This window comes from Prenolepis imparis, unplaced genomic scaffold, assembly GCF_030444845.1.
Source record: "Prenolepis imparis isolate NDT839.2.m4 unplaced genomic scaffold, iyPreImpa1.0 SCAF_6, whole genome shotgun sequence".
In the NCBI taxonomy this organism is placed as follows: Eukaryota; Metazoa; Arthropoda; class Insecta; order Hymenoptera; family Formicidae; genus Prenolepis; species Prenolepis imparis.
In genome coordinates this window covers 18,009,347-18,081,435 of record NW_028141164.1, presented here as the reverse complement: position 1 = coordinate 18,081,435, position 72,089 = coordinate 18,009,347, and the positions used below count along the sequence as shown (strand labels likewise).

At 37.4% G+C, this 72,089-nt stretch overlaps 2 protein-coding genes across 2 annotated transcripts; both read left to right on the top strand.

Moving 5' to 3' along the window:
* Positions 1-37,966: 37,966 nt before the first annotated feature.
* Positions 37,967-42,706, top strand: LOC145937882 (uncharacterized). Its single transcript, XM_083041243.1, has one exon. The coding sequence runs from the start codon at positions 37,967-37,969 to the stop codon at positions 42,704-42,706; it is 4,740 nt and encodes a 1,579-aa protein (XP_082897369.1).
* A 15,538-nt stretch (positions 42,707-58,244) lies between these two features.
* Positions 58,245-59,024, top strand: LOC145937881 (uncharacterized). Its single transcript, XM_083041241.1, has one exon. The coding sequence runs from the start codon at positions 58,245-58,247 to the stop codon at positions 59,022-59,024; it is 780 nt and encodes a 259-aa protein (XP_082897367.1).
* The last annotated feature ends 13,065 nt before the right edge of the window (positions 59,025-72,089 follow it).

Here is a 72,089-nt window from a genome sequence, read left to right as displayed (position 1 = left end):
TTGTGCAGTAATGTGTCAAAAATGGAAAATAATAATTTCGAAGCGATATTAGACGAGTCGTCTGACGAAGATCACGCGCTGTCGGATGACAGTAATTATATTAGTGATCGCAGTGAGGACCTTACGGATATTGACAACAAGGTAGTGGACAATTCACAAATCCTTGCGCTAAACGGATGTACAAAAGTTTGTACCATATACTTTTATTATTCGACGGATACTGATCAAGCTCTATGTACTACATGTATGATCTCTATTCAAGACTTCGGACACATGTATGCTGTTCGGAAGCATGTGATTCAATTACACGACGCAGTGGAGAGTCGATCGTGCTGCAATTGTAGAAATCCATTGTATATAATAATTCCATGCGATATGTGCCCTATTTGCACACAATAAACTTTGGGAGATTATGCTGGGACACTTAAAGTGAAAATTCTAATAGACAATGGGGAACACGTGGGACTGCGATGCAATGCTACCAATAAACAACCTTGGGCATTAAAATCAAGAGGGGAGCAACATTATAATATATGTGTCGTGTCATAGAGTAGCAGACTTATACTCACATGCTCGTGCTGTGCGGTTGCATGAAACTGTAAGATATACTCTAATTGAAGGGAAAACGTGTTGTAAAGATGTTAACTCTGGAGGAATACATTGCATCGCTGGAAAAAGATGTGTTAAAATTTGCTGCTCGGTTTGAAGAAGAAAATTTTGCAGTGCGTCCGACTGAAAGTGATAAAGTGAGTTATAGTAAATGGGAGTTGGAGTGTGATGGATGTATCGACTTGTTAGAAGGAAAATGCCCACAAGAACTAATGAGAATTTTCGTAATGAAAATCAACCCAAAGAAATTATTAATTGGAAATTTGCAGTCACGGACCGCTCGAATCGCGCGACTTGAAGAAATAAGAAGATCGCTACGCAGACGTTACTTAAGCGTAGATACCAATGTTCCAGCACTATCGACAAACATTCCAGTAAATTCAATCGTGCAGGCAATACACGGGCGTGAAATAGGTTTTAAAAAACGTCACACGAAAAACCTGTATGATTGCATCTTTACGCATAATTTGTATCATTCTCCACTCGACTATTTTGATTGGCGAGTTCAAAATTTCTGTATAACAGAACTCAATCCTGGTTGTATGGCAAACAAGTTTTGTCTTTGGTAAGTCTCATTAATTTTATAATAAATAAATTAAAATATTTAAAAATTATTAAATTAATAAAAAAAACTTTTTTTTTTTTTGTTATGCAGAACCCGCATCCACCTCGCCCTGCCGCCTCACAGCCACCGCCGACACCACCTCGCAGCCACCATCGCGCTGCTTTATATATTTTATATTTTTATATATTATAATTATTGTATTATATTTTACATTTTATATTTTACATTTTATATTGTTTATCTTATTATTTGTATTTTTTCTTATATATTCATATTATATTATTATTATTATATTTTTATATTCATTTTATATTCATATTATATTATATTTTAAATTTTTTAAATTTACACACACACACACATTTTGTAAATTCACACACACACACACATACTCATTTTATAAATAAACATTATTTTAAATATTAAAAATATAGTTTATTTTAGAATAAGTCCTCTCCCCTTCCTCCTATTAAAATCTTATTAATTAAAATTACTATAAATATTATAAAAAAAGTCTCTCTCGCGGTCCCTAACCTCGCGCTAGCTTTCTCTTTCATGTACCTCGCCGAGCCATCTCTTTCTTCTCTCGCGCGTCATCTCTCGCGCTCTTCGCCGCTACATCTCTCTCGCGCTATCTTTCTCTTTCATGTACCTCGCCGAGCCATCTCTTTCTTCTCTCGCGCGTCATCTCTCACGCTCTTCGCCGCTACATCTCTCTCGCGCGCTATCTCTAGTAAACGCTCCACGCTCTCTCTCTTCTAAGCGCTCTCGTGGTCCTTTTCGAGGGTATAAACAAAACAGTACAGTGAGCGCAGGCAGCTCGAATTTATAAACAGATATTTATCACTATGGTATTCCTTTGTGGAAAGTTTGAGATGGAGTTGAAGCTTATGGAGAGAGTCTGTCTCCACATCAAAAAGTCTCGAACAGTCGCCGAGCGAAGTGCTAGTGTAAGTGCTAGAATAAAGTGTTAAACAGTTTTAAAAAAAAAATGGAATTTATTGGAGAAATATTTGGGCGGCGCTTTTTTGAATCGCTAATTACGGGACTATTCCGGAATGTCCCCTTCCTGGGGACATCATATATATTTCGAGATGAGTTTGAAGGAAGACGGTTCATCGAATGTGTCGTAAGGGCCATATTCTGCCTCTTCGCAATCCCGGTAAGGCTTATTATTATATACATATATATTAATTTTTTTTTTTATTTTAATTTATTTAATTTTTGTTTTTAATTTAATTTACTTATGTTGTTTTTATTAATTATTAATGATATTTATATTTTTTCCAGAGCTATATGATGTCTGACGTTCAAATTGATGGTTTTGTGAATATAGAAAGAAGGAGAGATGTGAGGTATTGGCGGCGGGTGGATCGCGAACTTCATGATTGGTTGTGGGGTGACCTCCCCGAACAAAACAATGATCATTTCGATTATGAGGATCGCTTCAACATGAGACCAATGTTTGGGGAGGAGCCATATCCAGAGGATGAAGATTGGAATTAGTACGTATCTTTCTTATAATAAATTAAAATATTAATATGTAAATAATAATATATTTAATATATAATTTGTTGTAGAAGAAGCCCTACCCGGTCGCACCACCGCTTGCGGCCTTGCCACCCCCACCATCGTCGGTACAGCCGCCCGGCCGCCTCACCGCCTCGCATCAATCCGCCGCCGCTCCACCATCGTCGGTTCCACCGTAGCCACCTCCACCATCGACAATTTTTATATATATATATATATTATAATATTCATTTGTATTCTTATCTTTATATTCTTATCATTATATTCATATCTTTATATTCATTTATATTTTATATCCATTTTATATCCATTTTATATTCACATTTATATATTCACATTTATTCATTTATATACATTTATATCCATTTATATTCTTTTAAACACACATACACACAAACACACATACAAACACACACACAAATGTATAATACACATTTATTCATAATTAAAAATAATTGATATTAAATTAATATATTCATTTTAAAAATTCCTGTTCTTTTCCCTCACTGCGTCATCTCTCGCGTGCGCCTCTCGCTCTCTTTCTCTCGCGTTCACCTCGCGCTCTCTCTTTCTCTCCTAAGCGCTATCTCTCTAGCAGTCCCTAGCCTCTCGGTCCCTAGCCTCGCGATCCTTAGCCTCTCGGTCCCTAGCCTCGCGATCCCTAGCCTCTCGGTCTCTAGCGTCACGTTCCCCCTTCCCCGCATGACGTCATCCCCTGCAAGGACCACGCAATTATTGAGGAGCTATATGTATAAGAGCTGGGACTGCTTATGGGTGGGAGGAAGATGGAGATTGGAAATGCATGCAAAGAAATTACATCATAATTTAAACTTAAAAACTCTTTTATTCTTTTACATATTTTTTTCATACATATTTTTTTTCTACATATTATGAACTAAAAACTAAAGCTGCCAGCTCACAATCGATGAGCTGATGCTTGTTGAAGGCGTCGCTAGCGTGTATTACATTTAATACTTCTTTATTATCCTTTACAGTGGACGCGATATTTGAAAATTGCGTAAACTTGATATCGACTGTATTGGTAATTTTAACTAATCGGTCAAAAGTTACATCAATGCATGGATCGAGATCGAACATGCGGTGTAACGTCGATTCGATCATCATCATGCATATATTTGAAGATTCAAGACTTATTAACTTGGCGTCGTTAATCGTACGAACTCGCACTGTTAGTGGTCCAAGGCTTATAAAACTGTAGGCATCTTTAGAGTCGTTTCGAAGCAGATTCTGAATATTGTAACGTTGCTCGTAGAGTCCCTTCCACGCTTCGAGAGATAGTATCAGTTCCTTTCCTCGATGATCTCCTATGGCGATTTCCACGTAACTCGGTGGATCCACTTTGATACCAATTTCGAGGAATTTAAATCCCGTAGCTGTCAATGCATATCGTTTGCATAGTATACGAACCGCATGAGGCTTTAATGAAAAGCTGTAAAAATGAAATTAGTTTAAAAATAAAACAATTTGTAAAAAATATAAAGACATAAAAATAGAAAAAGTTAAACTTACTTGTCGCATTTGTTCTCAAACGATGGAATTTCATTACAATTCGGTATGTAATTATTCACATGTCTGCCGGAGCCGCTGCTTCTTTCGGTACATTTTTTTTTTTCTACGTTATTAAAGTGAAACCACCAGTACGAACGGTTAACGCGACACTGATCGTATAAAGAAATTAATCGAGTGTTGTACATGACGCTTATTTTTAAAAGTAGTGGGGTAAATGTGGTGGGAGATTCTAGAATACTATTGGCGCTATGAAATTTAGGAGAAGGGGAAACGGCGCTCGGATAAAAAGAATTCTTAGAAACGATTCGTGAGGAAAGGATTGGGAAAGGGGAATAAGAGATAAAACACATTAATGTTTAAATATTTTATTTTTCCAAATCTTGCAATTCTTTCTGGCGTTGCGACCACCAGTTAAATATTTTGAATACATTTTGTAATGCGCAATTCTTAACATGTTTTCCACATCGCATAGTGTTTTTAACATCTAGATTATTTAGAGACTCGATATCGTCGTAATCAGCATCCAAGGTCTCAATAATGAAACCGTTTCCCGCATCATCCAATATATCGGTTAACCATTCTCGCTTTTCAAGTCCTTTTACATATACGAGAATGGATTCTTCTTCTTCTTCATGTGGTCCACCAACGATAACTGTTGTAATCAAACGCTGAGCCATGCTATATGGAACGTTTCCATCATTCCATCGTAATCCATGATGATTTCGAGTCAACCATGAGGCTTGGTGTCTCTCCGATTTTATGAGCACATCCCATGGTACAGGACATGCGAAAAAATAATGTGATAAAATAAATCCTTTTCTCAGGATTGCCGCTTCCTTTACAATGAATTGTTTATTGAGGATAAACCCCTGTAGATCCACAAACGTTGGTACGGACATGACGAAATCTCTCTCTTCGATGTATCAGTTTAAAAAGAAGAATAACAACCATCTCATAACACTTTGATTTATATTCTGCTATGCTTCCCCCTCTCTAAATTGTTGGTGCATTTAGGTGATTTTGCGCACAACGTTGGTCAACGGGTTGTACTGGATCACGCGATCATGTATGATGAGACAGTACGCAGAGGTATTCATCGGCACGTTTTCCTTACACTCAAATTCCAATCTCACATCCACGGTTGCGCTCTTGATCGATTCGTTTTGTCGAGAACAATCGATGATTACGAATGGGCCGTTACGTAGAAACATTGAGACGGTGAGACTCGGCTCGAGATACTCGTATCCGTAATAGTTTTTGCAGAAACGCGCATACGTGTCGTACAGAATCGACCATCTGTTTTTATCGAAGTCCAGATTCATGTCGTCGTACGGATAACATTCCGAGTTCAGATAGAGTTTCACGTTGGTCAATTTACAATCGTCGAATCGACTCATATCCTCAGACATGACATTCTTCCGGCCTGTCTGCAGAACAAAGATAACGTATCGTGGTTTCTCCAGCTGAGTCGCGTTTTAATGGCTCACGAATGCTTGGTTGTACGCTGCAATAGCGGAAACTCATACAGATCCCACGAGCGAAAACCCATGCTGAGATAGCGTCCGCTTTCCAGAGCGCACAGTATAGATAGCTTCTTAATCTCGCTCAACAACACATGTGGCATTCGCCATTGTATCTTGAATATGTTGATCACAGGCTCCAGCGTCGAATCTCCAACCAGACAATTGTTGTCGTTGCGCGATCGTATTAAGATCAACTCGTGACGAGCGTTAATCACCACTCGTCTGTAATCCTCGCAAAATCCCAATAACATGTAGAGCGGCACGCAAAAATTGAAGTTTCCATTCACAGTAGTCGGATCACTCCAACTGGCGTTTCTCATAATCACGCTTCTATCGGATGATATCGTTACATAGTTTTTGAGCAAACTTGTTATTCCCTCGTTTCTATTGCGATCAATCTCCACGCCATCGAGTTCATATCGAATCTCATCAAACATGAATGCGACGCAATTATTTCCCAGTATCACATCAGATCCTTCGGCTGGTCTATTTATCCTTAATTCTCCTTCGATGTATAGAAAACTGTCAAACGGCAACGTATACAGATCCTGTTGTTGTATGGGTATTCTTATCTCATCACTGTGTCCGAACGTGGTGTTGGCGAACGGGTTGTACGTGTGAGTCTCAATTTTGATGATGCGATCGTCGAAAATTGGCTCTTCCCCGATGTTGAGGATGTCGGTCATTGTTCAGATATTTCGCACCGCGAATCCCAAAGATTGTAAAAACGCAACGTTTGATGCGTTCAGTTTCTTTTTCTTGGCGCAACCGGATGATTGGATATTAGCGAATGTCGACGTTGTTGTTGTTGTCGCTGGCTCCGTAAAGATTGTGTTATCTCTCGTGTCTTTCGATCCGTTCAACACAAGCATCTCCTACGCCGCACACGTACGTTATCGCTGTCGTCGTCGTACGTGCAATCTAATGGTGATCTCTTCTCCTCGAAAATCGAGCAATCGTCTGTCCTGGTCGACAACGCGTAACGTTAAATCCGTAATGCTCCGCGCGATGATCGGCAAGTAAATGATGTGCGCCGGTATTTCCGATATCTTATATCCTGGTGGTACCCTCGGTGAAAATTCATATATCGTATGAACGAGTTTGCCGTTGCTGTATGCACCCGCGGTCACGTTACACTCTACGCGGATAATGTTCACGTTGATAATGTTAATCGGCATGTCCGACTCGTACCATTTTCGCGGCTGCAGTATACGGTTCGAGAATCCCAGCAGCGATCCAATGTTGTTAGACTTGTTAAAATTCATTCTGTAGGCGCATTTGATCTCGCTCCTCATCGTATTGTAATTAGCGCGGAGCACTATCGGGTATTCTTCATCTTCAAAATCACCATTGTCAATGTGTTTTTTATCGTCATCACGAACAGCGTGTCGCGGACGTTTTCGTGAAATTGCATGTTTCAAAAACTCATGTATCGCTTGCAGCTCGTACGATCCCTCGGGAATCGTAATTTCCACGTCATCTTTGCCAAAGTAAAATTTATTATTCGAGGAATTCACGTTAGATATCGTGTGATAAGTCTCAAAATCCGCTAGACCGAGTTCGTATTCATCGTCGCTCAAATCTATGGCGGGAAAGTAGTTTGCCGCGAGGACGCTACTCTTTCCAGTCAGCGTGAATGTCATAGACATATCGGCAAAACTGTTTAACGAATACTGACTTAAATAATGCAATGTCCGTCTTTAAATTCACGTGTATCGACCGTTCGGAGAAACTGCAAACACAATTGTGCACAGATGCTCTGATCATAAGTTTGAACAGGTGTGTGATTGTACTGTATCTTTGTCACATTCCGCCCGAAATATTGCACCAATTCATTCGGTGGTCGAAGATTGCCAAAACTGTCGAAATATATAGCGCGATTCCCCCTCTTTGCGTACGCCACCCAATGAGTACCCGATCCTTTAGCGTTATCCAAATTTATGATGCTGCTCTCGTTTTGATATATACCACCGATCGGTAGCGAATCACGCATGAAAACACCTCTAAAGTATGGAATGCGCATACGTTTTGCCAGTTGCAGCAATTGTATATTCGTAGTTTCGCCCTTTGGCATTTTTAGCGTCTCTTTGACGTTTTTTTTTCCCCTTTTTTCTCGTTGAAATTCCTCGTCCGTGTTTGTATGGAGCGAGATACAATCCGTGACCTTCCATGGCGCGATTGTGACGTAGCATCTCTTGCAACTGACGTTGTGCAGCTTTTCCATCGTTCACCATCTTTGCTACACCAGCCGCTCCACCAATCATGGATCCAAGCGCGCCCAACATTGGTAGAATAGGTAATACACCCCCACGTTTCGCTACCGGAAGTATCCGTTTCTTCGTCGTCTTTTTCTTTGTCTTCGTCGTCGTCTTCAGGCCCATACCGAGCTTCGTCTTGGTTTTCATCGCTGCCCAGACAGCTGTGGCGGCGGCTCTTTCACCGAGAGTCGAATCTCTCGCAATGATACGAGTTCGCGCTTTGTCGGCGAGTACCTTATCTGCCACGTGTCTCTCGGTGAGATCGTTGCTCCGAGAGTACGCAATATCGTGTTCACGGCACGCCGTGTCCAATGGGTTGATACCTCGATCGCCTCTGGCTAATCGCTTTTGTAGCAGCGTGCCCAGACCACAAAATTGATAGCCGGGGATATGGAATTCGATTGGAAGTGCGTTTATTGCGTGATTTAATAGTCCTCTACCTATTTTTTCGCTGACATTCGCTGCAATCCTTTATCATCGGCGCTGGACCGTCGATGTGTGTTCGCTGCCACGGTCGATTGTAATGTTCGAAACAGCGGCGACAGGCCTGAATCTCTGGATCCGCCTTTATGTGTTCCGGAAGCTTGTCCCACACGTAGTGGATGTGATTTTCACATTGCAGTAAAACTGCTTTTGGCACAAATTGCAGCTGTTCGGCGCTTAAACCGTGAATATCGGAGGCACTTGTTAGAACAAACATTTTTTCGTTACTGAGCGATTCGTGGTTCCGCGCAGCTATAAATAGGCAAGCGTTCGATTCAATCGGGGAGTGGGAAAATGAGATTCGTGCGACAACCTTTGACGATACGCGTGACGAATTGCGACGACAGATTACGCTCGGTGGGGGACAACGCGGAGATGCGCAGACATGGTACGATGTTGCCAACTACTATACGCGGCCCCTCGAATTGCGGTAAAACTAATGTCTTGATTAGTTTGATAGAAAGCCCGCACGGTGTTTGCTTCGAAAACGTGTACGTGTACTCAAAGTTGCTGCAACAGTCAAAATATCGGTATTTGGAGTATTTGTTGACGTCGATCGAAGAAATCGGCTACTTTACATTCTCCAATAACAGTGACGTCATTCCACCGAGCGAGGCATGTCCAAACTCGATTTTCATCTTTGATGACGTGGCGTGTGACAAGCAAGATACGATAAGATAGTACTTTTCAATGGGACGCCACTCGAACGTTGATTGCTTCTATCTCTGTCAGACGTACGCGAGAATACCAAAACATCTTATACGCGACAACGCGAACTTACTGATCTTGTTTAAACAGGACGGTACCAACTTGAAACACGTCTACAACGATCATGTGAATACCGACAAGTCGTATGAAGATTTCAGTAAATTATGTCGTAATTGTTGGCAACAAAAGTATGGATTCCTAGTGATAGACAAGGACAGCTTGCTTACAAACGGGCGATACAGAAAAGGATTTAACGAGTTTGCGATACCACAAAACGATTAGTCGCTGCCGATATTCTGTCGAGAAGAGTGAAACGCGAACACTCTGCAGACATGGCTGATAACCATAACATTCGCGAGCGTGAAAAGATTGCGAAGGAAATTGTGAAAACGAGCGAATCGATCCGTAAGAAACATCGTGCTTTAAAGACTGGTAAGATCGATGACGATATTGCAGTCAAGACTCACTTTAAACCTATTATCGAACCACTACAAAAGATTGTCGACAACGCGAGCTTGATCGCAGTGAAAAACGAACCTGAGAATAAAGCTGACGTGAAAATTAAAATGTTACCCGCTGTTAAGCGGTACGAGGAGGAGGAAGATGCGACACCGAAAAAGAGAAAACGATCAAACACAAATCGCTCATCGACATCACGTACATCGGACGGATTTTTACTGGATGAACCATCGATAAGCTCTACACCGTCCACCTCTACACAGTCCGCGACAACGAGAATCCTACCAATTACAATACCCGAATCACTCGCAAACGAAAATGTTTTCGAAACCACAAGCAACTCACTTGAAACATCCGTTCGAAACACGTTACAAACGTCGGAAGGTCAAGAAATGTTGCGAGAGCACTTCGGACCACTGGGACAAAAATACATGGGTGCTCTCCTCGGTGGCGATAAAAAAAATGAGATTGATCACGTATATGGTGTCTATTTCGAAAAGGATGGAATGTTGGTCGGCAACAAACAATTCGACATGGATAAATATGACTCTATAATTATAGACAAAGTAAAGTACATTGGTACACCTGGATTCTACGAGCTAGTCTTCAAGAGGATTCCCGATGATGTTATTTACACGGAAGACGATATGCAAAAATACAAGAGCATATTATTGGCGACGAACGCGCATAAACGCAAATATGCGCAAGGTCAATTACGGAGCAACAGGGGATACAAATACAAACAAATAATCGCACCGTTGATGTCAATTGAAAAGAAAAAATCTGGAAAGGGTGTATTCATGCCTCAAGCGATGACGATGCTGACAATAAAATTGATTACGTGCACTGGGACGACCCCAACGAGCTAGTGGATCGGGTACGATTGCTCGATGCTTCGCGCCGAGCTGGCCACACGCTCACGACAATGAGATCCTGTCGATCATCGAGGAACTTCGCGAAGCAGGCATTATTATAAATTAAACGGGGTCTCGGTAAAACTAATCAGTCGATCGGCGTCATTCGCATCGAAAAATGCCTATCAACAAATTTGGATTATTCGAACGGAGAAATGATGCAACTGGCACAAGCGATCATTGGGATAGATTGGTGAGAAGTTATGTGCGCGGAAACGCTCTGTGTCGTGTCGCTACAGACTATGATGCAAGATCGCGCAAGATTCGTCGTGTAGCGCAACCTGAAGCTGACACTGATGCTGTCAACAAACTGTATGTGGAATCCTGCGTTAAAAGATTGATGAATCAACAGAAAGAATCAGATGAGAAGCTGACTTCGTTCGAGAAGGACGTGCGAGCAGTACAGACTGCGATAAACGAACTTCAACGTACAGCTAATGCTAACTCAAAAACGACCTGAATGAGCAGCAGTGAACGGGTTAGGAGCGGCTATCGAACGGTAATCAAACATCTACGAAGGGTTATCGAACGGCTACGAACAATTATCGAACGGCTACGAAGGATTATCGAACTGCTATCTAACTACAATGAGTGGTAGTGGTAGTGAACGGCCTAGCAACAGCTGCGAACGAGGGTACGAACAACTCAAGCAGGGCTGCGAACAAGGCTACGAACAAGTCATTAAAGGCTACATACAAGGCTACTATCAACTCAGGAACGGGTCAGGAACGGTTGCGAACGGGTCAGGAACGGCTACGAACGGGTTAGAAACGACTGTGAACAAGGCTGCGAACGAATCAAGAACGATTTTCGAATGGGTCAAGAACGGAAGTAAACAACGCAAGAACGGCTACGAACGTCTCAAGAACGGGTCAAGAACGGCTACGAACGGCTCAAGAACGGGTCAAGAACGACTATGAACGGCTCAAGAACGGGTCAAGAACGGCTACGAACGGCTCAAGAACGGGTCAAGAACGGCTACGAACGGCTCAAGAACGACTACGAACGGCTCAAGAACGGGTCAAGAACGGCTACGAACGGCTCAGGAACGGGTCAGTAACGGAAATGAGCGATAAAACAAGCAGCAGTAAACGACGATCGGGAAAAACCGACGAAGCGATGAAACAACATAGTTTGGAGAGACGGCAGTTGGTGAACGAACTGCACGCGCCGGCGAGAAAAAATTTTCCCCGAAGACATGTCGTAGTGCGAGGATATGATGATCTGTGGCAAGCCGACATCATCGAGATGCGTCCGTACTCTCGTTTCAACAAAGGTTATCACTACATACTCACCATCATCGATGTGTTGAGCAAGTACGCGTGGGGCGTACCACTCCAGAGTAAAGGTGGAAGCGAGACGGCTGACGCTATCGCCGAAATAATTCGAGATAGCAAGAGATGCCCGAAAAACATGCAAACTGATATGGGGAAGGAATTTTACAACGCTGACGTGCAACGGCTTATACGGAAACATAACATCAATCATTATTCTACATATTCGGTAATGAAGGCATCGGTCGTCGAGCGATTCAATCGTACGCTGAAGAACGACATGTGGCAGATGATTACGCTGAATGGAACTTACAAGTGGATAGACGCGTTGCCGCGACTCGTATCGGATTATAACGCGCGCAAGCACCGAACAATCGGCATGCGACCCGCCGACGTCACCCCCGCGATCGCTGATAAACTTAAAAACGGTATATAATAACATAAAGATTGCCGCTCCGACGAAATTCAAAGTAGGTGACTCGGTACGCGTTAGCAAGTACAAGAAACTTTTCGAGAAGGGTTACACGCCAAATTGGACGATGGAGGTTTTTAAGATTGTTAAAGTGCAGCGTACTAATCCCGTAAGCTATCTGCTCGAGGACTATCGCAAAACATCTGTCGCTGGAGCGTTTTACGAGTATGAGTTGCATCGCGCGAATTATCCGGACGTGTATCTTGTGGAGAAAGTACTGCGCAGGAGGGGTGACGAGGTTTACGTGAAATGGCTGGGATTTGTCAATTCACACAATTCTTGGATACATAAGAACAATGTGATTTAATTCATATAGACTATTTATTTTAAGAAAAATATAATATGTACAATGTATAAAATATATAAAATATACATGAAATATATGAAATACAAAATCTTTATTAATACATCCTTTCCTTTAATCGTTACAATATATTACACATATGTTACATAACAATATATCATACACACACACACACACACACATTATACTACATTATAATTATATTATATTTTATAAGGGTATCTGGTAATGTCCCCATGGTAATGTGTCGGTCGAATCAGGTATAATATACCGCTTATCGTCGTACGGACTTAGAGCAATTTTTGTCTCGCGGATGGTATACACCATGCAATTTCGATCTAATACATGACTGTTGACGTGTCATTTCAATCTCTTCATTCAGGCATCGCGTATAATCGTCGAATGTTATACTACGCGCTACGACATTACTTTTGACACCTTTTGCTTTTTTAGTGTCTTTTTTGCCGTCCACCCTCACCGCGTACATTTTTGCTCTAAGCCCGACGAATTTGGACATTATCGCGCCGTTATTCTCGTCTTTCATCAAGCCTGGCACCTTTTTGTTTGCATGCGCTATACCATACGCGTTGTCAATTGGATAATCGCTCGTATCGAATCTAGCGATATCACGTTTCATGTTCTCATACACATCGTTGCACTCGATGTGATATATTAAACTGTCGGTGTCGGTGTACATTATCCGATATCTTTCACGATAGAGCGGTGACATGTACTCATAGTGAAATTCGTACAGACACACTTTTGATATATCGAGTATACACATACCAACATAGATTGGTTTGTTAAATTTTACTTCTAGTTTACGTAATTCAACGGCGATTAAATTTTCCGAAAAGACGCTCCTGCTATGGAAATTTGGTTTCGCGATCATCGCTTCCGCACCGTATCGTCCGTCCCACTTTGTCAATAATTTTACATCTACATGATTTCGAACGTTTTCCATAGTTTTGCCGAATACCGCGTTGTTCATCAATTTGTACAAATTTTTTTCAAAATCATTTTTCGCTTGTGTTCTAAATTTTGTATTGAGTTCGATGTAATCGCGGAGCCATGCGGATTGAGTAAATTGTAATCCGCGATGTATCTTTACGATACGAAGACCGTGACGTGTACACTGCTGCAGGTTGCGATAATGTATGACGTAACGCTTCTTGTCATATAGCGTCGCGAGGAGCTTATCTTCCCGCTTGCCGGGCGGCTTGTCGCGCGTCGGACAGAATGGTAGGTCAATGTGTGTGTTGTGTTTATTTTGTGGGTATTCTAGATCAACCTCGAGAATATAACCTGTGAGCGAATCCGGAGCGATCGTGTTAACGTCAAAGTTTGAAATGTCGTCGACCCATCGAAAATCGGCATAAGGCAATGGTTGACACATTGCCCATCCATACAAATTATTTACATCGAAGTACATAAGGTACGATGGTTTCGATGAATCATATGACTGCATGTACTTGTTATTAGCATGCGCGTATCTGTTGGAGCATTGACTTAGACCACCGCGTATACCCCGTTCAATAAACATAACTATGTCGATATCGGTAAGCAATTCAAACGTAATATTTGTATGTTTTAGCATCGCGTCCCATGTATACCCGGGAAGAGTATAATAATACGCAGGATCGAGTCCGTAACTCGCGATGCAAGTGTCGCGGAAATTTTCAAAAATATCTGCTAATAACAAGACATCAGTTTTTAAGTACAAATCGCTATATTCGCCAAGAGTTCGAAGGGAGAATCGATTCCAGACGTTCTCAGCGTGCGCGTAATCGCTCTCGGATACAGTGTCACCGGTTAAAGGACTGTAAAACGATTCGCGCGGCGGTAAACGCGTGTCCTGCAGCTTGTCCACGCAGTCAATGTACTCGTACGGAAAGACACCTTTTCGCGTCAATAATTCGAAATTGTGAACGGATAATGCGGAAAAATTAAAACGTAAAATTTTTAACTTATTCTTATCGAGAAAAGATGCTAATTTGTCAAGACTAGCACTGAGAAATTTGTATGAATCGATGAATCGTAATTTTATGCAAGCTTTCCGATCTTTGTCGTCGTCGTCGGTACTATTGACAGTCTTTGTAAATGAAATGTATTTTTCTTTTGTTATTGGAAGCACATCTACACGTCCTTCGTATGCGGTAGCTATTTCTTTTATGATAAAATGTGCCTCATAACCGGATAGATTGTGGAAAACTACAGGAATGACATAAGAGTCTTTGTAATTTAGATTACAGTTTGAGTGTGCGGGACCCCTGTATCGCCCGGTCAAATGACAATGATCGCGTACTCGATTATCGTCCGGCGCAAACGGTTTTTCACAAATGTGACATTGCGTGGCGCTATGAAATTTTTCACACTCGTCTGATGTTAAATTTATCATGGGGACATTATTAGACAAAATACCCTTTATGCGATGCGCTAATTCCTCGAGTTTGTTGGCGAACCACGCGACACAATCGGCACCGCGATAAGATCTGTATGCGGATAATGTTTCATCGTACGAGCATTGCACGTAGTATCCAACGCTAAATACCTCGTGATGTTGATAGTATGACACGTGTTCCGATGTCTTCCTCAGCACACACTCCAAGTCGGCGTACACTACAAACGGAAGCCGCTCCTTTCTATTGTAGTTGTCGAAGCCGAGCCACTTATCTTTATCGCTTGGTAACCGGATAGCGCAGTCATTCATTTCTCCACAGTCCACAATGTGAGCCTGCAACTTTTCGCTCAAATTAAAGAAGTGCAAGCATCTGTGAAAGAAATTACAATTTTATTTACAATTTTATTTACAATTTTATTTACAATTATATAATTTGCAATAAATATACATACCGATCGCAGATATATTTCTTGTGGTCATGTTTGCTCAGTTGCGAGCTTACGAGGCGAGACAGATTTTTGATATACGCGAAATGTCCAACGTTATCGTCCTCCTCCTCCACGTACAGCAAATTCACATGTTTTTCTTTTTTCCGATCGGCGTCGTATCGGAAGAATTGATAGTTCCTTCTTCCTCTCGATATCGTAGACGTTGATTGAGATATTGTTTATATGTTCAAACTTTTTTATTTGATTCAACGTTATCGGAAACTCAATGTTTTGTAAATTTAACACCGTCGTATAGTGCGGATATGAAGATTCCCGTTCCGTATGTCTTTCAACGGGGTACAGAGCGGCCACCACTGACCACGCGAAACACGCATTGTCCATTGATAGCACATTAATTACCGCTCTCTTCGTCATAATTTCTCGCGGTAATTTAATATGGCATCCCGCGCGCATAGGATTGCACTTGTTGACGTTGACCGTAAGATCGAGGATTCGTGACAATGCCCATCCGCTATCACATTCCTGAAACTCTTCGAGAGACGTCAATATGGTTTCGATGACGTGCCGCTCATACCACTCGCGTAAATCGGACGTGCGAAAAAGTTCGTAATTTCTCGTGTTAATACTTTTGTTAGCGCGCTTATCACCTGTCACAAACTCACCGTTGAACACAGTATTTACTTTTACACAGTTGTGTATTTTTATAACGTCTTGCACTTGCTCGAGTACTACACTACTAGCATCTTCCAAAAATTGTCGCGGTTCGATATAGTCTGCGTTAATCACCGCACCGGTCAGTATACGATTTTCAAACGCGGTATCGATCTCTCGCCAAACGAGTCTTCCCGCGTTATTGTCGCCACTGTAATTACCACCACTGGATATAAACTGTCTCTGCAATCGAGTTTTTGCACCCTCGAGTCGCGCGATTCTAGCAATCAAAGATTGTCTATATCCAATGGAGAGTCGCGGACGCTTGACACGGCTGTTTTCTTCGAGCAGTTTGATAAATTCCTCGCAGCGCAGCGCCCATTCAAAATACTCGCCCAAGGTGGCGATTTGATGGGACCGCTCCAACAGGTCGCGTTCAGTCTGCTCGATGTTTTCTATTTTTCCACACTTTTTAAAATCACGTTCTATAGAGCACTTGCACCCGGTATACTTTTTTTCGACCGACGTATCTGTGCGCTTGCAAATTACGTACTATGGTTTGAAGTGGCAGCAGTCCTTATTATATTTCGTCTAATCATTTCTTCCCCTCTTCATGATTAACGGATTGTTTAATTACATATCAGAAAGGTGATCTCCCTTCATCACATTATCGCTTTTGACACAGAGCGGCCGGACATCGGCGCTCATTTTTGTTTATAAAAATTCAAGCGGCCGGACATCGGCGCTCCCTAAACAATGAGAAAGAATTCCGCTTAGGGGGAGGGGAAAGGTTCCGCAAAGGCTGCCGAATATCGGCGCGTAATGCAACACGGTCTTTTACCGCGAAAAAAAAACACGTCCCGACGTGTTCATTGCGATAAGCGCGACCTCCCAAGATCCCATCAGATGGAGGAGAGGAGGGGGAGGTACCGCGAGGGCGGCCGAATGCCGGCAAAATTATCGCAAAAGAATTCTTCCTAAACAATGAGAAAGAAACGTCACATATGGGCAGGGGAGGGGGAGGGCGGAAGTACCGCCAAAGCGCGTCGCCTTATGGGGGTGGGGCGGGGGAGGTATCGCGAGGGTGGCCGAATGTCGGCGCTCACTTTGCGGTGTTTTGTTTATAATAAAACATGTTAGATAATTCAAAGTAATACAATACGCTGTTTTGTTTATGAAAAACAATACGCGATAAGCGTCTCCCGCACAGCGATAAGCGCCCCCGCCCCGCGTGACGTCATCCCCCTCGCCTACAATATCCCCTCCGCCCCGCGTGACGTCATACCCCCTCGTCCCGGAGAACCCCCCCGTCCCGCGCCCCCCTCGGAGGACCCGTGTTAGAACCGGCATAGTATCCCTACTCATTTTCTTTCTAGAAAAATAATGTGTAATCGTTATATTACTGTTTACTTTTATTACTAGTATTGTTCCTATTGAATTATTTTTCCTATTGAATAAATTTATTGATAGGACTTAGATCGAACTTTTTATATTATCACGCTTGAACTCTCAAAAGTAGTCTCGATTTCTTACAAAATGATCTGCCAGATTTGTTAGTTCCGGCAGAGAATAATTTAGAAGAGGTAACATTAAATAGATGAGCTACGATATTCATGCACGATGATGCACTTGCCCATTCTGCACCTAATAATTATTTTTATTATAAAAATATTTATTTTTAATATGTATAATATATCTTTACTCTTATTTTATTATTATTATATTTATATTATTATTTATTTATTTTTATTATTATAAAAATGTTTATAATTATTATTTTATTGCGTAGTTTAATAGAATCTATCGAAATTGTGAAGATCGCTATCTCAGTTTCAATACTGTATTTTACTCTCAGGGCTTAATTTTTATATCACGTTCACACATCAAGACTAAAAATCTTAATAAAAGTAGTCATTACTACGTACATATGTATTATAATGTTTTCATACATCAAGAAAGTTTTTTTTTGTTAAATATGTTAAAAATAAAATCATACTTTGCGCTTAAAATAAATTGAATATTTAAGTCCAATTATCGAAACCACTTTTAATATTAATTTCAATGAATCTTATTCAAAAGTATCATCCGCCATTACTTCGATAAAAATTTTCTTCAAGGATGGGAAGGATTCAGTACTAGTACATATTTCACACTGCCGAGAGTATCGAGAATAATCAAATTTTAAGAGCTACGCAAAACGTACAAAAAAGAGCAGAGACATGCTACATTCGCTTCGCCCCACTTTGTCTCGCTACTCTCCGACAGTGATGCAAGATTTCACGCGCGACAGCCACTTCGCGACAGCCATCTTGCAGTGGAGGGGGTAGGTCGGCAGCGCAGAGCGCACCGAAAAGATGAGAACCCTTGTCCTTCGAACATATGTAGAAGAGAACAGGTATATATCTTTTGTCCTTTAGAACCCTTGTCCTTCGAAAATATGTAGAAGAGGACAGGTATATATCTTTTGTCCTTTATTTTCTTTTGATAGAATAGAGCTACGAATTTCAAGCGAATCCGGAATACTGGCGATAGCGAGTAGGCGATGCGACCCAATATGCAAAAAGAAAATATAAAATATAAAAAATATATTTAATATTATAAAATAATATTAATAAAATTAATATATTTTAAACATAAATTAAGTAACTTATATTTAAAATTGTAATTAAAAATAATTATTAATTAATAATAATTATAATTAATAATTATAAGTATATTTTATATATAAAAATCCACTCTTGGCCAATATATACGCCTTTCTATTAAAAAAGATTTTTTATCTTTAAAGAAATAATTGTAATAAAATAATATTTTAATTTATAAATATTGTTTAAGATTTTATTCTTTTTATTCCCTATTTATTTTGTACTAATGTACGACGTACATATTGTTGCTCAACGCTAACCGCGAGAAGGTGGTGGTTTCTTCCGTCAAAAAATTTAAAATGTATATTGGGAAATGTCATTATTAAAAAAATATTAAAATTATAAAATAATAAAAATAAATAAATATTTAAAATAAAAAAAAATTAATAAAAAAATTAATAAAATAAATAAAAAAGAAATAAAAAGTCAATTATATATAATTAATTAATAAAAAGTGAATTGCATCCCAATATACTTCGACATATAAATATATTATGTGTATGTGTGTGTGTATATATATTTATATACACAATTTTCTTACATGCTTTTAAGCATGACGTCTTTTAAATAAAATGTATTATTAATAAGACGAGGGACCAGGTATGTCGGCAACATCAGCGTCTGCAGCATGTAGCTTTAAAATATTTTTATTTTTTTTACAGCAGTAGCATATAATTTGTCCGCCGACATAAGAAACAAATGTTTTTCATTAACTTGCATGTTTATAGCTGTTTCTCCCCTCGTCTTTAATGCAGATTTAAATACACAAATAGCATTAACAGAAGCCGACGAAAATTTATTACGTTTTTTTGTTTTTACATTATTTAAAAGAGAAAACATTCTCTCCGGATCGGCATTAGAATTTGGAAGCGATCTAATAGTATTTATAACATTATTTAAATTAGGATATTTAGCATTATTATTGGTGTCTCGACGTTGTAAAATTTCTTTCCAAGCATTATCAAAATTTAATTTAGTGAGGCTTTGTTTTTCTTCCATTGTAAAATCTGATGCTAATGCAATCCATTCTTTTTTTAAAGCATCTTCATCAAAACCGCTAATAGTTTTAATGACGAAAGAAACGTTATTGAATGATGTTTCTCTATTATAAAATAAGCTTACAAATGGTTGAAAAACTATTAATTGTGATAAAAATGTGTCATTTATTGGTAATCTTTTACGAATTTCTTCTGCAGCAGTCACATAAAATGTTAAACATTTTTCTCGAATAATTTTAACAATGTCTACGTGACCTTCCAGTAGTAATTCGTTAAGATATTCTTCACATTCTGAACCCAAAGTAACTTCATTAAGATCTTTTTGGTTCTCCTTTAAAGAGAATGCAATATTTTCAGAAAATGGTTCTAAATGCTCTTCTTTTAAAAAATTTTTGCAGATTCGGAAAAGAAATTTTTTGGATTTTGGTTGTAATAAATGAATTCTGGTTTCTAATGCTTGAAAAAATACATTAAATGCATTAAAGAAATTTAAAGTATATTTTAAAAAAAGAAAATAAGCTTTTAGTTCAACGTTGTTCATCATAGACAGTAGATATTCTCCAGAATTTTTTTTTTCCCTTACAACCATTTCGGTAAGAAAATATTTAATTGTATCCCAAGATTCAAGAAGTCGTTCGACACATAAATAATGAGACAGCCAGCGTGTATCACATAATTTTAATATTTTGCGATTTGTTTCTTGGAAACATTCACAAAATTCTTTGAAAATTGCTGTACGTTTTGGGCTGCTGTTCAAATAATTAGAAATTTTTTTAATAAATTCATTGCAATACGCAGGTATTTTATTACATGCAGTATGCGCTGCTAATGCAGCGGAGTGGCAAGGGCATGTTAAAGTTAGTAAACGTGGACATAGTTCTTCCAACTTTTTTTTGAACGATAAATATTTCCCTGTCATCACAGATGCGTTATCGCACGATAAGGCGACAATATTTGGAAATGGTATCTGCAGTTTCCACATTTCACATTTAAATGCCTGAAACAACTTTTCTGCGCTTGAATCTTTGGCATCAATATCGATTAATTTGACTAATTGCGAGCGAACATCTAATGTCTCCGAATCAACGTATCGGACAAAAAAAGTCATCCATTTATTATTAGATATGTCTGATGTTTCGTCAATAAAAACTGAAAACTTTGTATTTTGAATTTTATTGACGACACGATCCGTCTCAATCGGACACAAAACGTTTGTAATAATGCCTTTACATTTCGTTCGACTCATGCTCATGCTTTTCAATACGTCAGGATCTTCTCCTATTTGTTGAAAAAATGTAAGAATCTCTGTTGCATTTTGATGAGAAATGTTTTTATCAGCAATTAATGCTGCATATCTGATTTCCGCGGATTTTTTACGCTCATTAAATGGCAAAAGAGATTTATTTTGCATATTTAAATCTTCTAAATTTGATTGATTTTTTTCTAGATATTTTTTATATATATTTATGTGTGTTTTGGATTCTGCATGACGATGGATTTGCGATAAACTACTAGCGATAGATTTATCGCAAATCAAACAAAAAAATAAACTTTCGTCATGTGGCACTTCACGCAACCAAAGTTTAAATTCTTCAATATCTAACCATTCTTTTTTAAATATTGATTTACGCGATTTTTTTATTGGTATCTCAACATTATCATTACTATTATTATCAGATGATAATGTATTCTTTTTAATATTATTTTGATGATACGCGGAGTCAGCATGTCTTAATATGTATGTTGAATTGCACGAAAAAGTTTTATTGCATATACTGCAATAATAAAGACTACTATCAGATGATACTTTACATACCTAAGATTTGTATCGGTCGTCTGTAAGCCAAGCTTCTGCAAAACTTGGCTTACGAGCTTTTCGGGGCTTCGTCAATTCAGCACACATTTTTCGTTACTTTATACTATTTGTTAAAGCGAAATATATATACTGATCAAGAGCTAATTGCTCGAAAACGAGAGATGTTTATAGTAAAACGGTCTACAGCTGACTCGACGAATTTCGAAGACATAAATGTCAAAAACCTGTCGCTAGATTGTTATTGTGTCAAACAGCTGATTCGAGAGCTGCTTGACAAGACGAGACGCGCAGTAAAACGATCAACACGCGCAAAAAAGGTAAACACGGCTCGTCGGGAAGCTGAATATAATGATTGAAATACATTTCCCAATATACAATATTTTAAATTTTTTGACGGAAGAAACCACCACCTTCTCGCGATTTCCGTTGAGCAACAATATGTACGTCATACATTAGTACAAAATAAATAGGGAATAAAAAGAATAAAATCTTAAACAATATTTATAAATTAAAATATTATTTTATTACAATTATTTCTTTAAAGATAAAAAATCTTTTTTAATAGGCGTATATATTGGCCAAGAGTGGATTTTTATATATAAAATATACTTATAATTATTAATTATAATTATTATTAATTAATAATTATTTTTAATTACAATTTTAAATATAAGTTACTTAATTTATGTTTAAAATATATTAATTTTATTAATATTATTTTATAATATTAAATATATTTTTTATATTTTATATTTTCTTTTTGCATATTGGGTCGCATCGCCTACTCGCTATCGCCAGTATTCCGGATTCGCTTGAAATTCGTAGCTCTATTCTATCAAAAGAAAATAAAGGACAAAAGATATATACCTGTCCTCTTCTACATATTTTCGAAGGACAAGGGTTCTAAAGGACAAAAGATATATACCTGTTCTCTTCTACATATGTTCGAAGGACAAGGGTTCTCATCTTTTCGGTGCGCTCTGCGCTGCCGACCTACCCCCTCCACTGCAAGATGGCTGTCGCGAAGTGGCTGTCGCGCGTGAAATCTTGCATCACTGCTCTCCGATCCCACCCAGTAGGCGGCGCTTACGCTGCCTTCCGTTGTAGCCACGCGCTGATTGACAAACTTTAACAATTTATAGCGTAAAAAATGAAGCTCAGATAAAAAAATGGCTCAGGACTTTTTGATTTAGTTTGTTGTCCTGCACCTGATGGTGTGCTTCGTATACGTTTGTTTAGTTACACCCTGTATATATATATATATATATATATATATATATATATATGTATACAAGGGCAGTTTTGACGACTATTTTTTTTTTATGTATACATACGTGTATAATTACTCTAAGAACAGTTTGGTAAAGTGTTTCCTTTGTATTTTGTATAGTTTTGGATTAAAATGAAAAAAAGTATAGAACGGCAGTTTTGATTACTTCTTTCATAATATGGCAGTTTTGACTACTTTTTTCATAATATGGCAGTTTTGACGACAGTTTATAATTTCTTGCAATGTAATGGTTGTTTCAACGTCGTCATAACAACCTTTATACCGCCTCTATAGTCGCTAAAACTTCCTTTATATTGTCACAAACTGTTTATGAATAAGTTAAATCAAACATATATTATTCAAATACTAATGTCGTGCTTAAGAAAAATTATATCAAAATTATATATGCAAAATAATAGCATAATGCGTAAGAAAAATTCGAAAATTTGTAGCATATAAGTCTGAATTAATTTTTCTTACACAGGACATTAGTTTGTATAATAATATAAATTGGATTTAATTGTTTTATTACATATATTGTAGTATACAGATGTAATGTTCAGATTCCTGTAATTTGTGCAGAGAAGAGAGAGAGAGAGAGAGAGAGAGAGAGAGAGAGAGAGAGAGAGAGAGAGAGAGAGAGAGAGAGAGAGAGAGAGAGAGAGAGAGAGAGAGAGAGAGAGAGAGAGAGCGAGAGAGAGAGCGAGAGCGAGAGCGAGAGCGAGAGCGAGAGCGAGAGCGAGAGCGAGAGCGAGAGCGAGAGCGAGAGCGAGAGCGAGAGCGAGAGCGAGAGCGAGAGCGAGAGCGAGAGCGAGAGCGAGAGCGAGAGCGAGAGCGAGAGCGAGAGCGAGAGCGAGAGCGAGAGCGAGAGCGAGAGCGAGAGCGAGAGCGAGAGCGAGAGCGAGAGCGAGAGCGAGAGCGAGAGCGAGAGCGAGAGCGAGAGCGAGAGCGAGAGCGAGAGCGAGAGCGAGAGCGAGAGCGAGAGCGAGAGCGAGAGCGAGAGCGAGAGCGAGAGCGAGAGCGAGAGCGAGAGCGAGAGCGAGAGCGAGAGCGAGAGCGAGAGCGAGAGCGAGAGCGAGAGCGAGAGAGAGAGAGAGAGAGAGAGAGAGAGAGAGAGAGAGAGAGAGAGAGAGAGAGAATATATATATATATATATATATATAATATAAAATATATATGTCTAAAGGCATTTTTAACGACGTTTTCAAGTATAATTGGTCAAAACAGTTTTGACGACTGTTGGCAGTTTTCGCGACTGTCGTCAAAGACATCGCAGTATAAAGGCAGTTTTAACGACGGTCATATCTACCTCTGGCTATATACAGAAACCGGCAAAAATAAAAAGCCATCTCATCTATAAGATGGTTTGCTTTTTAAGGTGAAAGAAATATGTTATAGGTTTTTTATAACTAAAATTGAAAATGTATTAATTAATTAAAGGTGTTCAATTAAATATATAAATTATTTTTTATTATTATATTTATTTCTATATAATCGTATATTTGAGGATGACAAAATAAAAAATCTAGATTCACATTACATTTGAAAAATTTGAAATAATTGATGAGAGCATACTAAGACTGCAGAAAGTTATTGAGGCTTAAGAAAATCATATTAAGTATTAAGTAAAATATTATTTCTTTAAATTAAAATATATTATAAGTAAATATTACAATTATTATAAAAATTATAAATATAATATTATAAATATAATGAAATTAAAATATATATAATAATATTGTAAATATTATAAAGAAATTAAAATATATGATCTTAACTTGCTTTTTTATTTTGTCATTCTTAAATATACGATTGTTTAGAAGTAAATACATATAATATTAAATAAAAAATAATTTCTTTTTAATAAAAAACAATTAATAAATTCTTATAAAATTTCAATTATAAAAAACCTATAACATATTTTTTTACCTTTATAAAGCAAACCAGTCTTATAGATAGATGAAATAGCTTTTTATTTTTGCCGGACACTGTATATAAACCATAAAAGTAAATATGACGACAATCGTTAAAATTATCTTTATACCGTGATGTCTTAGACGATAGTTATGAAAACTGTTAACAGTCGTCAAAACTGCCTAGTTATACTTGAAAACGTCGTCAAAACTGCCTTTAGACAAATATATATTATATTACATTTTATTACATATATCAAGAGACACGGTAGTGTCTCGCGTCAAGGCCACGCGCAGCGATCGCGAGGCACCCCGTGTGTCTATACGCGAATCGGACATTTGAGAATATCATTGATTTCGGATACGCAATAACGGCTGAAGCGATCAAGTTCTTACTACATGTTTAATCGACAGATTGAAATCGACTTATATAATAAGTGTCTTTATTTTTGCTCTTTGTGTTTTATTAACGGAGATATTATAAAATTTAAAGTTTGTTTTTTAAAAAAATTGATTCCAGTTTTTTGGTCGTCGTCGACCTTCTGAATGCGCATGTATTTGAAAATGTCCATTTCGAGTTTTCATTACAAGATTGCGTCCATGGTCATAGTGTTATTAGGTTGACAGTTATTAGTTTTGACATATGTCAGTTTTGACACATAGGTTTAGTTTTGATGTAGATAAGTATTTGATTGATTCATTAATTGATTGAAAGAGAATAGAAAATGTCTTGTATTTATGTATAAAAATAATGTAAAATAAAGACGTGAATAAAAATTAGAATCTTATAATATTATATTTAATTTATAAAATATTATAATTATATAATATATAATATTATAATAAAAAATAACAAAAAAAGTCATAAAAATTTGATAACTCATAGCATCACTATTACGAGTGCTATGAGCTATTTTTTAAAATCATTTATTATATTATTAGCTCTCACTCATTTTCTTATTTTATATTAACAATTATATATGTATTTATGAAAAAATAATATAATGATAATTATAAAAAAAAATATAAATTACTTTCATATCATGCTACTAATTTTTCATATACATCTAATGGTTGATGTTGATATAAAATAAGAACGTTAAAGCTAATATTGATATATAATAAGTAATATAAATAAAATAATATAAATATAATAATATAAATTCAATTAATAAAAATCAAAGTCATAAAAATTTAATAACCTATTACATTATGAGTACTGTGAGTTATTAAAAATGCACATATTCTTTATGACTTTTCTATTAACGTTATTTAATATAAGTAACGTAAATTATAGATTTAATAAGCAAAAAGGACCATTGTATTTTGATGAAATATGATGAGGGTGTTGGTAGGTTCTTTACTTCATTATTTTGAAATGTTTAAATAAATATATACTACAAAAAAGAGTGAAATCCATAAAAAAATTACCTTTTTAAAATAAGGTTAAAAAAGGCGCCAAGTCCATGCGTCTTGTGAAGAAGTGTTAAATAAAAAATAGTATTTATAAATTACTGAAGAAAATTATATTAAAAAAATTACGCTAAATAAATAAAAATTTATACAAAAAATTAAAAATTAGAAACTTATACAAAAATTAAAAATACAAAAAGAATTTTAGTTAAAAAACTTGGCGCCTGCTAAATAATATGCTAATAATGTTAACATTCTTCGTTTAAATTAAATTATTTGTTACTTTAGAAATTATTACAGTTCAAATATTGGATGATTGCAAAAGTTCGTGCCCGATTTGAAGTTATTACCACCATCTATGCAAATCGGGCACGAACTTTTGCAATCATCCAATACATTGCACACATTGTAGTTAAATTAATAATATAGAAGGAGGTTTGTAATGACTACCAAAAACTGAACTAATTTGAATTCATTTATTAGATAAAATTCATAACGTTTCGACCTTAGGTTTAGGTCATTATCAAATGTGAACTGAAACAGTTATTACAATATTTTAAACATACAGTATTATGGCATAGTTATGATTGAATACAAAAGTATAGAAGAACTTACAGTCAGATGTATTATTTACGGTGTCAAATGAAATCCCATTATATAAATGGTATATGCGATGTCAGGGTAGTTAATAATAAATATAATACGTGTGTCTTATGACATGACTAATCAGTAACTATGAATATTTAAGTCCTAGAGCAACAAACATTAAACGACTTTAATAACCTTATCGTATATAATGTTTAAATTCTCTGTGTCTCTATGTAGGTTAAGGGTATTATTAAACTTTTTTATATAAAACATCTCAGCTATTTCTCTTTTTCTGGTGTGTTTTTCATTATGTAAGATAATCGGGTTATCCCAATCGAAATCGTGATTAAATTCAACTCTATGTTTACTCACTACTGAATAATTGCTCTCATGCAATTTTATATTATTTTTATGTTCTTTTAGGCGGGTATTGAGATGTCTCTTAGTTTGTCCAATATATGAAAATTCACACTCTTTACAATTGATCTTGTATACGACTTCAGTTTTCTTTAATTTTGGGATCTTATCTTTACCGCGTTTGATAATAGAATTTAATTTCTTCGGGATCGAATATAATACATTTAAGCCTACTTTACGAAGGGAATGTTTTATGTTATCACTGAAGTGCTTTATATAAGGTAAAGTGATACACGAAGTGATATCGAATCTATTTTGTTTTTCTTTTATTGGTTCGTCATTGTTTTTATTTAAGTATAAGTATCTTAGTCGTTTTTTAATAATTCGGTTAATTAAATTAGAAGGGAAACAATTGTTGACTAGGATTTTTTTAACTAGTTCTATATTGTCATTGTGAAATTGTTCGTTGGACAGTAAAATTGCGCGGTCAACCAAATTAATAATCGTATTAATTTTATAATTGTGTGGATGACTCGAAAGATAATTGATATATCTGTCTGAAAAGGTCGGTTTACGATACCAGTTAGTAATTAAAGATTCATTATTTCTTATGATTGTTGTATTTAAAAAGTTAATCCTGTTATTGTTTTCAATTTCATGTGTGAATTTTAATCGATCATGGTATTTATTGAAGGTATGAAGAATAGTATTGATTTTATCTCTAGGAGTCACTAATAAAATATCATCTACATATCTGAAATAAATTGAAGTATCGAAATCTAACTCTTTAAGGCATTGTGTTTCGAGGTCATCCATAACCATATCAGCTAGTATGGGAGACAGAAGTGACCCCATGGGGCTACCAAAAATTTGCTCATAGAAATCTCCATTAAAAGAAAAACTTGTCGAGTCTAAGATTATTTCAATAGCATATGTGAACTGAGACAGACTGAATTTAGTGTTTTTACAAATGTCGTTCCAGCGTTTCTCAACAGCTTTAATGACGAGATTTTTTGGGATGTTGGTGAATAATGACGACACATCTAACGACATTAATAATTCGGTTTCTTTGATTTTTGTGTTGTTAATGATTTTAGCAAAAGACCAGCCGTCTTTAATGTAAGATCTGGGTTTTTTAATAGAATTATATAAGATTTTATGTATATAGTACGCTATATTGTATGTCGGGCTACCGAGAGAAGATACTATGATTCGGAGTGGGGCGTTCTCTTTATGTATCTTAGGTAACCCGTAACATCTCGGCAATAACTGTTTCAGTTCACATTTGATAATGACCTAAATCTAAGGTCGAAACGTTATGAATTTTATCTAATAAATGAATTCAAATTAGTCCAGTTTTTGGTCGTCATTACAAATGTGCAATATCGCGGCAAGTGAAGCGCGGTCAGTGCGCGAGCGAGTTAGACAAAGGAGACGGCACAGCACGGCACAAAAAAGGAAGAAGATAAATTTCACACGACGAGAATATATTTACAGAACTATATACAAAAGTGCGTTAATGTTCGAAAGTAGCGACAGAAAAGCGCATGACGATTGCAAGAAGTGCAATCGATAGACCGATCGAAAGTGCTTGTGAAAAAGCGTAAGAAAGCAAAGCGTACTAATCTCGGTCTGTGCGTGTAGAAATCGACAAGACGAGTGCGAGTAAAAGGCGCCGAACAAACGGTCTTTATCCCGCTGACCTTCGAGAAGATTCTGAGACAAAATCACAGTATTTGTGTTTTGTAATATAAAGATATCGAATCTTCTCGAAAGTCGGAGGACAAAGCCGTTTGTTTTCGTCGCTATTGTTTTCGCCCACGGAACGGTTACTCGTGAGCGATTAAGCGGCGGTGATATTTAGCGCGCGAACCACACGCTGCGACGCGATATAGCGGGGCGCGCCGTGGTGCCATTGGCGCACGGGCGGAAGGCGCGTGTGGCCGCGCCAAATTTGAGCGCGTTAATTGTCGCAACGAGGCGTGCGCGCTCGTTGCACCTTACACACGCATATAAGCACACCCTCTCCTTCTCTCTCTCTCTCTCTCTCTCTATCTCTCTATCTCTCTCTCTCTCTAATCCGCAACAACAAATCTCCTTCTATATTCTTTACGACTGGCGGATTTTTTAAAAAATATATTTATTATTATTTTTTAAAAAAATATATATTATTATTATTAAATTAATAATTGTTACTTTAGGATACATTGTAATTTTGAAATTTAGCAGCGCGCCGTTTTTTTAACTAAAATTTTTATGTATTTTTAATTTTCGTATAAGTTTCTAATTTTTAATTTTTTGTATAAATTTTTATTTATTTGGCGCATTTTTTTAATATTATTTTTTTCAGTAATTTAAAAATACTGTCTTTTGTTTAACACTTCTTCACAAGACGCATGGACTTGGCGCCTTTTTTTACTTTTTTTAAAAAGGTAATTTTTTATGGATGTGTATATATACATACTCTGCACACATGACAGATATCTTAACATTATACATATATGTCGCTTTGCCGGTATTCATAGTCCAATCTTATATTTAGATCGTCTTAAATCTGAGGCTGAGATGCTATGCAGCCATTTGATTCATTGAATGGGATCCTTAACCCAACCACAGACTAGACTTAAGACAATTTAAATTAAGACAATCCTAAAATCGGACTATGAATATCGGCTTTAATATCTCGTTACGTATTTTCAGTATTAAATATATTTGTACATTTTTAAGAAATTATGCTACTCTTGTTGTCATTTCAAACACCTAAAAGATATTAAGAAAGTGACAAATATAATGTTAAAATTCCTGTAATTTGTGCAGAGTATATATTGTTACGTCCGCGGGACCGAATCCGCGAAAGATCGCTATCGTGATCACGCAACCGCCGTTCACTCGCGCGAAAAATGAATTGACTCTCGTACAAAAGAAAGAACCTTTAATATGGCGAGCCAATACACAAGAACAATCAAGTATAAAAGGAATTGCATGTAGTTTGCCAATATTCTCGAAAACGTCTGTCTTTGATAGCCGCGGTACTCAGACTCCACAAAAGACAGCTGTTCACCAACAACCCATAGCGACGCCTTGACAACGCGATGTTCCTCGATCTCACGGAAGACTCGATGATCTTAGACGGATACAGGGACGTATCGCAATACGGACGTAACACTTGCTAAGTGGAAGATGAAACTTCACTACGTCGTTCAGAAATCGAAGATGAAACTCAACTCAACCTGAAAAATAACTCACGACAGGAAATTCGAAAAATATTCTTTTAAAAATTAAATTATATCTAATCTATCTTGGGCTCCGATTTCTAATTTAATCTTCTATTATAAAAAGGAGCTAATCTATCCGAATGAACGATTTTACATTTATGTTTATTCGATTTCCTAATTCCAAAAACTACATCACTAAGTTTTTTTACAATCTTATAGGGCCCCTCCCAATTACTTTGTAATTTAGGAGATTTACCCCCTACTCTATGAGGATTATAAAACCAAACCTCTTCATCAATGTTGAAATTAATTTTCCTAACTTTTCGGTCATACCGAATCTTAGAATGAAGAGATTGTAAATCCAAACGTTGCCTAGCACTTTTGTGAACAATATCTAACTTCTTCTTCAACCTCTGTATATATTCCTCTGAAGAACTATTCTCTTCATCTACTGGAGGACTTCCTCGTAACAAATCCAAGGGTAGTCTCAAATCTCGTGCGAAGTATAATTCAGCAGGGGAAGCTCCTGTAGCTTCATGTTTCGAAGAACGATAGGCCAATAAATACATCGGAATCCAGTTATCCCAGTCCTTCTGATCTTCTGAAACAAACGTAGCCAAATAATTAAGGATTGTTTGATGATGACGCTCCACTTGTCCATCTGACTGCGGATGTAAAGCAGTCGTTCTTGTTTTCTTTATCCCTAAAAAACGTGTCATTTCCTGAAAGATCTTCGATTCAAAACATTTCCCTTGATCAGTATGGACTTCCAATGGAACTCCATGTCGAGAAACAAATTGTTTCACAAAAATATCGGCTATCGTCCTCGCTTTAAAATTTTTTAATGGAAGAGCTTCAACCCATTTGGTGAAACAATCTATAATCACCAATAAGTATCGATTCCCATTTGTGGTAGTAGGAAGAGGACCAAGTATATCTATTTGTACCCTCTCGAACGGAAATCCAGCATTAAAAACTTGAAGAGGCGACTTCCCTTTTCCTGATGGACCTCTCCTTGCCACACAAACTTTACAGGAACGGCACCAATCTTCTACGTCATTCTTGCAGGTAGCCCAATAAAAACGTTTTCGAATCTTCTCCAACGTCTTATTTACTCCAAAATGGCCACCAGACGCAGAATCATGAGCCTCCTCCAATATTTGACTGATGAAATTCCTAGGAACGATTATCTGAAAAATTTTTGATTTTAGATTAGGAGATTCCCATTTTTTATATAAAATTCCGTCTCTAACAATCAAAGCATCCCAATAAGACCAATAAATTTTTGCGGAAATATCTCTATTAATCTCATGTAAATCAGGACGTTTATTAATCTTTTTCCCTTGAAGGAATATCGAAGAGAATCTTCTAACTGTTTATTTCGCCATTCTTCTAAACTATCTTCTCCAAGAATTATCCTAGCAACAGAATTTTCTTTCGATTCCACTTTTGCGCAGTAAATACAATTGAATTCTGAACAAGGGCGTCTTGATAATCCATCTGCATTTTGATGTAATCGTCCTTTCCGATGAATTATTTCAAACTCGTATTGTTGTAACTTTTCTAGCCATCTAGCTAACTGTCCTTCCAAATCTTTAAAAGATAAGAGCCATCTCAAAGAGATATGATCTGTCCGAATCTGAAATTTTCTCCCATACTATGAATTGTGCGCAAGCAATTTTGTCCCTAACTTCGTGGGAACATTCCGGGTATGCTAAACGCGATAATCTCTCTAGATCTGCACCGAGAGAAACTAAATCTTCCGAACTCTTTTGTCTACGATTAGTAAATTGTGTATAATAAGTCTGGGCTAAATGCCCTTCACCAAATCGTAACTCTAATTTCGATTTTAGATCCGCGAACTCTAAATTTTCGATTTCAGAAATTCCATCTAAAACGGTCCGCGCTTTTCCTCTCAAACAAGCCGCGAGAGCCAACGTCTTTTGGAACAAATTCCACCCGTTAGCCCGCGCTATGAGATCGAACTGAGCAATAAATTCGCGCAAGGGAACACTCCCGTCAAAATTCTCCGGTTTGAGCTTATATCCGAGCTCAAAATTGTTATTATTATTACGCGGAGAATGCGGAGAATTATCGCGCGCGGAATTTCCAGTTCTAATTTGGAGAGGACTTAGCTGGTTTTCTCGATTTTGATTTTCTCGCTGTCGCTCTCGCTCGAAGAATCTTTCCTCCATGCGCCGCAGCTCGTCGTCTCGTTGTTGCAACATCGTCTCGAAGCGAGTCTGATGCTGAAGACGTTCCTCTCTCAGCTGTCTAATTTCGTCCAAAGCGGCTTGTAGAATATCTGTTTGCTCTGGAATCTCTCGAGTTTCTCCGCTGGTCGTTGCTCGAAGCGGAGCCTGAGATCGGGTGATCCTCGGAGAATGTACCAAGGACATGATGTGCTGATTGTCTGGCACTTTTCACTTTACAATGTTCGTGTTTTCACTACGGCTCGTAGCTCGTCGTTCAAACGATCCCGGACGAGCCCCCAAAATGTTACGTCCGCGGGACCGAATCCGCGAAAGATCGCTATCGTGATCACGCAACCGCCGTTCACTCGCGCGAAAAATGAATTGACTCTCGTACAAAAGAAAGAACCTTTAATATGGCGAGCCAATACACAAGAACAATCAAGTATAAAAGGAATTGCATGTAGTTTGCCAATATTCTCGAAAACGTCTGTCTTTGATAGCCGCGGTACTCAGACTCCACAAAAGACAGCTGTTCACCAACAACCCATAGCGACGCCTTGACAACGCGATGTTCCTCGATCTCACGGAAGACTCGATGATCTTAGACGGATACAGGGATGTATCGCAATACGGACGTAACACTATATATATATATATATATATATATATATATATATGTAAATAATCTAATATATATTTGTATAAGGGCAGTTTTGACAACGTTCTCAAGTATAACTAGGCAGTTTTGACGACTGTTGGCAGTTTTCGCGACTGTCGTCAAACATATCGCTGTACAAAGGCAGTTTTAACGACTGTCGTCATATCTATCTTTATATAAATATTTATACTATATGCATAGTAAACCACGTAGAAAAACGTTTTGTTGAAGTAACTATTATTTATAAGCAGTTTTATTTTGTTGTATAGTTGTTTTACGTATAATATACTGTACGTAAACATTTAATAATTGTACTATATTTTTTCGCGCTTAAAATTTCATGTCACGGCAGTGAGATTTTACATGCAAAAAAGTATCATATAATTATTAATTGTTTTTAAACAGTATAATATGTAAAGCACAGATATATAATAATAAAACAATATATAAATATGAAGATATTTTAACCAAGCATTTTTCTACATTGTTTACTGAATTTATATATATATATATATATATATATATATATATATACATATATATTTGACATATTTTCGTCTAATTTCGTTTCTTTGTAAAAATGTGAGTCTATTTTAGTAGCACTTAATTTCGAACAAAGATAGAATGACGATAGCAACACGTACATTCAAGAGATGTCCAACGGACGTTCCGAGAATGTGTTTGGGACGTCTCGTGACATTTCTTGACACGTGTGTGTTTGTATATAAATATTAAGATTTTCACTGTGAAAACAAATAAGATAAAGGCATCTTAAACATAATTAGACGATGACGACATGTGATTCTGTAATTGTTAACGACGATGTCGTTATATTATTTGTTATACATATACGTGTCTCTGTGCCTATATATTTTAACAGGTCAAAATACAGTGCAATAACACGTTATGATGTAGCAATAAATACATTAAAAATTATAGAAATGTCATACAGGCGATTATAATTAGTTATAATAGCTAATTGTACATGTCGAATTAATTGAGGATTAATTTTCCAGCAATTCTATTTAAAGAGTATATCTTACTTTGAATTTGATGTTGACAAATTGAATATCCTTAAATTAATTGAATATATAATTAATTATTATATGTCTTTAATACACAGTCGTAAAAATATTTATTATCTATTTAATATTTCGTTTTATTAATATTGCAATTGAATTTTTTTATTTTATATTTTAGGAATAATTTATATATATCTAATTTTTTTATTTTCAGAGAATAAAATTTTGCTTTAAAGAAAATCAACTAAAAAGAAAAATATGGATCAAAATAAAAATATTCCAAACACAATCCTCAGGTAAAAAATAATTATATATATTATATGAGATGTATGTGTATATATATATGTATGTGTATATATATATGTATGTGTCCCGTGTGTGTGTTTAGCTGTTAAAACAGAATTCACTTTTATATTTAAAACATTTTATTTTATACAAGGTTTGATACCTTCTTGCCTGACAACAATGTACAAAGTACAATGGACCAATTATCTGCTGCAAAGAGCAAGAGACAATTTTATCGCATTTTACGTGATGCAGCAGACAAAACAGTATGCCACATTGAAACAGAAAATCAAGTATCTAAAAAGCAAAAAATTAATATTTTTTCTACAGAAGATCAAAAAAATATGAATTTTAACATCTTATATAAACATTCTCAAGCATTTCCATTGCAGGAAAACAATAACAATAATGTTAAGAAACAAATTACACAAAATGACATATCAGTTAACATAGATAGCTTTTCTGTATCAAGAAATTGTGACAGTGATAATGAGCAGAATGAACAAATATGTAATGAAATTTTTAATAGTTCTGTTAATTATAGTAGCAATGAATTAATTGATAAGTTTAGTCTCACAAATTTTTTATCTCGTGATGAAAATTTTCAGACTAGTGATAAGCTTATCAAAGAAAGAGTAAATGATTACAAATGCAATGAAAATATTAATGTTTACTTGCAAAATAATCTCAAAATGTGGGCAGTGGAAAACAATATTAGCAGAACTAGTTTTCAACAACTTTTAAAAATTCTTAATAAAGTCCATCCAAATTTACCTACAGATCCGAGAAGTATTTTTGGAAAATCAAATAATATATCTGTTTGGCGCTCACCAATTGTTCGTGTCGTATGTTAGTTTGTCTATTATTGTTATCGCGCTAGTTATATTTTCTTTAACATGTTTGTCGTTTCGAATGCTTATTGTAAATTATTTTGACTTTATTGTAACGTATTGCCGATGGATAGCGAATCGGAGCCCAAAGGTAATCGATTAACTAAACGGTGCTGCCATCGCTATCCATCGATCCAAATTATTGAGTGTGGGAGCACACTACTCGCTTGCCGTGCCTTACAGGAAGAAGGCTCGGACACTTGCTCACGAGATCCGCTCCGGAACACTTGTTCGAATACTGGCTCAGTATCTACACGACTGGTTGCTCATACCTCACTGGAAGAGAGGAGACTTCATCCCTTTGCAGGAGTTGAAATTGCATGGATGGAAGGAACTGCATTCGGCACGCTTATCTCTCTCTCTCTCTCTTACTTACACTGCTTTATCGCTTAACGCTCACTGCATGCTGCACGGAAAAGCTGTGGAGGATCTGCTTGAGAAGCACGAGGCACGCATCGCACGGTGAGTCGCTTACCTTTGCTCATTAATCGCATATGTATTGGTTTAATCTCGCTATCCACGCGGCTTTGCGTAATTATCGTTTTATGTAAAGCATTCGCGTCGCTTTCGTATCGTTTCGTCTCATAAAACGTTCGCTATCATTCGCAAGATTCGCAAAGGGGAGAATTGTAGATACCCTCCCCTAACATTGGTCCTTCGAGCCGGATACTAATTTAACGTTAACATTAAAAATTTAGTAAGATTTCGATCATCAATTTATTTCGTTATTTCGTTATTTCGATATCGCTCTCTCGTATTCTCTTTACATTTCGCTCTCTCTCTCGTTTTTTGCGGACATTCCATAGTCCCTTTTTTGCTTGTTTGTCTACGCGTCGGTATCTCGTGAGCACTATACTCGATTCGTTCAAACTTCGAAATCTTGCTAATATTGATTGCGTTAAATTAATTCGTTGTACTTTAAACAAATATTTGCAGCACTTGTTAATCGAACATTGTGCTCATTGCTACGTTCGTTATTACTTTGCGATTGCTATTCGCAAGTATTTAGTCATTACTTTCGCTTTATTATTGCGATATTTTCGTTATACAATATTTTGTTACTATTATTTTTCATTTGCCATTGCGCCTAATTTGCTTACTATTTGCAATTATCATGTTATCCTTAATTTTCGAGTTAGTATTATATTTTCGTTATTGAATATTTTCGCTACTATTATTTGTATCGTTTATCATTTGCGAGTACTTTGTTACTAATTTGCGCTTACTATTTGCAATCATTTTTATTCCTTATTATTACAATATTTTGTTACTATTATTTTTCATTTGCCATTGCGCCTAATTTGCTTACTATTTGCAATTATCATGTTATCCTTAATTTTCGACTTAGTATTATATTTTCGTTATTGAATATTTTCGCTACACTTATTTGCAATTAATTTCGTTATTGTTTCGCGCTTATTATTTGCAAATATTATTTCTTATTGCTATTTCATATTTTAATTTATTGAACATTGATACTTATATTGCGCTTATTACTTCTATATTTTCTTTCAGTTACTGATCAATATTATACTTGAATTTGCGCTTATTATTCTCTTCTTTATTGTATTTGTTTATTACTTGACATTGTGCTAACATTGTTATTAATTTGTCAGCGGACATATTATTTTCAGCACATTTACAGGTTTGTAATATCAGAGGCAAATTCCAAGGATACGTGCTACTGAGCCATACGTTGTTGATTACCGTCAGCGGTCGTTATCTCATTGTCTGTCTTGTATACAAGGACGTTCTCGGGTATTGAGCCGCTCGTGTATTGCCTTACATTGTATTAACTTTCAATCTCGTATCGCTTATTATGCGAATCGGAATTATTATCGGTCGCTATCACTACGATAATATATAAAGGTAATATTTTAAACGGAGCTTTCACGAAACTATAGTAAGAAAATGCGGTCCGTTGCCTCTATCATTCGTTTCTCTAGTTGTCGCCTTTTGTGTCATATTTCTTTCATTTAGCTTCTTTCATATCCTCTATTGTTTTCGTCTCTGCTTTCTCTTTTCTTCGTTCATTTCGCTCTTGTTACCATTCTCCTTCGCTCGTATTTCTTCCTCGTTTCTCGATCCTTTCTGTATATTTAGTAATTCGCTACACTCAAGTTAAGATGCCGAGGATCGCGCAAGCCAAACGAGAGTTATGCATGAGAAGAGTGAAGGAGATTTATGATGCTTCTTTGATAGCCGACTCCAGTCCACAAGACAAATCGCTCTTTCTTGCCCGTTATCCTAGTTTAAAGACAGTTGCAGACGAATTCGAGCATGTGCATTTGAAATTACTTCATGAAGCGACGGATTTTGATAAGGAGGATCTAATTAGAGTCCAGTTCGACAAGATGCATTACGCGATAAAAGCTCAACATTCCTCGATGACGGAACTGTCTCGACCGGCGACATCATCTACTCGTGACTCGACTCACAGCTCGACGATTAGGTTGCCGAAGATAACGCTCCCTCAATTCTCCGGAGAGTTAGCACTCTGGCCCTCATTTATTGCCCTCATTTATTGCGCTTTACAATACGTCAATTCATAAAAACAAGCAAATCTCCGCCATGGAGAAATATCAATATTTGTTGTCGTCGTTGAGGGGGGAAGCGCTGACCATCATAAAAAATTTGCCGTTTTCCGAAGACCATTATCCGATCGCGTATGATACGTTGATAGGCCGCTATCAGAACAAGAGGAAGTTAGCCACTCACTATTGGAATTCGATCGTTAAGGCAAAGCCCTTGAAGCAAGATTCGGCAAGTTCTTTGCTTGCATTGCTGGATACATTCCGCGAGAACATAAGAGCGTTGCAAATGATGAAGTTTCCGACGGAATCGTGGAGTTTCATACTGCTTAATCTATTGCTGGATAAACTCACACCGTCTTTGCGCGAGAAGTTTGAGTCGGAACATCGCAAGACCGAGGTTCCACAATATGAGCAGCTAATAAAGTTCCTGCAGGAGTATTGCAAGGTTCTTGCCGTCATGGCTCCTTCCTCGGATTTCTCGAACAAACCAGGAGAAAAGGACGCGAAGTACAATACTTCATCCTCCAAATCCAGGGCTTCGGTATCGTCTTTTGTGACCAGTTCAGCAGCTTGTCTAGTTTGTAAGGAGCAACACGTTCTTACAAAATGTCCTCAATTTTTGAAGTCCGCGATTAGGGACAGATTTTCTCTCGTCAAGAAATTGAAATTGTGTATTAATTGTCTTCGTGTAGGTCATAATGTGAAGTCCTGCCCTTCTACCTGGACGTGTCGGTCATGCCAATCAAAGCATCACACGCTCCTGCACTTTGATCAAAACCCTAGTTCCGCTTCAACAGTCGCTACTGCCAGCCCGGCTTCTCCGACACAGGATGCTGAGATGGCTGCTTCGTCACAAGGCTCTCAAGCCGTAGTGCTGACTAGCGTGGCAGAATCCAGACCGGTAATATTACTGTCTACTGTGAAGGCCGAGATTCTGGACGTTCACGGCAACACCTTCCCGGTTCGTATTTTGTTGGATAGCGCTAGTCAATCAAACTTCATCACCGAGAGTTGCCTGCGAAGAGGAGGATTTAACCGCACCAAGCATCGCATGCTGGTCTTAGGCGTGAATGATGTCAAGGCCGCCACCGCCAAGGGTAGGACCTCTTTCGTACTTCAAGTAGCTAATCGGGCTGATATTCGATTGCCTGTTGAAGCTACAGTGCTGTCGCGTATCGTTTCTCCCTTGCCAAATATTCAAGTTGAGAAGAAGTCATGGAAGCATTTGGAAGGTTTACCACTCGCCGACCCGGACTATCATCTTCCTTGTTCAATCGACATCCTCTTGGGAGCTGAAATGTTCGTCTCTATTCTTGGCGATGGCCGTCGTAAGGGAAGCTTCGGAGATCCGGATGCCTTCAACACTATTTTCGGGTGGGTTCTGATGGGCGCGGTTTCCTCGCATTCTCCGAGAAACCTGCGTTCATGTGTAACCACCATAGAATCGATTGATGACACATTAAGTAGATTCTGGCAATTGGAGGAAATTCCAGATTGTACTTCAAGTTCTGACAACGATAGGCACTGTGAGGAATTGTTCGAGCGGACTACTCGTCGCGGGAACTCAGGTCGCTTTATAGTCTCGTATCCCTTTTCGAGGGATCTCCCTTGTTTCGTTGACTCTCGTCAAATCGCGCTTAATAGATTTCGCTCGCTCGAACGCCGCTTCAAAGCGGACGTTACCTTCAAAACAGATTATTGCAAATTCATGCAAGATTATCTCGACAGTGGTCACATGGAGTTAATTAAACAGCCCTATCCAGCAGACGGGCCGGTTTATTATTTACCCCATCATGGAGTAATAAAACTCGACAGTGAGACCACTAAGTTACGTGTCGTTTTCGATGCTTCGTCTAGGTGTACCAACGGATCGTCATTGAATCAGACCTTGTTGAGTGGACCCAAGCTGCAGCAAGATTTGATGGCGATTCTTCTTCGTTTCTGTACTGGATTCGTGGCTCTAACTGCGGATGTCAAGCAGATGTTTCGACAAATATGGATCGAGCCTGGCCAATTCGACTACCAACGGATCGTATGGCGCTTCTCCGAGGAGGATCAGATATCCGATTACCGGTTGAAAACGGTAACATTTGGGGTCACTCCTTCTCCTTATCTCGCAATTCGTTGTCTGCTCCAACTAGCGAAGGACGGTAGAGATAGTCGTCCCATGGCGTCTTCTACGATCATGTCTTCTCTCTACGTGGACGACATCGTTACTAGTGTACACTCAATGGAAGAGGCTCGCAATTTGCAGAATCAGTTGCAGCTGTTGCTTCAAAGTGGCGGTTTCGAACTGGGGAAGTGGGCAAGCAGCCATCCAGAAGTGTTAGCCGATTTGAATCCTCAGTACTGCAGTAGCTCGATGATGTCGTTCGAATCAGAAGAGAATCAATTTCTCAAAATATTAGGACTCCGTTGGTACTCTAGTTCAGATAGCTTCGGGTTTCAAGTCAACACGTTGAACAGAGATTGTTCCAAGCGTACAATTCTCTCAGAACTAGCTCGAATATTTGATCCCTTGGGTTTCTTGACGCCTCTCTCGTTCGCAGCGAAGAGGTTAATTCAACTCTTGTGGACCTTGAAACTAGATTGGGACACAACACCTCCCTTGGAGGTGTGTCAGCGCTGGGACAGGTATAGGTCTGAGCTCTCAGTTTTAACTTCGCTTCGCATCCCTCGTTCTTTAGCTCGAAATAACGTAGTTCGCCGTGAGATACATGGATTTTGTGACGCTAGTGAACAAGGCTATGGAGCCGTAGTTTACATGCGCATCGTCGCGCTTGATGGCGTAACCATTCGGCTGCTTAGCGCCAAATCTAAAGTCGCTCTGCTTAAGTCTATCACCTTGCCTCGTTTGGAGCTCTGTGCAGCGGTGTTGCTCTCGGATCTGATCGCATACCTCCAGCAAGTCTTCAAGGATAATCTGAAACTTGACAGCGTGTATGCCTGGTCCGATTCTATGGTCGCGCTTTCGTGGATACGTTCCGCTCCCCATCGATGGAAGACGTTCGTACGTAATCGAGTGGCCAGGATACAAGAAAAGATACAAATCTCGTCCTGGGGGTACGTCGACACTAAGTCTAACCCGGCGGATCATTGCTCACGGGGTTTGTACCCGAAGGAGCTGCTGGACTGTGCTATGTGGTGGCATGGCCCTGACTGGTTGTTGGACTTCGAGTCTCATTCTGAATCTGCCGTCGCGTCCAAACCCGCATCTGTTGTCGAGTCTAACCTCGAATCCGTTGTCGAATCGAATATTCTGGTGGAGGAAGAAGCCAGAACTCTAACCTTTGCTTGTGTCGTAAACTCGAATCAGCTCATGTCGTTACTAGATCGTTTCTCGTCGTTGAATAAAATTTCTAGAATAGCGGCTTATTGTTTACGCTTTATCGCTAAATCAAAAGGGAAGCCAGTTTCAGCCTCTGTAGCAGTAGATCAGTTGGAAATGCATTCGGCATTGCTTGTCCTGGTCAAATCAGTACAGACACGCCATTTCGCTGAGGAGATTTCTCGAATAAAAGGAGGCAAAAGAATTCCCAGGACCTTGCATAAATTTGGACCGTTCATAGATACCGCGGGGATTCTCAGGGTGGGCGGTCGGATCGTAAATTCCGTGTTACCCTATGAATCTAAACATCCAGCGTTGTTACCTAACAAGCATAGGCTCACGGACCTCGTCGTTGAGCATACTCATCAGGTACATTTACATCCAGGTCGACGCGCGATGCAGTACTTGCTAGCGCAACACTTTTGGATTTTAGGAGCACATCGAGCGATAAAACGCGTTTTATCCCGGTGCTACAAGTGCTTTCGCGCTAATCCTCGTTTTGCGCAGCCGCCTATGGCTGATCTACCTTCGGAGCGCGTAATTCAGGTAAAGCCTTTTTCTGTTACCGGGACTGATTATGCAGGACCTTTCCTGGTAACTAATCGTCGTGCTCGCGGTATAACACCTTTCAAAGTCTATGTCTGCTTGTTCGTTTGCTTCACGATCAAGGCTATTCATTTGGAAATAGCTTTCTCGTTATCCACGGATTCCTTTTTAGCAGCCTTGCGCCGATTCGTGGCCAGGCGAGGAAGATGCTCGTTACTGTTTAGCGACTGCGGAACTAATTTTGTTGGTGCGCATCGAGAGCTGGTCGATCACATGCGGTTCGCTTCAGAGACCGAGAAAATAAGATGGTCTTTCAATCCTCCATCCGCGCCTCATTTTGGAGGACTGTGGGAGTCGGGAGTGAAATCGATGAAGACCCATCTCAAACGGGTAGTAGGCGATCAAATCCTCACGATCGAGGAATTTAGTACGGTGCTCGCTCAGATAGAGGCCGTGTTGAATTCAAGGCCCCTCTGTCCTATGACTTCCGATCCGAACGATCTCACGGTACTTTCGCCGGGTCACTTCATCACCATGGAACCACTCGTGTCCATTCCGAGTCCTGATTTGACCTTGGTGCCGATGAATCGACTGGATAGATGGCAACTGGCGCAGCGAATGCATCAGGACTTTTGGAAGCGTTGGCATCAGGAGTATCTCCATACCCTGCAGCAACGTCCAAAATGGCTCAATCAAATCGATCCGATCGAGAAGGGTTCGTTGGTCTTGGTGAAAGAGGATAACGTCCCTCCTTTGCATTGGAAGCGAGGACGCATCACAGAATTGCATCCCGGTCGTGACGGAGTTCCGCGAGTAGCCACCGTAAAAACAACGAATGGCTCATTAACACGTCCTTTGGTGAAGCTCTGCCCATTGCCGAAGGGCAGTCCACCAGATAATTAATGAAAATTTATATATATTTGGTGGGCGGTATGTTTGGCGCTCACCAATTGTTCGTGTCGTATGTTAGTTTGTCTATTATTGTTATCGCGCTAGTTATATTTTCTTTAACATGTTTGTCGTTTCGAATGCTTATTGTAAATTATTTTGACTTTATTGTAACGTATTGCCGATGGATAGCGAATCGGAGCCCAAAGGTAATCGATTAACTAAACGGTGCTGCCATCGCTATCCATCGATCCAAATTATTGAGTGTGGGAGCACACTACTCGCTTGCCGTGCCTTACAGGAAGAAGGTTCGGACACTTGCTCACGAGATCCGCTCCGGAACACTTGTTCGAATACTGGCTCAGTATCTACACGACTGGTTGCTACCTCACTGGAAGAGAGGAGACTTCATCCCTTTGCAGGAGTTGAAATTGCATGGATGGAAGGAACTGCATTCGGCACGCTTATCTCTCTCTCTCTCTTACTTACACTGCTTTATCGCTTAACGCTCACTGCATGCTGCACGGAAAAGCTGTGGAGGATCTGCTTGAGAAGCACGAGGCACGCATCGCACGGTGAGTCGCTTACCTTTGCTCATTAATCGCATATGTATTGGTTTAATCTCGCTATCCACGCGGCTTTGCGTAATTATCGTTTTATGTAAAGCATTCGCGTCGCTTTCGTATCGTTTCGTCTCATAAAACGTTCGCTATCATTCGCAAGATACGCAAAGGGGAGAATTGTAGATACCCTCCCCTAACAATATCTATTGAAACTATGGGGGATGGTCAATATTATAATTTTAACTTAAAGAATATGCTACAAGAACAATTAAAAATGAGATCTCCATCATCACCAATAATTTGGCTAAAATTCAATGTTGATGGACTTCCCTTATTTAAAAGTAGTCGTATACAGTTGTGGCCAATATTATGTCTTATTGAAGAATTTAATTTTACACCGATTGTATGTGCTGTATATTGCGGGAAAGAAAAACCAGATTTAAATTGTTTTTGAAAGATTTTGTTCCAGAGTTAAAAGATCTTATGGAAAATGGTATTATTATTAATGATACAAAGTATACAGTATTTGTTAGAAGTTTTATTTGTGATGCACCAGCTAGAGCTTTTTTGAAAGGTATTAAAGGTCATGGCGGCTATTATGGATGTGAAAAGTGTGTTCAAAAAGGCCAATGGAAAAAAAGACGTGTTATATTTCCGGATCATTCATCTAATTTAAGAACTGATGAAAGTTTTGCTGAAAGAAAACAGAAAAAATATCATAAGGAAATAAGTCCGTTAATAGATATTGGTATTAATATGATTACAATGTTTCCGTTAGATCCAATGCATTTGGTATTTCTTGGAGTGATGCGCAAGCTTTTGCACATATGGACTGGCGGTAAATTAACAGCTCGTATGTCTGCTCAAAATATTTGTATCCTTAATAAACAACTTGAAAAAGCAGCATCTTCATGGCCAATAGAATTTAATCGAAAGCCAAGAGGTCTACATGAACTTAATATGTGGAAAGCCACAGAATACAGAAAATTCCTTCTGTATTTAGGTCCTACTCTACTCACTCCATGGCTTCCTAAGAAAATGTATAAACATTTTCTTCTACATGCAAGTATATTTATATTATCACGAGATAATAATTCAGAAGAAGACCTTGTTCAAGCAGAATATATGCTACGACAGTTCGTCATAAGTAGTATTTCAAAAGATCTTTATGGCAAATCATTTCTCATATACAATGTTCATAATTTGTTGCATCTTGTTGATGATGTTAGACGTCATGGTCCTCTGCATAAATTTTCTGCTTTTCCTTTTGAAAATAAATTAGCTTCTCTTAAACGAGCAATTCGTGGGAAAAACAAACCATTGCAGCAATTAGTAAACCGCACTTTAGAAAAAACTGAGACAGATTCAAATAATTGTAATCAATTTATTACAAAAGATGGTCCCATTCTCAGATCTGTTCATTCTGGTCCTTGTCTTTCTTTAATTGGTATACAATATAAAATGATTCGATGGCATGGTACTGTATTGTCGTTAAAAGAAGGAGATAACATGGTTATTACGTCTAAAAGTGATGTTATCAAAATCATTAATATTGTTCATACATCATCTGGTATATTTTTAATAGGAAAACGTTTTCAAGAGTCTAAAGATTTGTATTCAACTCCAACTAAATCATCAAATTTTCATATTTATATAGTTAAAAACTTGTGTGAGCGACCAGACAAATGGCACCTCACTGATATTTTATACAAGGCAATTCTTGTTCAATACAAAGACAGAAATGCTTTTGCAGTTTTTCCTATGCACAATTTCTAACAATTTTTTTATTTTCTTTAGATGTATACGTAATCATTTAACTTTAATTTCTTTTTTTTAAGTTTCTAAATCTATTCTAAATTTATATCACAGTAAAATGTGGTCAATAGTAGAGTTTCCTCTAGAAAAGAAAGGAACATCTGTACCTATGGATATTGTACCAAAAAATTGGTTATATGAAAATGAAAATCAGATGTTTTGTTAGTTTCCCAATAAATATAAAAAAGCACAATTGAAGGCTGCAATAAACGAACTAGAGGAACCTGATACATCGTCATGAAAAAGTTATTTAGTTAATGTTTTATATAAAAAAGGTATAACACACTGGTTTCAAAAAATTTTTATTTTACAGCATAAATATAGCGCGCTACATTATTTCTTTCAATATTACTTTTATTTTTCATTGTAATAGGTACGATGGAAAAGTGTATATCAAAATTAAACAAATTTTAGGACTTCCGTTTCCGGTTGCGTGATAGAAGGTTGGAGTGCTGTCAGAGAGTGTGTTTTTGAGTGGTTATAAGAGGTAGGAGGAGGAGAAGAGGTGAGAGAGAGTGAGTCAGTGAGAGTCTGGAGTGAGTGCATGCCGGGGGATTGCAGGCGAGTTGGTAGAGAAGGGAAAAGAGCGGTGAGAAGAGAGTAAAGTGGTGCAGGGGAGTGAGTCAGCAATTAGGGAGATAGGTGAGAACAGGTGTAGAGAGATTGGAGCAGGTGTAGTAGGTATAGGGAAAGAGAAAAAGGTAGGTGGCGCGAGAAAAGTCACTAGACATAGAGTAAGAGAAGTATAGAAGGGAAATGGATGAGGTGCAAAGAATAAAGAATGTTGAGAAGAGGGAGAGAAGGGGTAGCACGGGGACGCCGGAAGAGGTTTTAAAAAGGAAAAGGGATGAATTAGAGGATATAGGATTGAGAAAAGAGATGGAGGAGAAAGGGGACATACAGTGGTTATTTAGGAAAAGTAAAAAGGTGATAAGATCGCCAGAGACAGGAAGGAGAGAGGAGGCAGGAGTGATGGGGGAGAGCATAAGAGAGATGGGGAGGGAATGGAAGGAGGAAATAATCAGAGAGATGAGAGAGATAAGAAGAGAAATTAAAGAGGAGATTAAGGAGGGAATAAGAGGACAGGAAGAAATAAGAGAGGAGATAAGGGAGCTGAAGAAAGAAATGGAGGAGAAGGAGAGAAGGTGGGGGAGGGAGAAGGAGGGGTTGGAGGGGAGGATTTTAGAATTAGGGATGAAAGTGGAGGAATTGGAGCAGAGGAAGAGGGGGGAGAGGAGGGGGGAGGGAAAGGGAGAGGAGATGGGTGAGATGAAAGGTAGGATTAATATGATGGAATGGAGGTGGGAGAGGAAGGAAAGGGAGGAAAAGAGAGGGAACATTATAGTAAAAGGTATAAAGGGTGGGGAAGGAGGAGTAAAAGGGGAAGTGGAGAGAATATTAAGAGATAGGGGTAGAGGGGTCGGTGGGGGAGGTGAGGAAAATAGGGGAAGGAAGAAGAGATGGGACTAGTATGGCGTTGGTAAGGGTAGGAAATATGGAGGTTAAGAGGGAAATAATGGAGAAGAAAAGAAGGTTGAGGGGGAGAGAGGAGAGGATTGAGGAAGATCTTACGTGGAAAGAAAGACGGATGATGTGGAGATTAGGAGAGATCGCTAGGGGGGAAGAAAGAGAGGGAGGGAGGGCGTGGGTACGATGTGGAAGAATATGGATGAGGGGTAAGTGGTGGAGGTGGGATGAGGTGAGAGAGGAGCTGAAGGAGGAAGGGGGAGAAGAAGGGAAGGGGGTAGAAAGGAGGGGAGGGGACGAGGGGAAAAGGGAGGTTGAAATAGTGCAGGAGGCAAAAAAGGAAGGGAAAGAATGAGTAGGAGAAGGAAGGTGGAAAGGGGAAAAGGTAGAGAGAGAGGGGTAGGGAGAGATGGAGAGGTGGGGAGAGTAGGGGAAGAAAGTAAGAGCGAAGAAGAGGGAAGGGAGGAAGGATGGAAAGTGGCATTCTGGAATGTAGCGGGGCTAAAGAATAAGGATGCGGAATTCTGGGAAGCGATAAGGGAATGGGACGTAATGTTCTTGTTAGAAACATGGGTAGATGAAAAAGGGTGGGAGAAGATAAGAGGGAGGTTACCTGTGGGATTTAAGTGGGAAGTGCAATATGCGAGGAAGAAAAATAGGAAAGGAAGGGCAATGGGGGGAATAGTAGTAGGGGTAAGAAAAGGGTTAGGAATAGAAGAAAAGGGTGGGGCGGATAAGGAAGGAATGAAGGAGGTGATGATAAGGAAAAAGGGGGAGAGATGGAGATTGGTGGGTGTGTACGTAAATGGGGATTTAGAAGAGAAATTAGGAGAGATGAGTGAGTGGACGGAGGAGGAGGGAGGTGGGATTAGAACGATAATAGGGGGGGATTTTAATGCTAGAACAGGAGAATTGGGGGAAGGGTAAGGTTAGGGGAGGAGGGAGAAGAGGAGGGAAAGGAAAGAAGGTCGAAGGATGCAAAGGTGAATGGGGAAGGGAAATTGTTAGTGAGAAGATTAGAGGAGATAGGGTGGGCAATTGTGAATGGAGGGGTAGCAGGAGATGAGGAGGGGAGCTGGACGTACATGGGGCCGAATGGGAGATCAGTCATTGATTATGTGATTGTGAAGGAGGAGGTGAGGGAGGAAATTATGAGGGTAGAGATAGGAGATAGGATTGACTCGGACCACATGCCGGTAGTGGTAAGGATCAGAGGGGAAAGAGGAGGATTGGAGAAGAAGGTAAAAAAGAGGGAAAAGAGGTGGAACTGGTCGGGAGAGGGGAAGAAGGAATCCAGGGAGAGGTTAGGAGTGATAGGGGAGAGGCAGGGAGATGAACAAGAAGAGAGAGGGGTAGAGGTGGAGTGGGGGAGAATGGAAAGAAAAATACAGGAAGTGCTAAGTAAGGGAAATGGGGGGGAAGGTAGGGAGGAGAGAAGAAAAAGGGGAGGGTGGTTTGATGAGGAGTGCAGAAAAGATAAGGGGGAGGTGGCAAAGGAGTTGAAAAGATGGAAGAAAAAAGGGGGGGAGGGAAAGGAATATAAGAGAAGAAAGAAGGAGTACAAGGGATTATGTAGGAAGAAGAAAGAGGAGGAGAATGAAGAATGGACTAGGAGGGCAGTGGAAGCGAGGACGGAGGGGCAGGTATGGGAGGTAATTAGGAAAGAGAGGAGAAGGGGGAAAGGAGGGGGGGAGAAGGGATTGAGATGGAAGAATGGAACAGTTATTTTAGGGATTTATTAGGGGGGGTGGAGTCAAGAGTGGTGTTGGGAGGAAGCAGGAGGATAAGGGAGAAGGTGGAAGATCAGGAAGATCAGATAGAGAGGGGAGAAATTAGGAGGGCGATAGGAAGGATAAAAGATGGGAAGGCGGTGGGGGTGGATGGAATACCAGGAGAAGTGTGGAAATATGGCGGAGAGGGGATTGAAGAGTGGGTGTGGGAATTATGTAATAGGATATGGAAGGGGGAAGGGTGGATTAGAGAATGGTGTGAGGGGTTGGTGATACCAATTTTGAAAAGAGGAGAGGGAAGGGAGGTCTCAGAGTACAGGGGAGTAACGCTGGCGCCGTCGTTATACAAAGTGTATGCGACGGTGTTAGCAGAGAGGCTGAGGGGCGAAGTGGAGGAAGGAGGGATGGTGCCACCGAATCAAACGGGGTTCAGGAGAGGGATGGGGACAGTAGATAATATTTACGTTTTAAACTATTTGATAAATAGACAGATAAGCAGGAAAGGAAGACAAATGGTACTATTTTTTGTGGATCTGAGGGCGGCGTTTGATTCGGTGGACAGGGTGAAATTAATAGCGGCGTTGAGAGGGAGGGGGGTGAAGGAAGGGATGGTAAGGAGATGTGAGGAGTTAGTAGGGGAGATAGGATTCAGGGTTAGAATAGGGGAAGAGAGGGGAGAAAAGTTCTGGACAGGGAGGGGAGTGAGGCAGGGGTGTCCTCTGAGTCCGCTGCTGTTTAATATGATGATGGCGGACTTGGAGGAGGAGATGAGGAAAGGAAGATGGGGAGGAGTGAGGTTGGGAGAGGATAGGATATACACGCTAGCGTACGCGGATGATGTGGTGATGATGGCAGAGGATGAGGGGGGAATGAGGTGTATGATGGAAAGAGGTAGAATTAGGTAGATATTTGGAGGGGAAGAGGTTGGAGTTGAATGAGAGCAAGTCGAAGGTGATGAGGTGCAGGAAGGGGGGAGGGAGGCTGAAGAAAGCTAGTTGGTATTGGAAGAGAAAGAAGTTGGAGGAGGTAAAGGAGTACAAGTATTTAGGCTATGTAGTACAAAGGAATGGGGGGCAGGATGGACAGGTGGGGGAGAGGATGAGGAGGGGGGCAGCAGTATTGGGGCAAGTATGGGGGATAGGAAAGAGGAGATTTGGGGGTAATTGGGGAAGGAGAATATGGCTTTTCGATGCGTTAGTGTGGACGGTTTTAGGGTATGGGGTTGAGATATGGGGGTGGAAGGAGAGAGAGGGATTGGAAAGGGTGCAGGAAAGATATATGAGATGGTTGTTAGGAGCGGATTGGGGAACGCCGGGGTATATGATAAGGGAGGAGCTCCAAAGGGAAAAGTTAAGATCAAGGATGGGAAGAAGAGCGTGGGGTTATGAGAAGAGGCTAGAAGAGGGTAAGGGTGGGGGGTTGGCGAGAATATGTTTAGAGGAAATTAAGGAGAGGGCTAAAAAGGGAGGGGAAATGTCAGAGTGGGAGAAAGAAAGAAAGGAGTTTTTTGAGGGTAAAGGGATGAATTTAAGGGAGGTGGAGGAAAGAAGGGAAAGAGGGGAATTTAGATGGGAAGAGGTTGAGGAATGGGAAAAGAAAGGACAGAGGGAGGAGAGAGGGGAAAAGATAGAGAATTCGGTATATAATAAATGGTACAAGCAGGTAAAGGGGGAGGGAGTACCGAAGTATCTGAGGAAAGGATGGACGGAAGGAAGGTGGCAGAAGATGGCGAAGTACAGATTGGGGAATGGGATGAGGGGAAACAGATATTGGGAGAAGGAGGAGGAAAGGAGGTGTAGGATATGTGGGGGAGGGGTGGAGACATGGGAACATGTATGGGAGGAATGTATGGAATGGGGAAGGGGGGAAAGCTGGCAGGAAATGGTGAGGGAGGTACTGGAGGAGGAAGGGGAAGGGGAAGTGTGGGTAAAACTGTTGGAGGAAGCGAGAGGGGGCGGGGAAGGCGGTGAGGGGAGAGGGGGAGAGGGAGAGAGAGAGAGAGAGAGAGAGAGGGAGGGAGAGAGAGAGAGAGAGAGAAAGTTGAGGAGGGAAGGCGGAAGTAGCCGGAAGCGGAGGTCCAACATTAGAGTAAGCTAGTAATAAGATTGCGTAAGATAGGAGGGGGAGGGTGAGAGTGTGTGTGGAGGGGTAGTTAGAGCGTAGAGAGAGAGATGAAAGAGAGGTAAATTGTGCGAAGAGATAGGGCGAGAGTAATGGCGGAGTTGCGTGGCGTTTTGTTTTTTTGTATATTGTATAGGCTAAGTCATAGGTTAAGGATAGATTATAAGTGGAGGTAAAGATTGTGTAAAGGTTTGGGACCGCTCCTTAAGTGAAAAAGCGCCTTGTAATCCTCAAGTGGGGCAGCAATAAACGTTTCTAATCTAATCTAATTAAACAAATTTATAGTAGAGTCAGAATTGACATCTACTGAAACAGAACTTGAAAATTGTACACCGTTATGTTCTCAGGAACCTCTAGACAAAACAGCAATAACTTCTCAACAATGTGAGAATGACAGAAATGCTATGCCAATTATATCAGATGTAAGAAGTTGTCTTTAAGGTTTTATTTTCTGTACATAAAGAACTCTATCTGTATATATTCTTGTTGTAATAGGAATCGCAAGATTCTGTAATGGATGATGAATTAGGCGATTTTAATGATACAAATAATAATACAAATAATACTAATAATGAAGAAGAAGAACCTAGAGCATCTACATCAACTTATATTCTACAGAAGAAAAGAAAAATCGAGCATCTTACTGATTATAAGTATTGTAATAGTTTTACTACATTCTGAATTATTTTTAAGAAGCACAATGTTTCTAGATATATAGTACAAAAAAATCTCAAGTACATATTATTAATATTTTAGACGCTTTTCTATAATGTTTCCTCTAAACTTTAATATTTTTAAGATAATTATTTCTTTATTTCAGATCAGTTTAAAACTTATCTCGTGAGATGGATGATACGGATTGAAAATAATCAAAGAGAAATAAAATCCGCTTTAAATACATTAAAATCAGGCAATGATAAAATAGTTCCTTCTAGTAGAGATTCTATTCTCAAAACATTAAACATACCAGCAACGTCAGTCGAAACTCTGTTAAACGTAAACAAAATGCTACAAGAAGAGAAACATTTTAAAGCTCTAGTAAGTTAATCGCAATTTTTAACCTGAAGTACTTATTCATTAACAAGTTTTAAAGAAATTGGTGTATTTTTTGTATTTATATATATTTGTATGTATATATAATTAGATTTGTACATAATTATGTGTATTATCATAACACATAATTTATAATTTTTTGTTTATAATAGGTAAACATTCTGAAAGGACAAGGAGGCACAAGTTTGTCTGAAATGTGTTCCAGAATGATGGCCACTATAGTAACAAACGAATGTGCAACACAGTTGGTGTGGGTTGGAAGATTGGAAAATACGAAGCCAAATTCCAAAAAATCATTTAAGAAGACTCTTACTAATATTTATCGAGCACTCCTTGGTAAATAAGATTGAATCAAAATTATTAATCTACTAATTATTTTCGTTACAATGATAAATATATTAATTCTATTCTAGACGCAGCAACTAGTGCTGATGAATGGAATTCAACAGAAAAAGATATTGAAATTAAATTTGGCTATTGGTTAATTAAGGCTGAAACACGAAGACAACGAGCACAAGCAAAAGGAAACAAATAATTTTATCTTAATTTCAGTAAAAAATTTTCAAGTTTATTTAAGTTTATCTAAGTTTATTAAATATTTCACATTTTAATTTTTTCACTATTTTAAGTTTATTTAAGTTTATTAAATATTTCAGTTTGTTTATTATAATTTATATACATATATATATGTTACTATAATATATTAAGATAAAACGTTCATATTTTATTTTAGATATAAATATTTCATATTTTTACCTGTTTTTTTTTAGTGTTGAAATACAACAGAATAAAATTAATAATTTCTAAAAATAATATTTTTATGAAATCATTTTTATCCCTAGAACGATACAATAAATATTCCCAACACATTCCATAAAAATATTCCAGGAATGTTTTACGTTGTGCCAATTAGAGATTCCAAGAATATTTGTTGGAACATTCATGGAACATCTAAGCATTTCATTTGGAATATTGCAGGAATATATCTGGCATATTCCGATGCGAATTGGGTGAGGCTTCATTACTTTCTAAATCAGACTGGATTATAACATCGTAAGGACCCCTTGCGGTTATATCGTATCTATTGCTTTCCAATTGTGAAATATTATTTGAATTAAACTTAAGAGTGAAAGTGGAATCATTAGAAAGTTATGAGTTACCTGTGCTTAATTTATCCGAAACGTTTTTTTCACTTTTATTACCTGGAGAGGATGACGCAATCGTTTTCTCTGTCTTTCGTTTGTTCGAGATCTTTCCCTTAGAGATTAGTGGATCTTGAGAATTCTTTGGCAGTGCAGAAGGGCCGGAAGGCTCCTGACTGTAATTAGACAGGAAAGAGTTATTACAATTAAAGTTTTTACTCGATGCAACAGTGTTAAGCTGTTCAGTGTATCATAGTCCATATCGTGGTTCTCGGTTTCAATAGGGAAGGGGGGAAGCGAGGAAGTTATGGAATCCAGCTTTTGTTCGTCGTTTTTAGAGATATTTGAAACGTCCGTCACTGCATCTAATGTTTCACAAGCAGGATAATTTGACCTAGAGGGGTCACCCCCCCCCGGGTCTTGAGTGAACATGATTTACAGTCCACTTAAATATTTAAGAAAACCGGCCACCAAAGCCGAGAAGGAGAGGGTGGAGGGCTGCCGCCGCCCGTAACTTCTCTCTCGCAGGTTATATTAAGTTCTTTTGTAGGAAAAACCTGTACTCGAACAGATTCGAGCGGAAAACACTTCACTGACTTGTTGTATCAGCCAGGACAGTAATAGTAAGACACAGGAATGTTAGTATTTGTATCACCAAATCGGACTATAACTCGACACGTGTATCACCTCTCAAGATGGCTTCTCTTGTAAGAGAAATTTAAAAAAATCAATGTTTAACGATACGGGCCATTCAAGAGAACCTCCAGGTAAAGGTATCACATAAAACAATTTGATGATGACTACAGGAAGCAAATTTGAACAGCCGATTTTCATAAAAATGGCCCATTATTTGCAAGCAAAATAAAATTAAGCGTATAGAATGTGCAAGAAATATGCAAAAATGCCGATTGATTTTTGGAAGATATTATGGTCTGACGAGAGTAAATTTGATTTATTCATATTCAACCGGAAAACAAGTATTAGAGTATGAAGAAAAAACGGAGGATTGTATCAAAGGAGACACTTGCAACAGAATGTAAAGTACGGAGGACGATGCATTATGATTTAGGGTTGTTTTGCTTGGTCAGGAGTAAGAAATTTGGTCAAAATCAATATCATAGTACATTGACAGAAAAAATGTATATTGACATAATCTATAAAAATATGGAAACATCACTACTTCAAGTTGTGTTGAAAGACAATTTCACTTTCCAGCAGGACCATGATCCGAAACATTCTACGAAAAATACTAAAACATTCTTCAAATCGAAAGGAATAAAACTTCTTGATTGGCCTCCACAATCACCCGATTTTAAGACCACAGAAAACCTATGGTCGATTTTACATGACAAGATTGATAAAACTGGGGTAACCAACAAAGAAAATTATTTCGCAGCGCTTAAGAAAACTTGTAAAGAACTAAATGAGAAAAATCTTCAAAATTTCGTGTAGAGTATGTCAAGACGACTCCAAGCAGTAGCCAAAAAGAAAAGAAGCTACACCAAATATTAATTTTAGTTTTTCTTATTTCTTTTATTCTTTTTTTTTAATTAAATACGTTCTGTCTTTTTGTCCTAATGTTAAACGGAACATTTTTTAACAAATATAACAATTAATTAGAGAAAAATGTTTTTTTTTTAAATAATTTAATACAAGGCCATAAGAATCAGCGTGGTAAGGTGAGCGCAATCGAATATAAACAACTTAAGCGTGAGTCAAACGTATACAAAAATTATAATCGAATTATATATAAAGACGAACGTTTCGGTCCATTTTTTGGACCACCTTCAGCGTAATGATAAAAACAAACGAGATTAATGAAAAAAGCAAACGAGTTGTTTTTCTCGTTAATCTCGTTTGTTTTTTTGTTTTGTGATTTTTAAAATTGAATTAATAAGAAATCATTTGAGCCAAAAACATTCAAAATTAACTTATATTTTTATAAATTTTAGAAATAAGAGCTTATAGAAAATAAAGAGTAGTATCTTTTTTGTCAATCACTGTATATATATGTCTTTCATAAATTATCATTTTAATAAAAATAAAGTATGGTATACATATAAAATGATGTTAACTAGGCTTTAAAAATCGTTTTAAAAGTTAATTGCAGTAACAACTAGCTCACTTAATCTCACTATTTAATTAAAATAGTATTATAAGACTTACTTGATTTGCTTTTGAATTCAGTTTACATTTATTTCCTTGTTTTACATCCCATCTCGGTATATACTTGTATGTATACACAGAACAGTTTTCCTTATTCCGCCAAAAAGTACATTATGAAGTCAATAATACGACATTCTTTTTGTGAAAACGCTGTAACATATAATGAGAATATAACTGTGTATAAGAATGCATATGCACATATTAATATATCTAACCGTAACTGATAAAAAAAAGAAGCCGTCGCCTATTGTGCAAGTTCATGTTCAAAATATTTTTAAAATATATAAAAGTTTCTATATTTTCTTACGCTGAGATAATTTATTGATTTAATTTTAGCTTTTATAAAAAATTATTTTCTTTGGATTCTTTTTTTTCTAATTATTTCAGAATTGATTCGCTTAGTAGACGAAGAGTGAGACAAAAACAAGAGACTACCATCTAACAAAAGTTAAAAATGCCGCTTATTAATTGAAGTATTTTACCTTTTCCTAGAGCAAAATTATATACGATTTAGTTTAGTTTATCGTGTGACCTTATTATATTGCGCGTTCGTTTTTCGTTGTCATTCACCTATTCTCAACAGAGAAAGTTCGTTTGTGAAGATAACTAGAAAACAAACTTGTACACAAATTTGAAAATTAATTATAAACATATTCAGAAAGGTTTTTCACAGAGAAAAGTAGCAGCTAAATTCGAAGTAAACAAGATAAATAATGCAAAAACTATGAAAAAATTACTGAAGTTTGGTTCTGTTGTGGACAGAGTAAGAAGAGGAAGAAATCGAGTGACCACTGATCGGGACGACTCTCGTATTGTACGAGAAATTTAAAAAAATCCATGTTCAACGATACGGGCCATTTAAGAGAACCTCCAGGTAAAGGTATCACAAAAAACAATTCGACAAAGACTCCGGGAAGCAAATTTGCACAGCAGATTTGCACGAAAACGGCCCTTTATCAGCAAGCGAAATAAAATTAAGCGTCTGGAGTTTGCAGAATCATCGACTGATTTTTGGAAGGTTTTATGGTCTAACGAGAGTAAGTTTGAATTTTTCAACCGGAAAACAAGACTTAGAGCATGAAAAAAACCCGGAGAAGAGTATCAAGAATGTCACTTGCAACAGACTGTATAGTACAGAGGACGAAGCATTATGAATCACAAAATTAATCCATATGTTTATACTTTAGTTTTTTTTTCATTTGTATTCTCACAGATCTGGTTTACATTGCTGTGCCGTTTATTTTCTTTATTTTCTTCTTGTATGACAACAAGTTGATTAGTATATCTTGATTGTTGATATATATTCTTGAACATTACACATTATATGCTTTAAGCTAACAATAAAGTTTGAACTCAATGTATATGACAAGTTTTGATAAAAATACTTATCAAAATTTTTAGGTTTTAAGTAACTCAAATTATAATCAGATAAAAACACATTTTATATAAAAAAAAAAGCTTATTAAATATGTACAAAATATTAAGACACAACTCGACATTAGGAAAAGCTGAACGAGATAGGAATATTTTAAAGTTATTGTAGCTGGTCCGCCTGACAGGATGGTCGTTTCCGATATCTTCGTATTCTTGAACCAGGTTGTCGGGAGAAGATAGGATAATTATATGTAGAAGATTCTATTTTCTATTTAATGTTTATTGCGAACTTGAAGCGTTGGTCTTCTTCTGTCGATGCTCTTCGGAAGGTCGTGGCTCAGAATTGCGAGAGTGCGAGAAAGCGAGAATGTCAGCGTGAGAGAATGTCGCGATCGCCGAGGAGGCGATATATATATTCGGATCTTTGCGCTAAAAATGTCCCTACCCGGAAACATCGGGCCAATCCTGGCATTCGTGTTTCGGTTCCCGAAAAGTGTATATCGTTCTCGGAGGGCCATTGTAGAACGAAAGGGCCAACAATATAAATATACTCAAACGGTTTTACAGAAAAAAAGAGTAAATAGATAACAATAGGCGACCGAAGTGTCGCCCGTTATTTCTCGCCTTTTATAAAATCATATTATTCGAATACCTAAATATATATTTTAAAGCCTACATTATTAACAAAATACTTAAAAATCAATAATAAATTATTGTTATAGCTATTCGCAATAGTAACAGACTTAATAATTAACGAAGAATTTACTTTTTTTATCGTGTAAAATTGTTGACCGTCAATATCCTATATCTCAAATATTCCATCATCAATATTTTCAGAATAATTAACATTAATTGAACATTATTTTACATAATTGTTGATTAAAAAATTACTGCAATCTTGATCTAGAAATTTTAACCAAGAAATAAAGCATATAGCTTGATATAACAAAAGAACACGATTGCAATGGCAGGTAAAAGAGCAGATCCGACGCCTCAGATTTGCATTGCCTTAGTATATATGTCAAAAACTTGCTCAATCGACATTTATTTCAGTCCAGTAAACAGCAGACGATATCCATAACGAATTGCAATGAAACTGGATGATCAGAATATTCATCCAATAGATATAATTTTAAATAGATTAGTAATTATTTTCTAAATCATTTTATTATTGCTCTCCTCTGTTCACGTTTTCACAAGTTACAAAATAATTTAAATCTGTTCTCTATATGTCTTATAAATAAAATAATATAAGGTAATTGGCCCAGTAATCGTCAGGATACCAATAATCGCCATGTTCACGTATTAACGATATATTTAAAGTTTTCTGTCGATCGTGCGGCTTGCTGATATTTCTGTTGGCCCCAAGAAGGTATTTACAATGCTGTATTACATTGTTAAACTCTTAAGTATACCAATTCAATAATAATTAAATCGAATATATGCCAGCCAAGCCTATGCGTGATTTCGACGAATGCGTAATTGTAAGGTTAAGATACTCCGTTTGACATCTCGTGTTATCTTGAAATATCCGGTGACTCGCATAAGCTAAATTGAGCTTCAAGTTATAAATAGAGATCTCAGTTTTACGTTACAGCATCGCAAATTATTGTTTCATGTAAATTTCATAGAGTTTTTTATATGACGAGCATTGGTTCTCTGAAGCACGTAGTCCTCTGAGTAATCGCCATCTGTCGATTACTGAGACTATGTGGAAAAAATCTCGTAAATCGAATAATAATATATACTCACCCAAAATCCACATTAAAATATTAGATCCGTAATTGTTACTATCCAGACATTCCATGGACCAGTAATCGTCATAGACATAGTCAATTTAATAAATAGATACATAAACAAATAAAGGATGTCGATCACTGGATCGACTTTTATGTCGATAACTAGGTACGTCACAGAGATGGGCACTCAAATAAAAAATCCAGTTAAAATTCTTTCTTGTTGAAATAGCTATTAATAATTATTGAAAATTTATAATAATAATATATAATATAAAAATATAAATAAAATATAATAATATAAAAATAAATGATAATAATAATAATAATATAAAAATAAATGGTCTCGAATAAACCATTAGAATTTTTTCTCTTTAATAACAGCGATGGCTCCAACTCTGAAATACACAGCGGACCAAATGAGAGAAGCTTTAAAAGCGGTGAAGACAGGTGGCATATCCGTACGCTCTGCTAGCATAAAGTATAACGTACCTCGGACTACGTTGTCTGACAAACTGAAAAATAAAGTACCAGAGGAACGCAAAATGGGACCAGAGACTGTTCTGTCGGCTATCGACGAAGAACAACTAATCAGATGGATCATCGTACTAGGAAAAGCTGGATTTCCAGTTACAAAGGATCACCTACTGGACAGCGTAAAAATGCTGATTACCAAAGTTGGAAGAGAAAGGCCTTTTACTAACAACAGACCCGGGAGACACTGGTACCAAGCATTTATGCGACGGCATCCCGAAATTTCGACACGAGCACCCCAGAACCTATCTAAAGCTCGAGCTTTAATAACAGAGGAGAAGATAAAGAACTGGTTCAAAGAGATACAACTATATTATATAGAAAACAACTTCACCGACGTTATCATCGATCCACAACGAATCTTTAACTGCGATGAAACCGCATTTTTTCTCAGCCCAAAGGGGAACCAGGTTTTGGTAAAAAAAGGTGAAAAAACGGTATACAATTTCATCAACAGCAACGAAAAGGAGTGTATTATGACGTTGATGACAGGAAACGCTGCAGGCGAATTGGTTCCGCCAATGATAATGATCAGCTGCAAGCGAATGCCAGCATCTATAGTAGCTGCTATGCCAGAATCGTGGGGACTGGGCAAATCTGACAACGGGTGGATGACGGCGGAGTTTTTATGAATTTGTTGCTAATATCTTTCATCCTTGGTTGCTCGACAAGAAAATTCCTTTACCAGTCGTTCTATACGTGTCGACGGCCACAGTTCTCATATAACAATGGCTCTCAGTGACTTCTGCTCCATTAATCAGATCATTTTAGTGGCTCTATATCCAAATTCGACTCATATTCTTTAGCCTATGGATGTGGCGATGTTTCATCCTCTGAAAAAAGCGTGGAAGAATGTAATCCATGACTGGCGAATGGAATACAACGCAGCGGCGCTAAAACGAGAAGCGTTCCCTCCTCTGCTTGAAAAGGCTATTGACTCCATAAATTCAGCGAAAAATCTGCAAAACGGTTTTCGAACATGCGGTCTCTTTCTTTTCGATTCAGACGCCGTAAATTACTCTAAACTGCTCGAAACTGACACACAACGATCGACTAGTGACAGAGCTTATAATGAAGAGCTACATCAAGCCAATGAACACTTGCGATATTTTGAGAGCCAACTATCTTCGGAAAAAATTGAAACTTTCGAGAAATCCGGCGACACGTGGAACGGACTTGTTGAAGATTTTAATCTCTTTAATTATTGGATCTCATTGAAAAGGAAAGCCGGAGAAAAAGACAATGTTTTGTCACTCAGCGAAAGAACCGGAGAGATACTGAACATTTATAGCAACGATGCACACTCAAACATACAATCGAACACTACGATTTCAACAGCACAGATTATGACTGACAACACGACGAATTTGCAAAATAATATCTCCAATCTTGGTCAAGACATTGACTCGTTTATTATCGATGAAATCGACATCTTCGAGCCGTTAAATCCTGGGGAAGAAATGCAGGTAATCGAAATTTTTAACTCTGAAGAAACGTATACGAACTGCGAAAATAATAATATCGTTCAGTGTCTCAATATCGAGAAAAGTGGAGTCTACGAAAGGTCAATTTCTTGTAACAACTCCGAGGGTTCAGAAGACGGCGCTCAAAAAATTGGTGATGCGCATGATGAGAATAATCCGTCTCCAACTGCAGCCAGAGAGATCACTATTGCCACAACAAACTATACTGAAGGATCTACTAACGAAGTGGCTGAAGGAATAGCTCATCCGGTAAGGTCGCCAAGTATAGAACGCGTCGCTAAAGAAATCGGAGATGGCCGAAAAGACAATCTTGAATCTCCCATCGATACCAGCGATACTGGCATTACACAAAGAGGCAAAATAGAAGGCGTTCAACAACAAAAAACAAAAGCCACTGTGTCATCTATATCTTCAGTATTCAAGGAAACCTTATTTTGGCCATCGGCACTCCACGAAGCGAATTCCAAGGAGACGAATAGTGTTCGTAGGCATAAAGAGAAAATTCCAGCTGTTGTCAGTTCATTGCAATGGAAGGAGTATTATAAAGAGAAAGAAAATAAGAAACAAGAAGTATTGCTATAAAAAGAAGAAAGAAAAAGGAAGCGTGAAGAAAAAGCAAGAGAAATTTTAGAAGTAAAAAGAAAAAAGCAGGAAACCAAAGAGGAAAAACAGCGTATTGCCAAAGAAGCTAAAGAAGCTCAGAAAATTCAGGATGCTGAAGTTCAAAAAGCTAAGAAGACTAGTCAAAAAAAGACTGCACGCAAGAAAGAAAAATAAGAGATATTATAATTGATATGTAAGAGACATGTATGTGCAATCGTTAATTTACTCGTTTCTGAATTTAATTAATTAAATACAAATATATAAGTGATAGGCCTTTTTTAAGAGCCGAACGCGGATGTTGATGCGTATTCCAACGAAATTTAATTTTTCGTGGAATTAAATTAATTGTGCACAGGGCACGAATTTTACTACTTGGTATACTGCCAAGTCTTGTATGGAATAATCTCTTACTTGAGATTTTTATTCCATACATCCCCTCTTACCCCCTAAAGAATTAGAAGCGAGAGAAAAATATAGATCCGAAAGTCGCTGAATCAGGAATCGAACCCGAGACCTTTCGCTTGCCGGGCGACTGCTCTTCCACGAGGATCTGAATAGCTCAGATGGAAGAGCAGTCGCCCGGCAAGCGAAAGGTCTCGGGTTCGATTCCTGATTCAGCGACTTTCGGATCTATATTTTTCTCTCGCTTCTAATTCTTTAGGGGGTAAGAGGGGATGTATGGAATAAAAATCTCAAGTAAGAGATTATTCCATACAAGACTTGGCAGTATACCAAGTAGTAAAATTCGTGCCCTGTGCACAATTAATTTAATTCCACGAAAAATTAAATTTCGTTGGAATACGCATCAACATCCGCGTTCGGCTCTTAAAAAAAGGCCTATCACTTATATATTTATATTTAACACGAAAGAGCCTTAATAATAATTCTTAATGTTTAATTAATTAATTTATTTATTAACTTTAAAACAAATATAATATAATTACAATTGTTAATAAAAATAATAATTAAAATAATAATTTGTGTGTGTCCGAACCTTTCCATCATTCGTGGATGCGATAGTTAAACACGTATGGTGATTAGTGGGACATACCCATGACGATTACAGGGCTAAGCATCATGGCGACATGACGATGACTCGTACAGTTGCTCCTTTCAATCTTTACGAAGGATTTTCTCGAGAATGGCAGTAGGTACAAGAATTTTAGAGCGACATTCTTATTTGTAATAAAAAAACTTATTCAGAATAACCTAAAATAAGTCATTTACTTTTCAATCTGAGCGATATAAATTTTCAAAGTCGAGTATTTTGCTTAACATGACGATTAGTGGGCCAACTACCTAGGGATGGGCAATATGTTTCGATTAATTAAACATCGATATTTTTTTTCCTAATAATCGATTATGTTTGTCAATATTTCTGTAAATCAATTAATCGATTATCAATATTTTTTTACACAACATCGATGTTTTTTTATGTCTCAGATCTGTGCGAAAACTTATGGCTCTGGCAGACCAGCGCGATAACGCGACGCGCGATATCCAATGAGCGTACAGTTTTTCGACGAAAAACTTTACGCTCATTGGATATCGCGCATTACGTTATCGCGTTGGTCTGGCAGTGAATTTCGGAACGCGGCTAAATCGGAATGAATAAGAACGCCGTGTAATAAACATAAGTTAGATACTAATATCTATCTAAATAGGTATTCTGAAAATAAAATTGTGAATTGTGTTAAGTTAAGAAGATGAATGCGAGACAATATGAATGAGAGCAGGTAAGATATAATGTTCATGTATGATATTTAGTTTTTATATTATATATATTCATGAGTTTGTAGTGATTTCTAGTACATAACCTTTCTTTTTTGGTGCCTAAAATTTCCTTGTGTACCTTTTTATTATTTGTTTAAATCTTTGGTTTTCGGTTATTTTCATTTAGTGCAAGGATTGCGACGACTTCATCTGACCGTTCTTCATTAATAAATGGAGATGTAATCTCAAATCCGAGTAATAGCTCCATCAGTCTAGATGGTAATTTTCTATTATTATTGTTTTATTTTTATTTAAATTGATTTTGAGTGTTTATATATATTTATTAAATTAAACTATTTATTATCAACAGATGTACAGAGCATCGAGTTTTGCAACAATTTGTCTGATCCATCTCAATCTAATGCCGCAGAAACTACAATATTGCAGATTCCATCTACTCAAGAGTCTCATGATTTACAAAAGTTCGGGCTTTATTCGATATTTATTAACTTTTTGATTAAATTTTTTATAAAAATGGATATTTATATAAATTTATTTATTGATATTATTATGTGTATAAACAATTCTTTATGTTCATTATGTTTATTATGTTTATTATACAGATCAAAAGCAGTGAGTCGTGTGTGGAGTTTTTTTAAAAAAGTGGATAACTCAATGGCCCGTTGTAATCTCTGTGAAAAGAAGTACAAGCACGGGGGCAATACTACAAACTTACGGCAACATCTGACACGAAAGCATCTAATCTTTTACACGAGTGACGTGCCAATAAATCGAGAGAAACAACGAGCAGGATCAGAGTCCAGCAATGACGTCGATGACAGCAATGACGTCGATGACACCTACTCAGTTGCAAGTTCGTCCTCTACTGCTAACAATAAGCGTCGAAAACTTGAATTTAAGGTACGTCATCAAAATATATATTTTTACGTGTCATTACAAATGCATAAATTACAGGTGAAGCCCCACCGTGATGTACGAATTGATACTGCGTTTCAGAGGACGAGTTCTTTTGCAGGTTAGTAAAAATTTAACTCATACTAATGAATTCAGTTGTTTAAAAATTTAAAATCTAATGTTTTCAATTTTATGGTTTGTGTAGACGGCGGCTCAATGGCTGATCGAATAACAAACGCAGTATTATACATGATCGCTACTGATAATGCACCCCTATCAATAGTCGAAAATAATGATTTTAAGCTACTGATGAAAACGGCGGTTCCGCCGTTCATCAGTATATAATCTTCCTAGTAGGAAGACAATCACAAGACTAATGGCTATCAAATATGAAACGCTCAAGAAGGATATCAAGCTGCATCTCAAGGAAGTCACGTCGTACACGATAACCTGTGATAATTGGACGGATATAAGTAATCAAAGTTACATTGGAATAACAATACATTATGCGACGCCCAACGGAGCATTGAAGAATAGATGTTTGGCAGTTGAACCACTGCATGAAAGTCATACAGCTGCATATCTATCAGAAATTCTATTTTCCGTACTCGACTCTTTCAGATTGAATCCAGAGAACGCGACAGCCATTGTTTCCGATAGTGCAGCGAATATAAAGAAAGTTGTGTATGATTCGTTTGGTCGATCCAAACACTTACCGTGTTTTGCTCACGTATTGTCACATCTGGTTCCTGATGTGATAAGTTCTAGTTCGATGACGAACGTGAGAGATAGTATTACAAAAGTGAGAAATATTGTCACTCTGATAAAAAGAAGTGTCGTAGCTTCGGATGAATTAAAACGATTACAAGTCCGCGATGGAAAAACTGAATCAACAGCTCTCAAATTCATCCAAGACGTTTCAACTCGATGGAATTCGACTTTATACATGCTGGAGAGATTTTTCATTCTTGAAGAATATGTTTATCCTGTAACTCTCAAGTGTCGAAATATCCCAGAGATGCTAACACGTGATGAAATTCAGCTATTGAAAAATCTCACTAACTTGCTCACACCCATTGAAAGGGTCATTACAGAAATAAGCGGCGATTCATATCCAACGGCGAGTCTCATTATACCAATAATACATTGCATGCAAGTAGCAATATGCTCTTGGGAACCGAAAAGATCGGAAGTCAGTGATAACGTGTCGGAAACAAGCATGCAGTTCAAGAACAAACTTCTGGTAATAACAGAGCAAAAGTTTAAAGACTTGGAATTAAATCCAATCCTTGCAATCTCAACTATATTGGATCCGCGATTCAAGAAACTGCATTTTCAAAGCGCACTAGCAGCATCCTCAGCAATTACAAAAATTAACACTCTTATGAAATCTAATGCGGCTTCTGAAATGTCCAATAGGATTCCGAAAAGATCAAACAATGAGTCAAGTATATGGGAATATCATGATGAAATGGTGGCCAAGAATATCGATTCGATAAGCAACGACAAAGAAAGTCTCAATCTTGAATTACGACAGTATCTCAATTAGCCAGTAATTTCACGCTACGAAAATCCTTTGAAACACTGGAAAACTCTCAAATCAGCGTATCCGTCACTATACAAATTGGCCATGAAATATCTAAGCGTCGTCGCAACGTCTGTTCCATCTGAGCGATTATTTTCCAGAGCGGGAGCAATTAAAGTGGAAAACCGCAATAGAATTTCGGGTGAGCATTTAAACCAGTTACTTTTTCTTGGATGCCTCTCTCGTGAGGATTGGGAATTGATTTAAGTAAGATGTAAGATAGCCTAATAATTTAATGATAAAATTGTTACTAAACTAAGGTGATTGATTCTCGCATGTGTTTTGTAAATCCTACTGACTTCTCATGTGTTTTCTATTATTTTGTTTAATTTAAATGCATTACAGTTATTATGTTCTTGTGACTGTTATTATATTCATGTTATTATGTTCTTCATTCTTATGTTCCTCTTAAAGTAAAAAAAAATTACTTTGTCCAAATATTCCATGTATATTTTTCTTTCATTTCAACCTTTTTTTAGCTATTTACTATTGCAGGTACTGTGACTTTTTATAGTGTACGCATGACATTTTAATACTTATGCTGCTTATGCGTAAAAATAACATCTATTCTTAGAATATCCCATTCTTTATAGATTTAATAAGAATGTTTTTTTCTAGTCACGAAGTCCACCCGGTCACTACTCTTATAGCTCAAGAACCCGCAAAATACTATTATTACTTAGGCGAAATTCATCAATATTTTTTGAAGTTAACATTAAATATACGATTCTAATTTAAATATATTTTTTAATAAAATTTAAATAGAAAGTTAAGCGTAATTTTGAAGGAATTACAATTATATGAGAAAGATGCTGTAGTATTTTTTTTATCCTGCATATGCATTTTCTATTAAAAAAATAATCGATGTTTCAATATTTTTTAAAAAACATCGATGCTCAATAATCGATTTTTTAAATAATCGATTATTTCAACATCGATGTATTTTTCGAACATCGCCCATCCCTACACTACCTTATGCTCTAAATATGTGTGTTTAAAAATATTTCTAAAAGATTAGTTTGGTTTCAAAATTTAGTTAACATAATCACATTTTCAAATTTAAATTTTCACTTTAACGAGAATAGAAACGATATTGTAATAGAGGTATCGATGATAAAAGTATGGCAAAAATTCTTGAAAAGCCTTGAACATCAAGGCATCAGTTAAGTAGTTTCATCGCCTTATATACTTTCTTCGCTAATTTCTTACTACGGAAAGATTGTTTGCCGCGGAGCCATCTCGCGGTACAATAGCGGTACTAACTGTACCAACGTAAAGCACTCGCGAGAAACTCACTTTAAAATGCAAAATAAATCTAATATTGAATTTCTAAACAATAATGAATATTGACATCAAAAATTATTTATTAAATATTAATTTTGGAAATGATTATTTATACTCTGAACGAGTTTATTAAGGTTATGATATTTTATAATAAAAATAAAGAAAATACGAATTTATAGAAGATTCAAATATATTAAAGGTAGTTTTATATATATGTATAAAGGTAGTTTCATATATATATATATATATACATATATATAAATTCATTATATATTTAATTCTAAAATATTTGTTGAACATATTTTTTGTAACATATTTTATAAAGATACATTTTTAACATGCTTCAAAATGACATTAAAATTATTTTATTATGTCTATATTAAGAATATACAGAAATAATATAAAAATAGAATGTTTTAAAATTGTTAAAATATTAGAAATATTAATTGCAATATAGCCTAAGGCTAATATTTTTGATAACTTCGAAGATTCGAAGCTTTAAACCTTTAAAAAGTTTAAAATGTCTTCAAAATTTCGAAAAATATATTTGTGTGAATGCCAAATTCATTCAGTGAATACTGAAAATATTGCAAATAAAAAGAATTAACTGTTATATGTATGCTTAAAAAATGTGCAATTATTCCTGAAGTACAATTTTGAAGTATATTATGACATAAAATATTACATATTTAATATAAAAGAATTTTAAATAAAGTCAAACAGCCCAGACAACATCACGTCTATAAGAACGGGACATAAGACGTCTTAAAGATATCTTAAAGAAGCCTTAAAGACATATTATAATATGATGTCTAAAAGACATTTTTTTACATAAAAGATTTTTTTATTACACTTAAAAAAAGCATATCTAAAATTAAAAAATTGCGTAATACAAAGCTTAGAAAAAGATATTAGATCCTTAAAAAAAGCATATCTAAAATTAAAAAACTAAATTAAAAAACTATTTTTTTAATTTAATTAAATTTATTTTGAAGTATTATATACAAAGAAATTATTTATTAGATTAAAAAAAAAAAGTTTAAGTTACGAAAATAATAACGTAAACCTAAAAAAGGATAATATTAAAGAAAATAATTTATATTTCGTAATATAAAAATTTCTATTTTAAATTAGTTTTATGTTTCTGAAAAGTATTAAACATGAGAAAAAAAATATTTTCTCATAACTAATATATATATTTTTTTATTTTCCTACATCTTTTTTTATATTAAATAAATATTTAAAATATTTTTTTACTTTTAATATTAAACTTTTAATACTATAGTAAATATACACAATTAAATCGGTAATAGATAGGCTATTCGAGCCGTACGCGGATGTCGGTGCGTCGATTCCAACGAAAATTAATTTGGATGGGAATAAGACTTTCGGATCTATATTTTTCTCGCCTACATTTCCTTAGGGGGGACAGAGGGAATCTTTGGAATTAAAAATCTCGAATTGAGATTGTTCCGTAATAAAGTCTTGGCGGTGTACCAAGCAAAATTTGTGCCCCGTGCATAATTAGTTAGAAAAATTAATTTTCGTTGGAATCGATGCACCGACATCCGCGTACGGCTCGAATAGCCTATCGCATATCTATTACCGATTTATATTTGATATATATCGAGCCTTTATATTCTTAGTGTTTAATACACAATTAAACTTACTATGTTAAATATACGCAATTTATTTATGATTTTTATTTTTTATAATAGAAATTGTTCTTGACAAAAAAAATAAAACAATTTTTTTTTTTGTCAACAGTATTAAATTGGTTTATTTGTCTTATTACATAATATACTTATATACTCAGCAAACACAGAATATAATTGTTATGCAACACAGAAGTAACAGGTAATATAACGGCTGTTACATGTTATTAACGTTGAAATGACATAATTTTCTCTGCAACTGCAATGTAATTATGTTTTAGAACTATTTTATTGTTATGTTATTTACTGGTTATTATCACTATGACAGCAATGTAACTTAAACATATCACATAATATAACAACCCAAGTAGCAAAATGACGTCATAATGACGGTAAATTTTGGTCACAAAAAGACTGATTAGACATCTTAATTAGGTCTTATAAGACCCGAAAATGACGTCGATATGTCACATCCACAAGACGTCATTTTCTGACTTCTTATTGACGACATAATATGACGAATATAATACTTAAAATTGACAAAACTTCGATATTTTAACAATTAATACATGGCATCAGTTTTAGCCCAGTAAGAATAAATCATTCGATAAATATATTACATATTCGATAAATTAGATAATTAGAATATAAAAGTTTAAAGTATATTTGACAACAGAAGAATGCCTTAACAAATAAATTTACGCGCATACGTAAATTTATTTGTTAAAAAGGCATTCTTCTGTTGCCAAGTGTACCTTATAGTTAGAGGTACTTGGTACTTATATGATACTTTTAATTTTAATAGCAGTTGTTTGCCAGCTTTATATAATTCCATAACTATAAAACTTAAATACGAGATAGATAGTGCATCGCGCGTCGCATAGCGATAAATGAAAGAACTAAATTTGGACGAATTTAAGACGTCTTAAGACGTCTTCAAAATAACGTCTTTAGTTGATCTAAAAAATAACGTCTTATAAACGTCCATTATTAGTCACTGACGTCATGGACCAAAAATGACTAAAAATAGACGTCATAATGTCGTCTTCTGACGTCACTTTGCTACTTGGGAAGTATTATGTTATCGTTACTTCGCTGTTATATAACGTGTTATATAGAGATGTAATATTAATATTATATTATATATATATATATATATATATATTATAACATGAATGTAATATATATATATATATATAGTGATAAAGTGCTCCGGTTTTTACCGCCATTGGCCGCTATTGGCGCCTTCGCGGACTTTCCTCATCTCATCGTACTAGCCGTGTGTGAAAGTTTTGGTGGAAGTGCTTTAATTCTTTAACCAAGGTAATTCTTTTATATACGAGGGCAGTTCAATAAGTCAGTGACTTTTACAAGATATGGCACTCAAATCGCAATCTAATTTTATTTCTGACATTTACCATCTTATTTAAGTATACACACCAAGTTTCAAGTAGATCTGTCAAATAGAAATTTTTTGACAGCGTTCTAAAGCGGATAAGTTTGTGTTTTTTGCTAAAATGGAAAAAAATGAATTTCGTGTGCTAATAAAACATTACTTTTTGCGTGGAAAAACCATTAAGGAAACTGAAGAAAAGCTAAAAAAAATATTATGGGGACTCTGCTCCGTCGCATGGAATGGTTCACAAGTGGTTCACTGAATTTCGTTGTGATCGTACAAGCACGAATGATGCTGAGCGGACGTCCGAATGAGGTCACAACTGAAGAAACAGTCAATAAAATCCATGATATTGTATTGGACGACCGTCGAGTAAAGATACGCGAGATAGCCAAGATGGTAAACATCTCAAACGAACGTGTTTTTAATATCTTGCATAAACATTTGGGCATGAAGAAGCTGTCGGCCAGATAGGTGCCGTGCTTGCTCACAATCGACCAAAAACCACAACGAAATTCAGTGAACCACTTGTGAACGATTCCATGCGACGGAGCAGAGTCCCCATAATACTTTTTAGCTTTTCTTCAATTTCCTTAATGGGTTTTCCACGCAAAAAGTAATGTTTTATTAGCACACGAAATTCACTTTTTTCATTTTAGCAAAAAACACAAACTTATCCGCTTTAGAATGCTGTCAAAAAATTTCTATTTGACAGATCTACTTGAAACTTGGTGTATATACTTAAATAAGATGGTAAATATCAGAAATAAAATTAGATTGCGATTTGAGTACCATATCTTGTAAAAGTCACTGACTTATCGAACTGCCCTCGTATAATTTCTAACAGCCATATTAATTAAAAACATTCAAAATAAATATTATTATAAAGAAATATTTATGTATATGTGAAATGATGTAGTAGAGAGGTTATACATGCAAAAGTCGCATTGCAAGAATGCCGGATTATTTTTACTTCTGCGGAACATATAGAAATGTTTATCATTGTCAAATATATATATGAAGCAAAGATGATTGATAATGAAAAGTATTTCTAAATGTTCCGTACAAATAGAAATGATCCGACGCGGTGTTGTATTTTTTTGCAATGCGGCTTCTGTATGTAGAATCTACCACACCATTATTTATTTATAGATTAACTGCAATAAATTATGTTTTATTATTAAATCAGAGCTGTCCACGTTTTGCACTTTTCGGCCGATTTCCGAGGCTCACCGCCTAGCGGCCCCCACTTACGCTCGAGACCTTAGCAACGCGTGGTCCGATAACCGTAACTAAGACGCGCGGAGCTCTGTCTCAAGGACGGCGCATGTTGAGAAAAGAAAGAGAGAGAGAGAGAGAGAGAGAGAGAGAGAGAGAGAGAGAGAGAGAGAGAGAGAGAGAGAGAGAGAGAGAGAGAGAGAGAGAGAGAGAGAGAGAGAGAGAGAGAGAGAGAGAGAGAGAGAGAGAGAGAGAGAGAGAGAGAGAGGAAGAGAAAGGGAATGCGTGCGCAATAAACTCCGGTTTGCGGGAACCGAAACTAAGGGGGCAATAATTGCGCTTTTCTCGCTTTCGTATTTTGCGCGGCTTCGCGCGGCGCCACCGGTGCGCCAATCGCCACCGCGCGCCGTAGCGCGCTTTCCCGCGCTCGAAATACCGTGCCGTTAAAATCGTCGTTAAACACAAACAAACGATGATAACAAACGGTTTTGTCCTCCGACTCTCGAGAGGATTCCATATCGCCACGTAACGAAATCAAAAGTTCGTTGATTTCGTATCGGAACCTTCTCGAAGGTCGGCGGGATAAAGCCGTTTGCCCGTCGAACAAACACTCTCTTGTCTTGAGGCCTTCTGTGCGGATCGATAACGAGCGTTCTCTAAAAAGTACTCTGTACCGCGCCTTTTCACGGGCAATACTCTTGTTCTCGTTGTTGCACTTCTTGCAACTGCGCTCCGCGTCGGCGCGACCTTAGTTCGTCGCGCAAAAACTCTGTAAATTACATTCTGTAAATATAGTGCTGTTTATTTGTGTAAAATCAAGTCTTTGATTTCTTTGTGTCGTCAGTCTGTGTGCCTGATTTTATTGTGTGCGCGCGTTACCACTGTGACTACTCTCTAAAGATTCCGAACAGCGCATCTGTAACGCGATGCTGTTCCGTACCCCTTAACTAAATATTTTCAGTTTTTTAAAATCGCGATTTTTTAATTATTATTTTTTATTATTAATTATTATTTTATACTTATATTAATATATATTTATTATTAGATTATATTTATATTTATAATAATTTTGACAATAGATTTCCACATCACCCATGAGGTACTATTGTTGACGCGTTTTTTAAATAGTGGTTTCCCCTGTAGGCCTAATCCACTTAAAAAGAAGAATAAAAAAACGACCAAAAAGCGATGACCAAAAACGAGAAAAATTAGAACATTAAAATTTTGTACGATTACGGCGTTCGTACGTTTCGAGAACAGAACGAATATCTATTTGAATATTTGAAGAACTTATTCGCATCAACGAAGATAATGATGCATCCTTCAAACAAGAGCGTCTGTCGGTTTTTATATATTTCATTTTTGAAAAATAACATTCACAGTAGTGATACTATGCCGATTCTAACCCAGGGGCAATAAGGGGGGGTGAGGGGCGAGGGGAACCCAGGGCGCGGGGGAATGACGTCACGCGGGGAGGGGGAATGACGTCACGCGGGGAGGGGGAGGCGTCCGCGATGTACCGCGAGGGGTCCGCGGGGAGGGGGAAGCGTCCGCGATTTTGGTGCCTGGTCCGCGAAGGGTCCGCGGGGAGGGGGAGGCGTCCGCGAGGTTAGGGTCCGCGAGGGGTCCGCGGGAGGGGGAAGCGTCCGCGATTTAGGTGACGGATCCGTGAGGGGTCCGCGGGGAGGGGGAGGCGTCCGCAAAAGACCGCATGAAGCTTTGTTGGTGAGAGGTCTGCGGGGAGAGGGGAATCCGCGAAAGACCGCATGAAACTTTTTGGTTAAGGGGTCCGCGGGAAGAGAGGAACGCGAAGGATAGCGCGAGGCGAACGCGAGAGAGAGATG

What these genes read in the sequence shown, in the direction of transcription:
- LOC145937882 (XM_083041243.1), top strand. Translation starts at nt 37,967, where the DNA reads ATGGAGAAATATCAATATTTGTTGTCGTCGTTGAGGGGGGAAGCGCTG.
- LOC145937881 (XM_083041241.1), top strand. Translation starts at nt 58,245, where the DNA reads ATGGCTCCAACTCTGAAATACACAGCGGACCAAATGAGAGAAGCTTTA.